This window comes from Leptodactylus fuscus, chromosome 1 (assembly GCF_031893055.1).
Source record: "Leptodactylus fuscus isolate aLepFus1 chromosome 1, aLepFus1.hap2, whole genome shotgun sequence".
NCBI classification, from domain to species: Eukaryota; Metazoa; Chordata; class Amphibia; order Anura; family Leptodactylidae; genus Leptodactylus; species Leptodactylus fuscus.
The window spans coordinates 184,725,148-184,778,887 of record NC_134265.1 but is presented as its reverse complement, the minus strand read 5'-3'; the positions used below and the strand labels follow the sequence as shown (position 1 = coordinate 184,778,887).

The 53,740-nt window shown below is 42.7% G+C and overlaps 3 protein-coding genes across 3 annotated transcripts; all 3 read left to right on the top strand.

Moving 5' to 3' along the window:
- The first annotated feature begins 5,493 nt into the window (after positions 1 to 5,493).
- LOC142211681 (solute carrier family 46 member 2-like) lies at positions 5,494 to 12,665 on the top strand. The gene is made up of 4 exons (XM_075280401.1): positions 5,494 to 6,535; positions 8,374 to 8,457; positions 9,419 to 9,575; positions 12,617 to 12,665. The coding sequence occupies exons 1-4, from the start codon at positions 5,494 to 5,496 to the stop codon at positions 12,663 to 12,665; spliced, it is 1,332 nt and encodes a 443-aa protein (XP_075136502.1).
- A 5,989-nt stretch (positions 12,666 to 18,654) lies between these two features.
- LOC142211525 (solute carrier family 46 member 2-like) lies at positions 18,655 to 30,687 on the top strand. The gene is made up of 4 exons (XM_075280388.1): positions 18,655 to 19,696; positions 21,757 to 21,840; positions 23,228 to 23,384; positions 30,639 to 30,687. Exons 1-4 carry the CDS (start codon positions 18,655 to 18,657, stop codon positions 30,685 to 30,687), a joined length of 1,332 nt encoding a protein of 443 aa, XP_075136489.1.
- Positions 30,688 to 37,329: 6,642 nt separating this feature from the next.
- LOC142194689 (solute carrier family 46 member 2-like) lies at positions 37,330 to 51,249 on the top strand. Its single transcript, XM_075263979.1, has 5 exons — positions 37,330 to 37,389; positions 38,425 to 39,470; positions 40,194 to 40,277; positions 47,936 to 48,092; positions 51,180 to 51,249. The coding sequence occupies exons 2-5, from the start codon at positions 38,435 to 38,437 to the stop codon at positions 51,247 to 51,249; spliced, it is 1,347 nt and encodes a 448-aa protein (XP_075120080.1). The 5' UTR covers positions 37,330 to 37,389; positions 38,425 to 38,434.
- Positions 51,250 to 53,740: the final 2,491 nt, after the last annotated feature.

Here is a 53,740-nt window from a genome sequence, read left to right as displayed (position 1 = left end):
ACATGAAAAAGTAAAAGAAAAAAAAGTGAAAAATAAATAAATAAAGTTTATAATAAAAATGAATAAAGTTATAAAGCCCCAAAAATGCCCTTTTTTTATAGAAAATGAATTATATTTAAAAAAAACCCTAAAAATTAATAAAAACAATGCATATTTGGTATCACCGCGTCCATAACAATCTGTACAATAAAACTGAAGCAATATTTAATGTACACGGTGCACGTCGGAAAAAAAAAAAGGAAAAAACCCGCCGAAGGTAGTGATTTTCGAATCTTACCTTACAAAATATGGTATAAAAAGTGATCAAAAAGTCATATGCACCCCACAACAGTACCAATAAAAAGCGCAGGTTGTCCCGTAAAAAATAAACCCCCAACCAACACTGTCAACCGAAAAATAAAAATGTTACGCCTCTCAGAAGATGGCGATGCAAAAATAATTGATTTATGTCCCCAAATGTGTTTTTATTCTACAGAATTAGTATCACATAAAAAAATAATACAAATGAGGTATCACCATAACCGTACCGACCCGCAGAATAAAGGTCACATGTTACTTATACTGTACGCTGCATGGCGCAAAATTAAAAAGGTAAAATGCAATGCCAGAATTGATATTTTCTTTTTTAAATCCAGCTAAAAAAGGGTTAATAAAATGTATTCAATACGTTGTAGGCACCCAAAAATGGTGTCATTACAAAATGCATCTCATCCCGCAAACAACAAGCCCTTATATGGCCGCGTCACCAGAAAAATAAAGAAAATATAGCATCTAGCAATGTGAAGACAAAATCCCGCAAAATCGCCAAATTATTAGAACACGACTGGCTGCGTCAGGAAGGGAATATATAAGCTGTGCGAGCGAATATCAGGGGACACCCCATATTTACAGCTTATGAGCGAAAAGACACCAGAAGTGACCCCCAAAGTGACCCCCAGAGTGACTCCACCAATCATAGGAGCTACTGGGACATAGTAGGCAATTTGGTGTCTGCAATGTCCTCCGCACAGCTTACATATTCCCTCTTCTCCATCCGCTGTGCAGTCACGTCTGGGATACTAATACTCACTACACCCCCTGATAAATTCTTTGAGGGGTGCAGTTTTCAAAATGGGGTCACTCCTTTGGGGAATCCACTTTTCTGGTACCTTACAGGCTCTACAAACATGACATGGTGTCCAGATACCAAACATCTGAATCTGTGCTCCAAAAGCCGCATCACGCTCCTTCCCTTCTGCGCCCTGCTGTGCGCCCAAACTGTAGTCTATGCCACATGTATGACACATGTATGACACTGGTGTACCCGGGATAATGGACATAATGTCATATGTGGGTATAAACTGATATTAGGGCACAGCCGGACACAGAAGGGAAGAAGGGTTATTGGGTTTTTGGAGCGCAGACGGTTTGGTTTTTGGATGCCATGACACTTTTGCAGAGCTGAAACACCAGTAAAGTGGAATCCCCTGATATGTGACCTTATTTTGGAAACTACACCCCTGAAGGATTTATCCAGGGTTACAGAGAGCATTTTAACCCCCAAGTGTTGCTATAACTTATTATCCATAAATGAATACGAAGCTGATTGTGAGAGGTGAAAATGACAATTTTTCCAGGAATCCGTCCTTTCAGTGCATAATATATTGTGCCCGACTTGTATCAGAGATGAACGCTCTGAAAGCTGTTGTGCCCGGGATACCCGCTTAACAGTTTTTGGAGTGTGTATCTCTGCTGACATAAGTTGGGCACAACATATTGGGCACTAAAATGGCGAATCTCTGGAAAAATTTCATTTTTATCAGCAACGATTTCATTTCTGGAAACTAAATAAATGCAACACTCAAGGGTTAAAAACGCTCGCTACGCCACTTGATAAATCCCATCAGTGGGGTAGTGCCCAAAATGGGGTGACATGTCTGCGGATTCTACTTTATTGGCACTTCAGGGGCTTTGCAAAAGTGACGTCCAAAAACCAAACTGTGCGCCAAAAACCAAAATAGCGCTCCTTCCCTTCTGTGAGCGGCTGTACCCAAATAGCCATTTCTACCCACATATGGCATTAAGTCCGTTATCCGGGGTACACCAGTGTCATACATGTGGGCATACACTGCCATTTGGGTACCCAGCAGGGCGCAGATGTGAAGGAGCGATATGTGCTTTTGGAGTTCAGATTTAGATTCTTCGTTTTTGGACACCATGTCACATTTGGGAAGACCCTAAAATTGCCCCTACAAAATGGGGTCACTTCTTGGGGAATTCCAGTTTACTGTCACCTCCAGGGCTCTGCAAAAATGTCAAGGCACCCAGAGGGTCCCTCTAACGCTGTACCCCAAAATCTAAAAAGTGCAATGCACCTTCCCTTCTGAGCCCTGCTGTGTGCCCAAGTAGCAGTTTACACCCACATATATAACTTTTTTCTACCCGGGATGGCCCACTTAATAGTTTTAGGAGTGCAGGTCTTTGACAACACAAAGTGGGGGCAACGTATTGGGCACCGAAATGGCATATTTCTTTCAAAATTTCAATTTTCATTTTGTACATTAATTTTTTGGAAGAATTTTTAGGCTCAAAGTGATAATACCCCTTGATACATTCCTTGATGGGTGTAGTTTTTAAAATGGGGTCACCTTTGAGGGGTTTCCATTGTATTGGTACTTTAGGGGCTCAGCAAATGCGACATGGCACCTGAAAACTATTCCAGCAACATCTGCCCTCCAAAAGCCAAATAGCGCTCTTCCCATTCTGAGCCCCACCATGTACCCATACAGCAGATTATGGCCACATATGGGGTATTGCCGTGTTCAGGAGAAATTGTGTAACAAACTGTGGGGGGCTTTTTCTCTTTTAACCCCTTGTGAAAATGAAAACTTTGGGGATAAAGGGACATTTTAGTAATTTTTAACCTACACATCCCAAGGTTAGTAAAATCTGTGAAACGGCTATAGGGTAAAAATACTCAATATACTCCTCAATTAATACCTTAAGGGGTCTAGTTTATAAAATAGGGTCATTTATTGGGGTTTTAAATTATTTTGGTAACGCAAATCTTGTTTGAATGTGCAATGGGCCTGAAACATTTGGAAGCAAAATTTGTGTTCTGAAATCCAGTTGGTGCTCCCTTCTTTTTGGGGCCTACCGTGCATCCGTACATAGGATTAAGGCTACAAAGTGTACATTTTTGAACACGGGAGAAATGGGGCCATCTATTTTGGGGTGTTTTTCTTCATTTTCATGCGTTGTTGTGTAAAAAAAACTGCCTTTAAAATGACTCTTTTGTGTAAAAAATATGAGAATTTTTTGTTTGACACAAATTCTTTTAAAATCTATGGGGTAAAAATACTCACTATATCCCTCAATGAATACCTCAAGGGGTCTAGTTTATAAAATGGGGTCATTTATTGGGGTTTTCAATTGTTTTGGTAACTCAAATCTTGTTTGAATGCGCAATGGGCCTAAAATATCTGCAAACAAAATTTGTGTCTTAAAATCCAGTTGGTGCTCCCTTCTTTTTGGGCCCTACCGTGCATCCGTACATAGAATTAAGGCCACAAAGTGTACATTTTTGAACACAGGAGAAATGAGGTCATCTATTTTGGGGTGTTTTTCTTCATTTTCATGTGATATGTGCAAAAAAACTGCCTATAAAATGACACTTTTGTGTAAAAAAATATGAAATTTTTTTGTTTGATGCAAATTTTCTCAAAACTTATGGGGTCAAAGTACTCACTATACCCCTCAATGAATACCTTAAGGGGGCTAGTTTATAAAATGGGGTCATTTATGGGGGGTTTCAATTGCTTTGGTAACTCAAATCTTGTTGAAATGTGCAATGGGCCTAAAATATCTGCAAGCAAAATTTGTGTTTTGAAATCCATTTGGCCCTCCCTACCTCTTGGGCCCTACTGTATGTGTGTACATAGGACGAAGGCCACAAAGTGTACATTTTTTAACACGGGAGAAGTGGGGTGATATATTTTGGGGTGTGTTTCTTCTTTTTGATGTGTTGTGTGCAAAAAAACTGGCTTTAAAATGACATATATTTGAAGAAAATGAAAATTTTATTTTTTTCATCATTTGTAATAATTCTTGCAAAACAATATTTGTTTGATCAAAATGCTCACTATACCCCTTAAAGATACCTGAAGGGGTCTAGTTTTACAAATTGGGTCATTTAATGGGGGTTTCTGTCATTATGCCACCTATTCCTGTCTGCAAACATCGCTTGGTACAGGAAAAAATCACAAACTCAAAATTTCCAAATTTTGCTTATAAACTTGATAAACTTCTAAATTGTCTAAATTACTCAAATATGTTAAAATTATTTCAAATATGCTTGAAACACAAAAGGAACATTTAGAAATATATAACTACTAACTTTTTTGCCCTGTATTATTGTGCATATGTGAGATATTGCAGCTGAAAATGGAAAACATTGAAAAATTTTAAAAATTTTCAGCATTTGCGAGTTTTTTAATAAATTTACGCAAGTTATATCAGTCTAATTGTACCTTCTCAGTAAAGTAAAACATGTCACGAAAAAACAATATCAGAATCGCTTGGATGCCTAATACTGTTACATAATTATTCACTGATAAAGTCACACAGGGCAAATTTCCAAAATGTGGCTTGGTCATTAAGGTCCAAAACAGGCTGGTCACTAAGGGGTTAATGAGCGATCTGGGTGACAGCACGCGTGCCAGAGTAGAGGGCTCTGTGTGCCCTCTCTGGCATGCGTGCCATAGATTCGCCATCACTGGGTTCAAGGTACACTTCTGGCAAATCTGATTCACTGTTTTATACCTTGTGCAACACCTAAGGTGGCAGAGCATGACATAAGGATTCTTGAGAGTGCCATGCTGAGACCTCCACCTTTATATCCTGCTCAAGGTACAATACAGTGAATTAGTTCATCTGATGTGTTCCTTTAACTTCTTAAAGAAGAATTCCTTTTCTGATAAACATTTGCAAATGTTAGGTTCAATATTCAATGAAATGTAACACTTATTACCATTATAGTATTACAGATTATAATATTTATAATCTGTTTCTTGCAGAAAACCCCCTTTATGGAACATGAGAACAGAATCAGGGTTAATCTGTTATTTTGTTAAACCATTTCCTCAATTTCTCAGTTTGTCATTCATGTATTGCTTAAACTGGTCTGAGTGCAAACAGAGTTTGGTTCCTCCTACACAGTAGTTCAGTTGATATGAGGAAGTGTCTGCTCTTAGCTTGTCGCTGTTATTGTATGACAGTAGTTATACTGGATATGCCCGTTTTCTACAAAAACTCTTCATGGTTGTTTCATATAAGTAACTTAAATTACTAGCTGTTACACTACAGAATATCCCAGGAGAGACACGGATGCAGCATAACATGTTTTCAGGATTTGGATTTGCAAGCTATTTCCTGCATTAATCAACCAAGAAGTTACCCGACTGAAAACCTATTCTATCTGTATTGCCTTAAAGACGGATACAGGTACCTCCAAGCATGGTGCAGGTCAGGACCTGGATTGAGCCAGTAGTTGCGGCAGCTCAGGTGGCCAGCTCTTTCTATGACACGGCACTACTTTTTGCAGTCAAAAATTACTATAACCAATCTATTGCATCTCTAAATACCTCTGATAGCAACATCCTACAAAAATCCATATCAAACTTCTACATTATCTACAACTTAATTCTGGGATTAGCACCTTTGCTTTCTGCTTATATTTTGGCTAAAATTGGTGACCGTCAGAGAAGGAAGGTCACTATAGGTGTGCCACTACTTGGGTATTTGCTATCCCGAAGCCTTTTATTGCCAGTTATGTTCTTGGATTGGCCTATTGAAGTGATGTATGGATCTGCTGCATTGAATGGTTTAACAGGATGGTTTACGACCTACTGGGCTGGTGTGATGGCCTTAGCTTCTGAAGGATCCTCTGAACAGACACGTTCTGTGAAGCTCATTGTCATTGAACTGGTGTATGGCATAGCTGGTTTTATTGGTAGTTTAGCTTCTGGACATATTTTTCTGAGTGTGAAAATCACAAACCATCAAGGTACGACCCTAGTAATTTGCAGTCTTTTCTTTTATATCTTGTGTTTAGTGTATGTTATCTTTGTATTAAAAGTGCCTCTGCAAAGAAACTCAGGACTTGTAGATCATGGACATGCATCTTCTGAGGAACATACTGAAAGATCAAAACTTCTGGGAGAAAGATGTGAAGAATCACCCAGTTCTACATCTGGGATACAATTTCGAGGCTTTATTGCTCTTCTTTTCACCACTGCCATATTATACAATATTGCTGTTGACGGATCTGTCGATGTACTTTCCTTATTTTTGCTGAACAAACCATTAAACTTCAGCCCTGTATACATTGGTTATGCTAATGCAGCTGGCTATATGATATATATAACCAGCTTCTTAGGAGTCTTCATTTTATCCAGGTGGCTTAAGGATGTCACTCTTATCCTTATCGGCATAGTGTCCTTTACTGCGGGAATATTCATCTTGGCATTTACACGATGGGCTTTCTTATATTTTATAGGTAAGTAAAAATGTTATTGTTGTTAACACTGCTTTGAGGGCTTCTTCATTATAATATAAGGGGATTGTGTGAACAGTCGCTTACATAATATTATTAAAGGGGTTGTCCCATCACAAGGATCCTATCTATACTGCTTGTTAATGTGGATTTAAGACTTTTCCTAAATACACTGCTTCAGCAAAACTGCTTTGTTTGTCCACTATCTTACTTTATTCAATTCTTTATGGCCACAGCCCTGACTTAGCTGCTCATGAGTCAAGTGATGTATCTGCTGCTCTCAGGGGGGAGGGAGGAGGGGCTAAGTGCAAGGAGCGAGCCTGTGTTTCTAGCTATTCCTATGTCTACACCATGTGCCCTAGCTCCCTGCACTCAGATAGGGGAGAGGAGCTGCTTTCATTTCTTCTGTTCTCCCAGTTATCAGGCTAGCTAATTCAGTTGTGTTCATTATGGCAGAGACAGGCAGTGTCTGTATGTAACACAGAATGGAGTTGCTGCTGCCTGTACTTCATAGTCCAATATGGGTGGGCGGAGCTACACGGAAATTTGGGGCGGAGCTAAACGGCAGGTTGCATGTGAAACCCCGCCCACCAAATGATGCAAGAAACCAGAAAGAAAGAAGATTTTACAGCAGAAAAGACTGAGGAGTATGTGAGGTGGGAATACCCCTTTAACTGAAGCGTTTCCTCTAAAAGTAAGATTGATTAAATAATAATAATAATGATACTTGTGGCACGACCTATCAAATATCTCACAACTGATAGATAGTTCTCATTTGTCAGGGTATCTGATAGAAATCATGGGTGCAGTTCTTCCATATTTTTTAACTGACATTCAATAAACATGCTCCATAGAGTTTAGGGAAGCCTCTATCCCTAAGATCAAATGACTAGTAACCACAGGCTGGTTCTAGGAGCCATAGTGTTGGTATAGTATGCATTACTTACTTATTAAGGTTCTGACAGTCAGTCCCTAGTAAACAATGTTTGCCCATAGCGGATGAGAACAGTACAGCATAAGGATGACTATAAAATATGAGATAACTATAATGTCATCAAGTAGTTATTGCAAGATCCAATAATTCATGTAGAAAATTAATATTAATAAGACTATTGAGTAATTTGCTGGCTAGAGGAAAATAAAGAGCAAATAAAAAGGCTCAACAAGGGTTCAGCAAGAAGGTGTCTGCCAAGGAATGTGCCCCATCTGCCTTGGTATTTCCATACAGGGCTAAGGAAACACTAAGCCTCTGCCCCAGGTGAGGGAAGCCTAACTCTGATAGACACCTTTATAGTCCTGAACCATTAAAGGGGCTCTATCACTAGGAAAAGTCATTTTTAACTAATCACATCCTTGCATAGCCTTTAGAAAGTCTATTCCACACCTACCTATAGTATATAGATTGCCTCAGAGGTTTCTGAATAAGTCAGTTTTTATTCATATGCTAATTAGTCTGGTGCATGATACATCGTGCACTCCTCTCTTGTTGTTTTCTACGGGAGACTGCTGCTACTGATGATGATGACTCAGCTTCCTGTTTGCCTCACACACACAGGAGATAATAGAAGAGACGAGTGCTGCTGGGAACTTCCTGTGCTGGCTGAAAGCTCATTAGCATATGAATAAAAATGGACTTATTCAGAAACCACTGAGGCAATCTACATACTAAAGGTAGGTGTGAAGTAGCATTTCTAAAGCCTATGCAAGCATGTGATTAGTTAAACAATGACTTTTCCCAGTGATAGAGCCCCTTTAAAGAGTCCTAATCTTCTGGTTGTGCTTTGTTTTTATCTGTAGGAAAGTTGATGATGTTGGTAATTTTCATTTTTAATGTTTTGTAGCTCGTGGAGTAATGATGTTTGCTATAATACCCGTTCCAACTATAAGGTCAGCCTTATCCAAACAAATCCCAGAATCATCTTATGGTATGTGAAAAACTAGTAAGACGTCTATAGAAACCTGAATTTTAGTCTAACCACAATTGTTGTGCCCCACAGGAACATGACTTAAAATGTTAGTAATGACTCAGACTAATATTGCTAAGGATGTTTCTTATGGTTTTATAATGTTTGCATTATTCTTTTTATGTATTTTTTTTAAAGCCAGGATTTTTTTCACAGGGGGCACTCTTGTATCTTTCTTAGTGTAGCAGGGCTTTGCTACACAATTGCTGGTACTATTAATAATAGCAAAATGAAATCTGTCCTGCGCTAAAAGCTGCTGTCACACAGGGTATGCTGTTTATGGGGTTGTACTGTACCTATTATTTCTTGGATTTGATCTTGGGATCGAAATAGTGAATGTAATGAGTGTAATGGGTTGAGTATAATAAATGAGTCCTTTGAACTTCTACCCTGCTGTCAGCAGTATGAGACTTAGGCTCGGTGCACATCTGCGTTCGGTATTCCGTTCAGGAAATCTGCTTGGGGACCCCCTGAACAGAATACCAAATGCATTGACAAGCAGTGAGCAATGAAAGCACACGGACCCCATAGACTATAATGGGGTCCATGTGTTTTCCATGTGGTGTCCGCACAAGTCATGCGAAGAGAAGTTCATGAAGTAGTTCCTGAAGTACTTTTCTCTCCGCATGTTCTGTGCGGACACCGCATGGAAAACACATGGACCCCATTATAGTCTATGGGGTCCGTGTGCTTGCATTGCTCGCCGCTTGCTAATGCATTTGGTATTCCGTTCGGGGGATCCGCAAACAGACTCCCCAAATGGAATACTGAACGCAGATGTGAACCGGGCCTTAGCAAGTGATTTTCTACATTTCTGACATACAAGTTTAGAATGTACTGTATCAAACATTGATATATTTAGCTGTTTTCAATTTTTTTTATATTAGTTATAGCTGCAGTTCATTCATATGTTTTGTTTCAGGTAAAGTATTTGCTGTTCTCCACCTATCATTGTCCATAACAGCGATTGTGACATCAGTTGTGTTCAATAAGATTTACCAAGCCACTCTGGACACATTCAATGGCACCTGTTTTATTATATCCGGGATCATAGCAATTGTCAGCCTCATTCCTATTAGGTATGTATTGTATGGGTGACAACAGTTTCCCACAAAAATACTCTTATCTATAATTAATTCTGAGAAATCCATGATATTGTATTTTATACCATCGTCATATTATATTTGATATGTAAAGCGGAAATTGTATACTATATAATGGGTCCTGTGATGAATCGGACCCCAATCATGATTCTCAGCTATATTTATAACTACCTACGTATTGTATTGTATTGACTGACCCTCAACTGTATATCTTGGAGAATGACTTATCTGGTCTGTATTTGCCATTTTTTAAGTCACCATCCTGCTAAGGAATCTTGTTATCTCAGTAGGATGTGAAGGCTAGTGACCCAAATGGGTGAATCTGATTATCTGTGGCCAGTTGCCAAGATCAAAAGCCATTGTCTCACCCTAGGCATGGCATTAACATATCTGTGCTAACTTCCTTGATTCTTAGCAGGGGGCCATCCTGGCTCTGAAAGTTCTAACACATGTGACCAGACTCTGCGGAGTCGGGTTGAGGTGGTAGAGAACTTCATACAGTTATGGTTTTATGATGATATTGCGCCAGGGAAAGATGCTACCATTATGACAATTAGATCTTCCGGTGCGTAGTAGTGAGACGCACGTTTTTAACCCAAAAACTTTAAGCCTACGGGCCTGGGAAGAGCCCAGGCCCAGTTCTCGTTACTCAAAGGGTATTGAGTTATCACGTTTGGTGTCAATATGCTGGGAAACTTGCGGTGAGCAAAGACATGCCACTTGTTTGACCGTATATTCATGTAATGAGGAATTATGACCATTTATAGTTATTTGATTGCCAAGCTAGAGGGTGGTCCGAAAGCCCTGATGATGTCATTTCAGGGTGGAGCCCAGGGTCAATATAAGAGTCACCTGGGGCGGAGCTTCTTGTTCTTGTTCTTCTCATCTGGACACATGTGAGCAAGTTGGCTCTGTGTGTGGCCCCCTCCCCCCTTGCTGGGGGGGAAGGGTGGGGCAAAGAGGCCATGTGCTGAGGGACAAAGAATGCCATGCGGCCAAGGGACTTTGAAAGAGAGCTATGTACTACTTTAACGCTAATGGACTTATGGAATTATGAGGACTATGATGTAACGCCTATCTGATCATGGATTTATGGACTATGGACTTTTTACATCGGTATGGAAAAACTCTCTTTATTGCTATATGCTATGTGGGGGGGGTGCTGTGGTGCCCCCACCAGAGTCTTTAATGGACTGTATCTCCTGCCTTGTGGGTACCATGCGTTGGCTGCGGAATCGCCGGGTGCCTAAGGACTGTTTCTGTTTCTAATCTTTTAATCTCTTTAATCTGTTTTATTTCACTGCACTGTAACATACCTTCTCTGTAACCGTATAAGCTTGTGACCGCCAGGGTATATCTTTATATGTATTTCTGGCTGACCTAGTATCGACCATCTTGGGTTAATAAAATGTTAAAACTTTAGAAGGCTCTTCTCGTATTATCCTATAAGGCCCGGTTCTCTCTCTGGGTTTGTGGGAGCGGACGGTATAGTTAAAAAGACGATCGCGGGTTCCGCCTGCGGCGAAGGCCGGGTGGGCCAGAGGTTGCGGCCTGGTGGCTGAGGTGCGGGCTGTGTCCTCGCGCCTTGTGGGGCAGGAGGCTGGGGCGGAAAGGGGCGATACGTCACAGGTCCCAAAGAAAAGATGCTGGTGTTGTTGGTGTATAAACAGTAGGTATATAGGAGCAAGCGTAATAGATTCCTACATAGTGCAGAAAGAACGTATCTCCCAAAAATCCATCATACTAAATTCTTGTGTCATGACATTACTTTGTGCATTAACTATGTACTGTACATCACTGTTTGCATAATTCCTGATTATTATTATAGTTATTTTGACATAACTATGTAAATTAACTTCACAATCTCTTGCTACTGTGCTGTGACTTCCTTGTGTTTTTAATCCCATTACTGTGAAATCAGCATGTATGTTATCTTGATGTCATCACTTTAGCTACTGTGAAAAGCAATAGTAAGTAATAGTAAAATGGTTATGTTTTGAACTGCTAAGGTGGACATGGTAGAATGAGACCTACTGTAAGGGAACCCTAGGGGGTCTAATAAATGCATTAAATAATAAAAGTAAAAAATAAATAAATAAATGAATTAAAAAAAACAAAAAAAAAGTTCAAATCACACCTCTTTTTCTAGAAAACATATAAAAGTACTTAAATACTGTGAAACACCTACACATTAGGTATCCCTGTGTCCGAAAATGCTCAGTCTACAAATCTATAAAAATATTTTCCCATATAGTAAACACTGTAGCGGATTTTTGTTAAAAGGGGTTAAAATGTAAATAAAACCATATAAATTCCGTATCCCCAGAATCGTACCGAACCATAGAATACAGATGACATGTCATTTTAGCTGCACAGTGAACGCCGTAAAAACAAAGCCCGTAAGAAAGTTGTACAAAAGCACTTTTTCGTCATATCCACCCATTCTGAATTTTTTTCCTGCTTCCTAGTACATAATAATAAATGGTAGCATCATGAAGAACAATTTGTCCCACAAACATTAACACCTCATATGGCTCTGAGAGAGGAGAAATAAAACAGTTATGGAGTTTAGAAGGGGAGGGGGGGGGGAATAAAAACCAAAATCAAAAAATGCCTGCGGTGGGAAGGGGTTAATGGGGCAAATGTGCATTTTCTTAGGCCCTGGGGAACCACACATTTTGCCCTAAATATACTCTGCCCGTGAGTGTCGGATATGAGTTTTTTATTAGCTCTATCAACTGTTTTGTCATTTAAACTCCCGGGTGACCCATACATGCTGATATCTATGACCTTACTATAAGTTGTAGCTCCAGTTTTTGCTTCACTATTTTTTCAGTGAGACCAACTGAATATAAAGTAGACTTTTGTATGTAAATGTTTTCTCTTTTCAGAGGTTTATAGAATTTGTACAGACAATGTTTTCTCTTTATACTGTTGTAATATAGTTGTAATATGAAATTATAAAATGTCCATATTGTTCCAATATGTAAATAATTCTATCTATCCTTTTATTTTAGTGTTTCTGCGTATAAATATCCAATGCTCTATGCCAACAGGAGACAGTGATCAGAATACATTCAAACATATAAACACTGAAAAGTTTTATCGTTTATATATAAACATTGTGACATGTATTATAATGTGCTGTAGTAAACTTGTATGTATAGAATAAAGTCAAGAAATAGTTGTTCATTTTCATGGTTGCCTGATAATATGAAATAAACATTACAGAAAAAACTAATATGTTGAAACTTGAGGTATCCTTGTCTTGTAGAATTATTTGGGCTTACTGAACTGTGGCGGATCCAGGGTTTGCGGGGCCCTGGGCAATTGACTTTGGCGGGGCCCTACGCGCAGCGCGCCGCAGCAAATTAGGCCCCACCCAGTTTTATGTTGACTCCGCCCATTCTCATTCATTTTTCATGTGATTCCACACAGTATAATCCTCCTACAGTCACCCGTAAATTATATGTCCCCCCTCCATCTCCCCCCATTTTCATATACACCCTTCATCTGCCCCCAGTTTCATGTCCCCCCCCTCTATCTCTGTCCCCAGTTTCATGCCATTCTCCACCTTTATCTGCCCACAGTTTCATGTCCCCCCCGTCTCTGCCCCAGTGTCATGCCGTTCTCCCCCTTCATCTGCCCCAGTGTCATGCCATTCTCTCCCCCCTTCATCTGCCCCAGTGTCATGCCATTCTCCCCCCTTCATCTGCCCCAGTGTCATGCCATCCCCCCCTTCATCTGCCCCAGTATCATGCCATTCTCCCCCCTTCATCTGCCTCAGTGTCATGCTGTTCTCCCCCCTTCATCTGCCCCAGTGTCATGCCATTCTCCCCCCCTTCATCTGCCCCAGTGTCATGCCATTCTCCCCCCTTCATCTGCCCCAGTATCATGCCATTCTCCCCCCTTCATCTGCCTCAGTGTCATGCCGTTCTCCCTCCCTTCATTTGCCCCAGTGTCATGCCGTTCTCTCCCCCTTCATTTGCCCCAGTGTCATGCCGTTCTCCCCCCCTTCATCTGCCCCAATGTCATGCTGTTCTCCCCCTCCATCTCCCCCAGTGTCATGCTGTTCTCTCCCCCTTCATCTGCCCCAGTGTCATGCCGTTCTCCCCCCTTCATCTGCCCCAGTGTCATGCTGTTCTCCCCCTCCATCTGCCCCAGTGTCATGTCATTCTCCCCCCTTCATCTGCCCCAGTGTCATTCTGTTCTCCCCCCTTCATCTGCCCCAGTGTTATGCTGTTCTCCCCCCCTCCATCTGCCCCAGTGTCATGCTGTTCTCCCCCCCTCCATCTGCCCCAGTGTCATGCTGTTCCCCCCTCCCCTTCATTTGCCCCCCAGTTTCTTTGGGCCACCTCCATCTTTGTCCCCAGTTTCATGCTGTTCTCTCCCCACCCCCTTCATCTTCCCCAGTGTCATGCCGTTCCCCCCTCCCCTTCATTTGCCCCCCAGTTTCATGGGCCCCCTTCATTATGTTCCACCTTAATATTTAATACAAAACAAACACTTACACTCACCTTCTATCACTCACCTTCCATCGTTCCCCCGACGCTCCTCTCTCCAGTCACATACGCGATGCAGGAGCTGTGAGATCAGCTCCTGCTTAGCTGCGGCCCGGCTTGCGTGTGTAAGCGTGACATGATGGCGTCATTGCGCCTACACACGCAAGCCGGGCCGGAACTTTAAAGCAGGAGCTGAGCTCACAGCTCCTGCTTTAATCGCGTATGTATTCCAGCTCATCGGCGGACAGACGCCGATGAGCTGAAATCGTGACAGGCAAGTGCCGGGGCGCCCCCAGAGGCTCTGTGGGCCCCGGCACTTGCCCGACTATGCCGAGGCTGACCGGGACCATTTTGTTAGGGCCGGGCCGCGGGGCCCCGCTAAGCGCGGGGCCCCGGGCGGTTGCCTGGCTCGCCCGGCCCTGGATCCGCCCCTGCTTACTGATGTCCCAGCCTAAAAGAATGTCAATGACAAACATTTGTAATGTGCTTTTCACACCTGATGGATTCAAAGCACAAGGAGAGTTGTGGAGTCAGTGGCTGTGGCTGCCATACAAGCGCTAATCCTCAACAACTACTGTACATTGAAAACCAATTGACTTAACAGTAGATTTTTTGCATGTAGGAGGAAACCCACACATACGTAATTTACAAACTCCATACAGATCTTGCCCTTGGTGAGACTCAAACACAGGACCTTGGTGCTATAAGTTATTTGGCCGCTCAGTTATTTTTTTTTTTAAAGAAATTGCTCCAAAATGTCCATACAATAATACCAGTCATCGTTCATGTACATAAACATCAATCATTAACATCTCTAAAAGTATCAGCCATAGTTTGTATACAAAAATGACAACAGTAATGAATATAAAATCAAATAGGGGCAGAACATTCATAAAAGTGTCAGGTATTGTTCATATAATCCAAGATGGACACTTAACTATGTCATCAAATAATAGGAGTAGTCTCTAGACAGAAGTGATATAATGTAGATTATACAGTGGCTTATACAGATGATCCTCTGACGATCATGGTCACAGGGGCTGCGACAGCGACCAGGCCTGGCTGGGGAAGGGGCCTGCAGCCAACTGGTGATGGCCGGGGCCTGGTACCACTGTGACAGCGGTCAGGGAAAGCCTGGTTCCCTGACCACTATACATATTGTAAATGAAAAGTGGCCCTGACATGACACCGAGCCTCTTTTCAATAGATACTAGCCCAGGGGAGGTGGCTTAAAATAATAAATACTTATACTCACCTCTCTTGGGCTCAATGTACTCTCTGGCGCTTTGCTATCATGTGACTAAGGCCTGAGAAAACTCTCAAGATTAGAACCTTTAACCTCAATAATAAAGACCTCAGGAACATTAACTATTGTATTACTACCTTGTTTCTCCAAAAATAACCCTACCCAGAAAATAAGCCTTAGCTTGAGTCTCATGGCTCATGTGATAGGCCTGTAATACAGCTCACCAGTACTCTATTTTGCATTGACCTGGAAAAATAACTAAATGAAATAAAAATTCTGGATGAAAATGAATGTCTCGTTTGGCATACATCCTTAGTTATGTTACAAAGACTGTTAAAAGGTTGGACTTTGACTAGCTACCCTCCAATAGGTGGTGCTAGAGGAAAACATACTTTTTTGGAAAGAAAACACAAATCAGTCTCTACCTCTTTTTTTTTTGCATTGTGTGCAACAAGTTATAGTTGGTATTCAAAGTAATGCTTTTTTTTTCTAGAGAAAATGTCAAAAACAACTAGAGATGAGCGAACAGTAAAATATTTGATGTTCGGTATCCGTTTCGAATAGCCGCTCAATATTCGACTATTCGAACGAATATCGAACCCCATTATAGTCTAGGGGGAAAAATGCTTTGTTTCAGGGGATCCCACCATTCGACTCAGGAGGGTCACCAAGTCCACTTTTAAACCTCAGCAAATGATGCCAACACCTCTAAAATGCAACTGGGACAGCAGGGGAAGCAAGTCTGGGGGCATCTAAGACACCAAAGTCCCTCTATTACCCCACTATCACAGCCTAACAACTACACACTTTCCGCATTCAAAAAATTCTCTATCAAAATGGGAAAATACTGCCCCCAGTTTCTTGTCCCCCCATCTCTGCCCCCAGTTTCTTGTCCCCCTATCTGTGCCCCCAGTTTCTTGTCCCCACATCTCTGCCCCCAGTTTCTTGTCCCCCCTTCATCTGACCCCAGTTTCTTGTCCCCCCTTTCATCGGCCCCCAGTTTCTTGTCCCCCATTTCTGCCCCCAGTTTCTTGTCTCCCCTTCATCTGCCCTCAGTTTTATGCCCCCCCATCTGTGCCCTCAGTTTTATGGCCCCCCCATCTGTGCCCCCAGTTTGTTGACCCCCCATCTGTGCCCCCAGTTTCTTGTCCCCCCATTTCTGGCCCCATTTTCTTGTCCCCCCCATCTCTGCCCCGAGTGTCTTGTCCCCCCTTCATCTGCCACCAGTTTCTTGTCCCCCCTTCATCTGCCCCCAGTTTCTTGTCCCCCCATCTCTGCCCCCAGTTTCTTGTCCCCCCTTCATCTGACCCCAGTTTCTTGTCCCCCTATCTCTGCCCCCAGTTTCTTGTCCCCCCTTTCATCGGCCCCCAGTTTGTTGTCCCCCCATCTCTGCCTCCCAGTTGCTTGCCCCCCATCTCTGCCCCCAGTCTCTTGTCTCCCCTTCATCTGCCCTCAGTTTTATGGCCCCCCCCATTTCTGCCCCCAGTTTGTTGTCCCCCCATCTCTGCCTCCCAGTTGCTTGCCCCATCTCTGCCCCCAGTCTCTTGTCTCCCCTTCATCTTCCCTCAGTTTTATGGCACCCCCATCTGTGCCCCCAGTTTGTTGACCCCCCATCTGTGCCCCCAGTTTCTTGTCCCCCCATTTCTGGCCCCATTTTCTTGTCCCCCCCATCTCTGCCCCGAGTGTCTTGTCCCCCCTTCATCTGCCACCAGTTTCTTGTCCCCCCTTCATCTGCCACCAGTTTCTTGTCCCCCCCTTCATCTGCCACCAGTTTCTTGTCCCCCCCATCTCTGCCCCCAGTTTCTTGTCCCCCCATCTCTGCTCCCAGCTTCATGTCCCCTCCCACATCAGGCCCAGTGTAGTTGGACTCACCTTGCCACACTCCCCCACCACTCCCTCCACTCGCTCGCTGCACATAGGTGTCGGGCGGCTGGCTGCATGTGGCGTATATGAGGCAGATTGAGCGCCGGTGTCAGGTTGCTATGACAAGCTATGACGGAGCCTCGCGCTGCCTCCCTGGCCTGTCAAGCGTGCGCTTGTATTGCAGCCTAGGCAGGTAGGCTGCAATAGAGGCGCCAGTATTAAACAGTGCATTGCCGAATACCGGCGACTGTATTGCAGTGTACCTGCCATATGCAGCCAGCTGCCCGACACCTATGTGCAGCGAGCAAGTGGAGAGAGGGGCGGGGGAACGTGGTAAGGTGAGTCCAACTACACTGGGGCCGATGAAGGGGGGGGACATGAAGCTGGGGAATGTGGTTGATCAGTGGGGACACCGAGCTAGGGACACGACACACCCCCTCCCGGGACACCCCCTCCCCAACCCCCTGTACCTGCTGCACTGACCTGTGGTGTGTCGGGTGCAGCAGCCTTCTCCGTCCGCGAGCTGTGTAGGTGGCCTGGGATAGCTGCGGCGCCGGGACCATGTGGGCTGACGCCATCTTCCTCACTGTTTCCCTGCTGAATCGGCATGCCCACATTTAGCTACCAACCTATGGTGCCGCAGCCCTGGCTCCAGAGCCCGCCCACAGCCTGCCATGCACCAATAGGAGGTGCGTGCACAGACCAGCGCTGGCAGAATGCCAGCTGCTACAGCTGAGCCAGAGGATTGTTTGGAGGGTCACGGTGGCGATTTGGGGTGAGTGACCCACATTTAAAGTAGCCTACTACCTTTTCCTGGCAAATGTGTGTGTGTGTGTGTGTGTGTGTGTGTGTGTGTGTGTGTGTGTGTGTGTGTGAGAAATTTCCCCCAAATGCATTCAGTCATTTGGCTGTGATTGAGGAACAAACATCCAAACATCCAAACACACAAACCCACAAACATCCAAACTTTCACCTTTATAATATTAATAGGATCTGTTTCTTGCAGAATACCCCTTTATGGAACATGAGAACAGAATCAGGGTTAATCTGTTATTTTGTTAAACCATTTCCTCAATTTCTCAGTTTGTCATTCATGTATTGCTTAAACTGGTCTGAGTGCAAACAGAGTTTGGTTCCACCTGCAGAATAGTTCAGTTGATATGAGGAAGTGTCTGCTCTTAGCTTGTCGCTGTTATTGTATGACAGTAGTTATACTGGATATGCCAGTTTTCTACAGAAACTCTTCATGGTTGTTTCATATAAGTAACTTAAATTACTAGCTGTTACACTACAGAATATCCCACGAGAGACACGGATGCAGCATAACATGTTTTCAGGATTTGGATTTGCAAGCTATTTCCTGCATTAATCAACCAAGAAGTTACCCGACTGAAAACCTATTCTATCTGTATTGCCTTAAAGACGGATACAGGCATCTCCAAGCATGGTGCAGGTCAGGACCTGGATTGAGCCAGTAGTTGCGGCAGCTACGGTGGCCAGCTCTTTCTATGACACGGCACTACTTTTTGCGGTCAAAAATTACTATAACCAATCTATTGCATCTCTAAATACCTCTGATAGCAACATCCTACAAAAATCCATATCAAACTTCTACATTATCTACAACTTAATTCTGGGATTAGCACCTTTGCTTTCTGCTTATATTTTGGCTAAAATTGGTGACCGTCAGAGAAGGAAGGTCACTATAGGTGTGCCACTACTTGGGTATTTGCTATCCCAAAGCCTTTTATTGCCAGTTATGTTCTTGGATTGGCCTATTGAAGTGATGTATGGATCTGCTGCATTGAATGGTTTAACAGGGTGTTATACGACCTACTGGGCTGGTGTGATGGCCTTAGCTTCTGAAGGATCCTCTGAACAGACACGTTCTGTGAAGCTCATTGTCATTGAACTGGTGTGTGGCATAGCCGGTTTTATTGGTAGTTTGGCTTCTGGACAGATTTTTGTGAGTGTGAAAATCACAAACCATCAAGGTACGACCCTAGTAATTTGCAGTCTTTTCTTTTATATCTTGTGTTTAGTGTATGTTATCTTTGTATTAAAAGTGCCTCTGCAAAGAAACTCAGGACTTGTAAATCATGGACATGCATCTTCTGAGGAACATACTGAAAGATCAAAACTTCTGGGAGAAAGATGTGAAGAATCACCCAGTTCTACATCTGGGATACAATTTCGAGGCTTTATTGCTCTTCTTTTCGCCACTGCCATATTATACAATATTGCTAGTGACGGATCTGTCTATGTACTTTCCTTATTTTTGCTGAACAAACCATTAAACTTCAGCCCTGTATACATTGGTTATGCTAATGCAGCTGGCTATATGATATATATAACCAGCTTCTTAGGAGTCTTCATTTTATCCAGGTGGCTTAAGGATGTCACTCTTATCCTTATCGGCATAGTGTCCTTTACTGCGGGAATATTCATCTTGGCATTTACACGATGGGCTTTCTTATATTTTATAGGTAAGTAAAAATGTTATTGTTGTTAACACTGCTTTGAGGGCTTCTTCATTATAATATAAGGGGATTGTGTGAACAGTCGCTTACATAATATTGTTAACTGAAGCGTTTCCTCGAAAGTAAGATTGATTAAATAATAATAATAATGATACTTGTGGCACGACATATCAAATATCTCACAACTGATAGATAGTTCTCATTTGTCAGGGTATCTGATAGAAATCATGGGTGCAGTTCTTCCATTTTTTTCAACTGACATTCAATAAACATGCTCCATATTGTTTAGGGAAGCCTCTATCCCTAAGATCAAATGACTAGTAACCACAGGCTGGTTCTAGGAGCCATAGTGTTGGTATAGTATGCATTACTTACTTATTAAGGTTCTGACAGTCAGTCCCTGGTAAACAATGTTTGCCCATAGCGGATGAGAACAGTACAGCATAAGGATGACTATAAAATATGAGATAACTATAATGTCATCAAGTAGTTATTGCAAGATCCAATAATTCATGTAGAAAATTAATATTAAAAAGGGCAAATAAAAAGGCTCAACAAGGGTTCATCAAGAAGGTGTCTGCCAAGGAATGTGCCCCAAGGGCTAGTGTGCCAATCTGCCTTGGTATTTCCATACAGGGCTAAGGAAACACTAAGCCTCTGCCCCAGGTGAGGGAAGCCTAACTCTGATGGACACCTTTATAGTCCTGAACCATTAACCCCTTCCCGACATGCGCCGTAATAGTACGGCGCATGTCGGGTCTGTAACTATGGCGACCGCCCGGTAGCCAGGCGGCCGCCATAGCCGCCGGGTGTCTACTGCTTTAAGCAGTAGACAACCGGCTCTAATGCCTCCGATCGGTCCCCGGACCGATCGGAGGCATTAACCCCTCCGGCGCCGCGGTCAAAGGCGCTGGAGGCGCCATTTTCCCAGCGGCGCATGGCGCCGCCATTTTGCCCGCTCCAGGGCCGACATCCCGTTGCCATGACAGCCGGGAGCCTGTACAAGGCTCCCAGGCTTGTCTGCAAATCCTCTCTTTTGCAGGCTGGTCTATGCAGCCTGCAAAAGAAAGGATGATATTTTGCAATGCATTACAATGCATTAGCATTGTAATGCATTGCATTAGTGATCAGACCCCCTGGGGTTCCAAACCCCTAGGGGTCTAATAAATGCAAAAAAAAATTTAAAAAAAAAGGAAAAAAATATAAAAAAATATAAAAAGTATTAAAAGTTCAAATCACCCCCCCCCTTTCCCTAGAACACATATAAAAGTAGTTAAAAACTGTGAAACATATACGTTAGGTATCCCCGCGTCCGAAATCGCCCGCTCTACAAATTTATAAAAACATTTTTCCTGTTCGGTAAACGCCGTAGCAGGAAAAATAGTCGAAAGTGCCAAACCGCCGTTTTTTCACTGTTTTGATTCTGATAAATATTTGAATAAAAAGTGATCAAAGCAATAACATTTCCCGAAAATGGTAGAACTAAAAAGTACACCCGGCCCCACAAAAAAAGACGCCCTATGCATCCCCGTACACTTACGTATAAAAAAAATTACGGCCGTCGGAATATGGCGACTTTTAGACAAAAAAATTTTTTAACACAGTTTTGGAATTTTTTTAAGGGATCAAAATGTAAATAAAACCATATAAATTTGGTATCCCTGGAACCGTACCAAAACACAGAATATAGGGGACATGTCATTTTGGCTGCACAGTGAACGCTGTAAAACCAAAGCCCGTAAGAAAGTCGCAGAAATGCATTTTTTCTTCAAATCCACCCCATTCTGAATTTTTTTCCTGCTTCCCAGTACATTATATAGAATAATTAATAGTAGCATCATGAAGAAAAATTTGTCCCGCAAAAATGAAGACCTCATATGGCTCTGGGAGCGGAGAAATAAAAAAGTTATCGGGTTTAGAAGGATGGGAGTCAAAAACGAAAAACGAAAATCAAAAAATGCCATCGGCGGGAAGGGGTTAAAGAGTCCTAATCTTCTGGTTGTGCTTTGTTTTTATCTATAGGAAAGTTCATGATGTTGGTAATTTTCATTTTTAATGTTTTGTAGCTCGTGGAGTAATGATGTTTGCTATAATACCCTTTTCAACTATAAGGTCAGCCTTATCCAAACAAATCCCAGAATCATCTTATGGTATGTGAAACACAGGAACATGACTTAAAATGTTAGTAATGACTCAGACTAATATTGCTAAGGATGTTTCTTATGGTTTTATAATGTTTGCATTATTCTTTTTATGTATTTTTTTTAAAGCCAGGATTTTTTTCACAGGGGGCACTCTTGTGTCTTCCTTAGTGTAGCAGGGCTTTGCTACACAATTGCTGGTACTATTAATAATAGCAAAATTAAATCTCCTGCGCTAAAAGCTGCTGTCACACAGTTGCAGATTTGTTCTGTGGGATGGACGCCAGGTCACCAATGGGTACTTTCCCTTACTACAGCAGGATGTACTCACTGGTTAGTGCAGACTCCTATTGCAGTAACCAATAAGCGTCCTCCTCTGTAATAAGGGAATGTGGTCATTGGTAACTCAGCAGCCTCAGTCACATGGTTGTCATCCTTAGTAAAGGCTTTGCCTGGCAGTTGTCAGACACAGCTGTCTCTGTTCACCAGGGCAAGGACTGTGGGGCTCTTACCCATCTAGATACTTATCATCACTGACTGGACACTGAACCTAATTCATTTTAAATTAAATTGAATGGAGATCTATGAAAAAGTACATAGTTCCCAAAGCATAAACACATAGGATTCAATATGCTGAACCTTGGGGTCAAAATAAAAAAGCATCAGGGGCCTGCTTGGCCCCCTAACCTCCCACCGATACTTACGCCACTGCCTAAGACTGCGTTCATACTACAGACCACCTTACACAAGGGTATGCTGTTTATGGGGTTGTACTGTACCTATTATTTCTTGGATTTGATCTTGGGATCGAAATAGTGAATGTAATGAGCGTAATGGGTTGAGTATAATAAATGAGTCCTTTGAACTTCTACCCTGCTGTCAGCAGTATGAGACTTAGGCTCGGTGCACATCTGCGTTCGTTATTCCGTTCAGGAAATCTGCTTGGGGACCCCCCAAACAGAATACCAAATGCACTGACAAGCAGTGAGCAATGAAAGCACACGGACCCCATAGACTATAATGGGGTCCAAGTGTTTTCCATGTGGTGTCTGCACAAGTCATGCGGAGAGAAAAGTGGTTCCTGAAGTACTTTTCTCTCCGCAAGTTTCATACGGACACCGCACGGAAAACACATGGACCTCATTATAGTCTCTAGGGTCCATGTGTTTCCATTGCTCGCCGCTTGCTAATGCATTTGGTATTCCGTTCGGGGGATCCCCAAACAGACTCCCCAAACGGAATACTGAACACAGATGTGAACCGGGCCTTAGCAAGTGATTTTCTACATTTCTGACATACAAGTTTAGAATGTACTGTATCAAACATTGATATATTTAGCTGTTTCCAATTTTTTATGTTAGTTATAGCTGCAGTTCATTCATATGTTTTGTTTCAGGTAAAGTATTTGCTGTTCTCAACCTATCAATGTCCATTACATCGATTGTGACATCACTTGTGTTCAATAAGATTTACCAAGCCACTCTGGACACATTCAATGGCACCTGTTTTATTATATCCGGGATCATAGCAATTGTCAGCCTCATTCCTATTAGGTATGTATTGTATGGGTGACAACAGTTTCCCACAAAAATACTCTTATCTATAATTAATTCTGAGAAATCCATGATATTGTATTTTATACCATCGTCGTATTATATCTCACTGATGGAGTGACTAAAAATTAACTTTTATTTAATACATTAAAATATTGTAGGAAAAAATGTAAAGTCCTAAAAAAATGTGTTTCGGTAGTTGGACCTTAAATAATAGGCATGCGGTGTATGATATCACAGCGCCTAAATAAACCCATAGGTCTCAACAAGACCTCACACCTAGAAGCTTCAATATCAATTTCTATGCTTCAGAATATGTGCATTATACATGTAACTAATCAGGTACCCTAGGATAGACGGGCTTTCTGACTGCAAGAAAACTACCCAGACTCCACATAGTTAATGAAAACCTGGTTCTATCTCAATTCCTATCATATTAGCTGTCTAGATAGCATAGCTAATCTTATCACCCAACTTAGGAATAGCTTCTCTCTCTCAACGCGTTTCACTAGCCCTATTACAGGCCGTTCATCAGGAGGAGTTTTTTTATTTTTTTTTTTAGGGAAGAAAGCAAATGCCGATAGATGAATGCGGTGAAAACCACATTTCCCCTGTCCTTAGTGGTGGGACAGGGTACTTCAATGTATATGCCACCGGACGCGGCGTATTCCTGGACTTTATATCCCAGACTCCTCCCTAGGAGGTCAGCCCATGACAGACGTAGCGCCTTTTGATTGGTCGTGACCACTTGATGATGTCAGGGGTAGGCCGTCCCAGGGATCTATGTTTACAAAGCTGCATAGACCCCGTACGATCGCAGATGTTCCAAATAACAGCTGCGATCTCAAATGAATGAAGAGAAAAAATAGGTGAGTATAAACGATAAGTATAAAAGAGCAAATACCTTTCAGCTCCTGGATAAACCCATTCGGATCACCTATGTTCATCTAAACATCAAGAAAGACACTTTTTTTTGTTGTTTTCATAGTTCAAGTATGATTCTATCTACACAAAGTTTTTATTTATATAGGTAGCAAAAGACGCATATAAGATAAGATAAGATAATCCTTTAATAGTCCCACATTGGGGAAATTTCAGCATGTTACAGCAGCATAGTAATACAGGTACAGGATAATACACAATAATATATTACAGACGTAGGCACATATATGCTGAGAAGAGAAGATATACTAGGAGTCCATAGCAGCTAAGGAAAAACGGAAGAGAAAGAGGAAGATTTCATGGTCATCGTCATAATCATTAGTTCTCTGTGCAAAGTGATCTACGCTTGGTTTGATGTAGATTATACAGCCTGGTTGCATTTGGAAGGAAGGACCTGCGATAGCGCTCCTTCTCACACTTGGGGTGAAGCAGACGGTCACTTACGGTGCTGCCAAGTCCCATCAGGGTCCCATACATGGGGTGGGATTTGTTCTCCCGCATGGAGATCACCATAGACAGTATCCTTCTGTCACCCACCACCTGTACTGGGTCCAAGGGGCTCCCCAGGACAGAGCTGGCCCTCCTGATCAGCCTGTCAAGTCTATTTCTGTCCCTGGTTGATATACTGCTCCCCCAGCAGGTCACACCGAAAAAGATGGCTGAAGCAACCACAGAGTTGAAGAAGGCCCTAAGAAGTGTCCACTGGACTCCGAAGGCCCTCAGCCTCCTGAGCAGGTAGAGTCTGCTGTGGCCCTTTCTGTGCAGCGCCTCCAGGTGATCAGCCCAGTCTAGTTTATTATTCAGGATCACGCCCAGATACTTATAGGTCCTGACTATCTCAATACATGTTCCTTGGATCTCCACCAGGGTCGGAGCACCTCTCCGTTTACTAAAGTCCACCACCATCTCCTTGGTCTTCCCAACATTAATCCTGAGCTGGTTCTGCTGGCACCATTCAACAAAATCCCGGTTTAAGTCTCTGTATTCCCTATCGTCGCCATCGGTGATAAGGCCTACTATAGCAGAGTCATCAGAGTACTTCTGTAAGTAACAACTGGATGAGTTGTGCCTAAAGTCAGCAGTGTACAGTGTGAAGAGAAATGGGGCAAGAACTGTACCTTGTTTCATCGGAGTACTTCTGTAAGTAACAACTGGATGAGTTGTGCCTAAAGTCAGCAGTGTACAGTGTGAAGAGAAATGGGGCAAGAACTGTACCTTGTGTTGCCCCCGTACTACAGATCACAGTGTCAGACACACAGTCCTGGGCTCTCCTATACTGAGGGCGGTTTGTCAGGTAGTCTAGGATCCAGTTGGACAGGTGATGGTCCACACCACCAAGGTTCAGCTTTTCCCTCAGTAGCCCTGGCTGAATGGTGTTGAACGCACTGGAGAAGTCAAAGAACATTATTCTCACAGTGTTCCTGGGTTTCTCTAGGTGAGAAAGAGCTCTATGAAGAAGGTGGATGATGGTGTCATCTACCCCAATGCTCGGCCGATAGGCAAACTGGTGGGGGTCCAGAGCGGAGCTCACTAGGGGGCGTAGGTGTTTCAGGACCAGTCTCTCTAGGACCTTCATCAGGTGGGATGTCAGTGCTACAGGTCGGTAGTCATTGTAGCCCATCGGGTTGGGTTTCTTTGGGACTGGTACCACGCAAGATGTTTTCCACAGTCGAGGTACCACTCCCAGCTTTAGACTCATATTGTACATGTGCGTAATAATGCCACCTAGCTGGTCACTGCACAATTTAAGAACTCTTGCGCTTATACTATCAGTTCCTCTGGCCTTGTCTGGTTTAATCCTCTTGATTTCCCTACACACCTGAGACTTCTGCAGTATCAGATAGTCAGATTGCAGTTGACTGCAGGTCGGTGGGGGTTGGGTCTTGGTGTGTGAGGAGAGGGGGGTTGTCTGACATGCTGGTGGAGGGAGCATTGGCTTGGAGTCGAATCTATTGAAGAATAGATTAAGCTCGTTAAGCCACTTCCTGTCCCCTACTGTTCGATGACCTGTCTTTTGTTTGTGTCCAGATATAGCCTTAAGGCTATCCCACACCTCCGAGATTCTACCCTCCCCCATTCTTAGTTCCATCTTCCGCCTGTAGTTGGCTTTCCCTTCTCTGATCAATTGTCTTAGCTGTTTCTGCACCGCCCCCAGGCTATTTGTGTCCCCAGGCCTAAAAATTCTCTTTTTTTTACTTGAGAAGAGTTTTAATTTCAGAGTTGATCCATGGTTTGTTATTGGAGAGACACCTCACCTTTCTAGTTGGTACAGTTCTGTCCACGCAGAAATGAATGTAGTCTGTTATGCAGTGTGTGAGTCCCTCAATGTCCTCTGGAAAACTCTGGAAAAGTCTTGAAACACTTAATTAAAACAGTCCCTTAGAGACTCGACACTTCCCTCTTACCAAATTTTCACGGTACGGGTAACCACCGGTTCTCTGCACTCCAGTGGAATGTATGTGGGTCGCAGATGTACCAGGTTGTGATCTGATCTGCCTAGGGGCGGTAGGGCAGATGAGTTATATGCATCCCTTACATTGGTAAAGAGAAAATCCAGTGTTTTGTTGTCTCTTGTATGGCAGGTTACGTACTGAGTAAGGCCTGGTAGAGTGGATGCTGGAGAAACATGGTTGAAATCTCCTGACACTAGGAGCAGGACATGGGGGTGAGATGATTGCAGGTCCCTCACAACAGCATGTAGCACCTCACAGGCAACGTCAGCTTTAGCAGAGGGGGGACATATGCAGCTAGTACGATAACATGTGATAGTTCCCTTGGCAGGTAGTAAGGTCTCATGCTCACGGCTAGCAGTTCAATGTCTATTCCACATAATTGTTTCTTAACTACAATATGTCCTGGATTACACCATCTCTCATTCACAAATATTGCAAGCCCTCCTCCTTTGCGCTTACCGCTCTCCAGCATCCTGTCCGCACGAAGAAGTTTGAAGCCCTCAAACTTGCTGTACACTGGCCAATCAACGCTGGTCAATGCATTCCTATGGCGAGATGAAGCAGAGCTAGCCATGCGCTCAGCTTGGCTACTCCAGACACCGGAGATGAAGCAGAGCTCAGATCTGCTGCACCCAACAATCCCTCCAGCTACTCCTCCTGTCATACACATCTCTGGTGTAACAGAGCTCAGCGCACACTCAGCTCTGCTACTTCTATACACTCTGTTGGCGGAGTCTAAAATCGGACCAGAATGGAAACTGCTGTGGACCGATTTTAGACTCCGCCTCCTCAGGCAGAACCAACGTTGATTGGCCAAATGCTATACACTGGCCAATCAATGCTGGTCAATGCATTCCTATGGGAAAAAGTCAGCTCGCGCATAACACAAGCTGACAGGGATCCCGACCAGATGGAGCCCCAAAGAGCTGGGTGAGTAACATTCCCCCCTAAATAAAGGTAATCCCTAGCTAACCATGCCTGTAGATCTGTCCCTGTCTCACAGTCACATAGTTCACAGTCCCAAATTAATCGAATGTTAAATCCACCATTCTTCTAAATTGGAGGTCACCTGATTTCGGCAGCCAATGCGTTTTTTAAATTTTTTTAACTGCCTCTGTTGTCGTAGTTCCTGTCCCACCTCCCCTGCACAGTTATTGGTGCAAAAAACGCTCCAGGGAAAGTGGGAGAGGATACAATTTTTTACTGCGTTTGCCTCGTGGTATTCGATTGTAATCGAATACCTCAAAGGGCCTGATATTCGATCGAATATGTATTCGATCGAACGGTGTTAGGTATGGTACCTATGGGTATCTATAAATAGTTTAAAGGTACGGACGGTACCTAAAAATAGCCAGTAGTTCATAGGTACAGTACCTATAAATAGCCACATCCTTCAAATAAAGTAAGTGTATCCAATGATTTCATTTAACCCTTTTGGACTAAGAGATTGAATTCTATAAATCCAAGCTGCCTCTTTTTGAAGTATCCTCTGGTGTAAATCTCCTCCCCTGGGACTTCGTCTTACTATTTTGATCCCTTGAAATTGGATCGCATTCATGTCACCTTCATGATATTCCCAAACATTTGCTCTTTTATACTTATCGTTTATACTTACCTATTTTTTCTCTTCATTAATTTGAGATCGCAGCTGTTATTTGGAACATCTGCGATCGTACGGGGTCTATGCAGCTTTGTAAACATAGATCCCTGGGACGGCCTACCCCTGACATCATCAAGTGGGCGCGACCAATCAAAAGGCGCTACGTCTGTCATGGGCCGACCTCCTAGGGAGGAGTCTGGGATATAAAGTCCAGGAATACGCCGCGCCTGGCGGCATATACATCCCTATACCACTAAGGACAGGGGAAGTGTGGTTTTCACCACATTCATCTATCGGCATTTGCTTTCCTCCCTAAAAAAAACTCCTCCTGATGAACGGCCTGTAATAGGGCTAGCAAAACGCGTTGAGGAAAGAGAAGCTATTCCTAAATTGGGTAATAAGATTAGCTATGCTATCTAGGCAGCTAATATGATAGGAATTGAGATAGAACCAGGTTTTCATTAACTATGTGGAGCCTGGGTAGTTTTCTTGCCGGTTAGTCAGAAAGCCCGTCTATCCTAGGGTACCTGATTAGTGACATGTATAATGCACATATTCTGAAGCATAGAAATTGATATTGAAGCTTCTAGGTGTGAGGTCTTGTTGAGACCTATGGGTTTATTTAGGCGCTGTGATATTATACACTGCATGCCTATTATTTAAGGTCCAACTACCGAAACACATTTTTTTAGGACTTTACATTTTTTCCTACTATATTTTAATGTATTAAATAAAAGTTAATTTTCAGTCACTTCATCAGTGAGATATATTTATAGAGTGGTAACCCGTCAGTGAAATTTTCATCGCCGTACTATGTTTGATATGTAAAGCGGAAATTGTATACTACATAATGGGTCCCACAAAAAGATGCTGGTGTTGTTGATGTATAAATAGTAGGTATATAGGAGCAAGCGTAATAGATTCCTACATAGTGCAGAAAGAACGTATCTCCCAAAAATCCATCATACTAAATTCTTGTGTCATGACATTAATTTGTGCATTAACTATGTACTGTGACATCACTGTTTGCATAATTCCTGATTATTATTATAGTTATTTTGACATAACTATGTGAATTAACTTCACAATCTCTTGCTACTGTGCTGTGACTTCCTTGTGTTTTTAATCCCATTACTGTGACATCAGCATGTATGTTATCTTGATGTCATCACTTTAGCTACTGTGAAAAGCAATAGTAAGTAATAGTAAAATGATTACGTTTTGAACTGCTAAGGTGGACATGGTAGAATGAGACCTACTGTAAGGGAACCCTAGGGGGTCTAATAAATGCATTAAAAAATAAAAGTAAAAAATAAATAAATAAATGAATTTAAAAAAAAAAAAAAAAAGTTCAAATCACACCTCTTTTTCTAGAAAACATATAAAAGTACTTAAATACTGTGAAACACCTACACATTAGGTATCCCTGTGTCCGAAAACGCTCAGTCTACAAATCTATAAAAATATTTTTCCCGTATAGTAAACACTGTAGCGAATTTTTGTTAAAAGGGGTTAAAATGTAAATAAAACCATATAAATTCCGTATCCCCAGAATCGTACCGAACCATAGAATACAGATGACATGTCATTTTAGCTGCACAGTGAAAACAAAGCCCGTAAGAAAGTTGCACAAAAGCACTTTTTCGTCAAATCCACCCATTCTGAATTTTTTTCCAGCTTCCTAGTACATAATAATAAATGGTAGCATCATGAAGAACAATTTGTCCCACAAACATTAAGACCTCATATGGCTCTGAGAGTGGAGGAATAAAAAAGTTATGGAGTTTAGAAGGGGAGGGGGGGGGGAATAAAAACCAAAATAAAAAAATGCCTGTGGTGGGAAGGGGTTAATGGGGCAAATGTGCATTTTCTTACTGCTGGGCCTCCTTGCAGCCTCAGGCCCTGGGGAACCACGCATTTTGCCCTAAATATACTCTGCCCGTGAGTGTCGGATATGAGTTTTTTATTAGCTCTATCAACTGTTTTTGTCATTTAAACTCCTGGGTGACCCATTCATGCTGATATCTATGACCTTACTATAAGTTGTAGCTCCAGTTTTTGCTTCACTATTTTTTCAGTGAGACCAACTGAATATAAAGTAGACTTTTGTATGTAAATGTTTTCTCTTTTCAGAGGTTTATAGAATTTGTACAGAAAATGTTTTCTCTTTATACTGTTGTAATATAGCTGTAATATGAAATTATAAAATGTCCATATTCTTCCAACATGTAAATAATTCTATCTATCCTTTTATTTTAGTGTTTCTGCGTATAAATATCCAATGCTCTATGCCAGCAGGAGACAGTGATCAGAATACATTCAAACATATAAACACTGAAAAGTTTTATTGTTTATATATAAACATTGTGACATGTATTATAATGTGCTGTAGTAAACTTGTATGTATAGAATAAAGTCAAGAAATAGTTGTTCATTTTCATGGTTGCCTGATAATATGAAATAAAGATTACAGAAAAAACTAATATGTTAGAAACTTGAGGTATCCTTGTCTTGTAGAACTATCTGGGCTTCCTGATGTCCCAGCCTAAAAGAATGTCAATGACAAACATTTGTAATGTGCTTTTCACACCTGATGGATTCAAAGCACAAGGAGAGTTGTGGAGTCAGTGGCTGTGGCTGCCATACAAGCGCTAATCCTCAACAACTACTGTACATTGAAAACCAATTGACTTAACAGTAGATTTTTTGCATGTAGGAGGAAACCCACACATACGTGATTTACAAACTCCATACAGATGTTGCTCTTGGTGAGACTCAAACCCAGTACCTTGGTGCTATAAGTTATCTGGTCGCTCAGTTATTTTTTTTAAAGAAATTGCTCCAAAATGTCCATACAATAATACCAGTCATCGTTCATGTACATAAACATCAATCATTAACATCTCTAAAAGTATCAGCCATAGTTTGTATACAAAAATGACAACAGTAATGAATATAAAATCACATAGGGGCAGTACATTCATAAAAGTGTCAGGTATTGTTCATATAATCCAAGATGGACACTTAACTATGTCATCAAATAATAGGAATAGTCTCTAGACAGAAGTGATATAATGTAGCTTATACAGTGGCTTATACAGATGATCCTCTGACGATCATGGTCACAGGGGCTGCGACAGCGACCAGGCCCGGCTGGGTAAGGGGCCTGCAGCCAGCTGGAGATGGCCGGGGCCTGGTACCACTGTGACAGCGGTCAGGGAAAGCCTGGTTCCCTGACCACTATGCATATTGTAAATGAAAGGCGGCCCTGACATGTCACCGGGCCTCTTTTCAATAGATACTAGCCCAGGGGAGGTGACTTAAAATAATAAATACTTATACTCACCTCTCTTGGGCTCAATGTACTCTTTGGCGCATTTCTATCATGTGACTAAGGCCTGTTATTAGGCCCTAGCGGTAACATGGGGCACAGCGGCGTAATGACGTCAGTGTGCCCCCACGTGCACACAGGATTCAACAGGGGTGTCTGAAGATGCTGAAGACAGCGGGAGGGAGGCTGCCCAGTCAAGGTGAGTATTAGTGTTTGTTATTTTTATTCACCTTCCCTGGGCCTTCAATTATTATACTCTGGGGTCTGAGGAGGAAGTGGGTGGCCTCGGAGAAAAGTTTGGACCCGGGCCCAGAAGACTTTTGTTACGCTACTGAGCTTACACAATACTTAGGATCACCAAGCAGTGGGGTTAGGTGTAGAGAAGATCCTCTAAAAATCTCATATAATGTTTGAACAATCTCTGGTTGTTGTTATTTGTGTTTCATTGACCTCTTGTGCCAGTAAATGTCTTCATCTTTTGGTGAAGTGTCAGCGGGAACCTCAACCTGAGAAAACTCTCAAGATTAGAACCTTTAACCTCAATAATAAAGACCTCAGGAACATTAACTATTGTATTACTACCTTGTTTCTCCAAAAATAACCCCACCCAGAAAATAAGCCTTAGCTTGAGTCTCATGGCTCATGTAATAGGCCTGTAATACAGCTCACCAGTACTCTATTTTGCATTGACCTGGAAAAATAACTAAATGAAATAAAAATTCTGGATGAATATGAATGTCTCATTTGGCATACATCCTTAGTCATGTTACAAGGACTGTTAAAAGGTTGGACTTTGACTAGCTACCCTCCAATAGGTGGTGCTAGAGGAAAACATACTTTTTTGGAAAGAAAACACAAATCAGTCTCTATCTTTGCATTGTGTGCAACAAGTTATAGTTGGTATTCAAAGTAATGCTGTGTTTTCTAGAAAAAAATGTCAAAAACAACCTCTTAAGGCTAAACGATGCAGTTTGGCTGTGATGGAAACGTTGCAGCAAAAGCAGCAGCGTTTTACAGCCCCTGCAAAGTGGATGGAATTCTAACGAATCCCATCCACACACTGCAGAAAAATACATGCATCCCAATTATGCCTACAAAAATGTTGGAGTTTTCCATATGGGTATAATGGAAGCAGAAAGTCCATATAGGAAAACTCTAAGGACTTTCTATGAAAAGTGCTGCAGGAAAAAACGCAATACGTTTCTGCCGCGGTTTTCCCAAAGCACTTTTGGGCTGCAGCCAACTACTGTATGTGGGGCATTGACCTAATCATGATCTTACAGCTTGAAATGGTGTTTTAATCATATTAACAGACATGTTATAAATGGAGCAAATGGCAAAAAAAATGTGTTCCTCCGCACCACAGATATTTCCATACGGCATCTATTTCCATACGGTGTCTGTGGTTTCTATTATTAGGGACAGAGTGAAAATCCTGTTTCGTTGGGAGTTGAGTCAAAAATCCAACCAGCCTGGTGGTATTTGTGAGGGAGGTCGCTTAGATGTTGTAACTAATAATTCCCTCCTCATGCACCGAGGTGGTATAGGGGGTCATAGAAGGCATAGCCCTCACATTTGTTTCATCTGCCCATGTGCCAGAAGGAGTTGCTGGAGGGACCTGAGGAACATAACAGCTGAGGAGTGGAGAGATGCTGGTAAGTGAGGGAGGGGTGCCGTACCAACCTGAGAAGGCAGGGAGACACTGGAACATGGATCCATCCTCTGGTCTGCAGAGTGCACGTGGGGCTATGTTAAAAGATGGCACTGGCTGCTGTCTGAGGGGCCAGCACAGTCAGCAGGCTCCAGTTTGGCTCACTCCCCACATTCTGAGGATGGTGGTGGAGTGGACCAGGACTAGTCTGGTGCATGTTGGAGCAAGAAGGAGCAAGAAGGCTGGACCTGGGTCCAGTCAAGATGGCCATCGCTGCAGGAGTGGAGCCAGGGAGGACATCGGCGGATCCAAAAACTCTGCTATGGAACCTAAGGGGGTCCCTGTAGGGGTTCTCTTAGGCAGTTGTTTGACCATGTTAAGATTTAGCTGTGGCAGGCAGGTCAGTTAAACTTGTGCAGGGCAGGAGCTCCAGGACCGCGTATCTTACTCCAATCGGCTTTAGAACGTGCCCCCAAAAATTGCAATTTTCACTTTTCATTGTCAGCTGCACATTCTTTTCTGTAAATTAAATTAATGCAACACTCAATCGTTAAAATGCTCGCTACCAACTTCATAAATCCCTTCCCTGTGTAGTTTCCAAAATAGGGTCACATGTCTGTGGATTCCACTTTACTGGAAATTCAGGTGCCAAACTGTGCTCCAAAAAACAAAAATAGCGCTCCTTCCTTTCTGTGCCCGGCTGTGCCCAATCAGCAATTTATACCCACATATTACATTAAGCACGTTATCCTGGGTACAACATTGTCATACATGTGGGCATAAACTGCAGTTTGGGAACAGAGCAGGCGCAGATATGAAAGAGCAGAGTGCTATCTATTTTTGGAACATAGATTGTTTGTTTTTGGACACCATGTCACGTTTGCAGAAACCCTATAATTGTCCCTACAAAGTGGGGTCACTTCTTGGGGAATTCCAAGTTATTGGAACCTCCAGGGCTCTGTAGAAACAAAATGGTGCCCAAAAAGTCCCTCTAAGTCTTTACTCCAAAAGCTAAAAAGAGCAGTGCTCCTTCCCTTCTGAGTCCTGCTCTGTGCCTAAGCAGCAGTTTATGTCCACATATACAACTATTCTGTACCTGGGATAGCCCACTTAATAGTTTTACGAGTGTGTCTCTCTGATACAAAGTAGGCCTAATACAGTCCTATGAAAAAGTTTGGGCACCCCTATTAATCTTAATCATTTTTTGTTCTAAATATTTTGGTGTTTGCAACAGCCATTTCAGTTTGATATATCTAATAACTGATGGACACAGTAATATTTCAGGATTGAAATGAGGTTTATTGTACTAACAGAAAATGTGCAATATGCATTAAACCAAAATTTGACTGGTGCAAAAGTATGGGCACCTCAACAGAAAAGTGACATTAATATTTAGTAGATCCTCCTTTTGCAAAGATAACAGCCTCTAGTCGCTTCCTGTAGCTTTTAATCAGTTCCTGGATCCTGGATGAAGGTATTTTGGACCATTCCTCTTTACAAAACAATTCAAGTTCAGTTAAGTTTGATGGTGGCCGACCATGGACAGCCCGCTTCAGATCATCCCACAGATGTTCAATGATATTCAGGTCTGGGGACTGGGATGGCCATTCCAGAACATTGTAATTGTTCCTCTGCATGAATTCCTGAGTCGATTTGGAGCGGTGTTTTGGATCATTGTCTTGCTGAAATATCCATCCCCGAGGTAACTTCAACTTCGTCACTGATTCTTGAACATTATTCTGAAGAATCTGCTGATACTGAGTGGAATCCATGCGACCCTCAACTTTAACAAGATTCCCGGTGCCGGCATTGGCCACACAGCCCCAAAGCATGATGGAACCTCCACCAAATTTTACAGTGGGTAGCATGTGTTTTTCTTGTAATGCTGTTTTTTTTGGACGCCATGCATAATGCCTTTTTGTATGACCAAACAACTCAATCTTTGTTTCATCAGTCCACAGGAACTTCTTCCAAAATGAAGCTGGCTTGTCCAAATGTGCTTCTGCATACCTCAGGCGACTCTGTTTGTGGTGTGCTTGCAGAAACGGCTTCTTTCTCATCACTCTCCCATACAGCTTCTCCTTGTGCAAAGTGCGCTGTATTTTTGACCGATGCACAGTGACACCATCTGCAGCAAGATGATGCTGCAGCTCTTTGGAGGTGGTCTGTGGATTGTCCTTGACTGTTCTCACCATTCTTCTTCTCTGCCTTTCTGATATTTTTCTTGGCCTGCCACTTCTGGACTTAACAAGAACTGTCCCTGTGGTCTTCCATTTCCTTACTATGTTCCTCACAGTGGAAACTGACAAGTTAAATCTCTGAGACAACTTTTTGTATCCTTCCCCTGAACAACTATGTTGGACAATCTTTGTTTTCAGATCATTTGAGAGTTGTTTTGAGTAGCCCATGATGCCACTCTTCAGAGGAGATTCAAATAGGAGAACAACTTGCAATTGGCCACCTTAAATACCTTTTCTTATGATTGGATACACCTGGCTATGAAATTCAAAGCTCAGTGAGGTTACAAAACCAATTTTGTGCTTCAGTAAGTCAGTAAAAAGTAGTTAGGAGTATTCAAATCAATAAAATGATAAGGGTGCCCATACTTTTGCACCAGTCAAATTTTGGTTTAATGCATATTGCACATTTTCTGTTAGTACAATAAACCTCATTTCAATCCTGAAATATTACTGTGTCCATCAGTTATTAGATATATCAAACTGAAATGGCTGCTGCAAACACCAAAATATTTAGAACTAAAAATTATTAAGATTAATAGGGGTGCCCAAACTTTTTCATAGGACTGTATATTGGGCACTGAAATGGCATATACGATTCAAAAATTGCAATTCTCCTTCTGTACCATATGCTGTGCAGTACCATTTGTAAAAGCCTGTTTGGTCAAAATGCTTACTGTACCACCAGATGAACACATAAAGGGCTAACTTTTTAAAATGGAGTCACTACTTTGGGTTTTCAACTGTACTGGTACCTCAGAGACCTTAAATAAATGCCTTAGTGGAATACTTTTATACTGCCAAATCCATGGTCCTTTTCCATTCTGGGCCCTGCTGCGTGGTCAGACATCACACAGAAGCCACATGTAGGGTATTACCATATCCAGGAGAACCCACATTACATTTTATGGGGTCTATGTCTGCTTGGAGACCAGAAAAATGGAAACCCGCTTAAAAAGCACTTACCCACAAAAACCTGCAGACATTATAGACTATAGTGAGGTCCGCTGGGTTTCTGTTCAGGTTCCACCAGAAAAATGTGAGTCCTGCTTACATTTTTCAAGTGGATTTCATGAGTGCTCATGTGGAGAGGCCCCATGTCAAAAGTTTGCTGGTGGGCTCAGCCTTTGCTAGTTATGCTCCTGGGCATATTCATTTATGCTGAGCACTGTATATCACTCAATATATACTAGGGTGAGTATTGTGTAGTGTTTTTGGAATTCGTTTAGTCTTCAGCTCTTCTCTGATGTTTGCTGGCTCTCAGTGAACACAGATTTACAGGCTTTCCCCTCATCTTGCACTGTCCAGCTGTTAAATCCAGCTCACATGTAAATGCATTACACGGGGCGCTCATGGCAGGAGAGCAGGAGGTTGAGTCAGCATAAGGTATAATTGCTGTAGATTTTCACTGTACAATGTACAGTCCAGTGAAATGAAGTTTACCGTTCATGCTCAGAATTTCAAAACTAGTTATGAATCATATCTTTGTTGCTTGGTGCGCACTGGACAGAAGGCAAACAGATGAGCTAAAGTTGTCTTTTCACTTTGCAAGTAGTTGCATTACATGTGATCAAAATCGTTTTACCATTTCCCTTCTCTGCATATGGTTCTATGTGAATGCTTGGAAAAATCTGTGCACATGCCTCAAGGGGAGGGACAAACTTCAGCTCTCTTTTTTATGAGACCAGAAGTAGGAAAGAGTGTAGTTTCCGTCTGTAACAAACCATAGGAGATCATCTGACTGTGTACAACAGTTGTTATTTCTACCTGCAATGCCCTAAGCAGATGGAAGTAAGTACTATACGTTAGTCAAATCCATTGATTAGATAGATAGATAGATAGAGTAGAGAGAGAGAGAGAGAGAGAGAGAGATAGGAGATAGATAGATAGATAGATAGATAGATAGATAGATAGAGATAGAATCGGAAACTGTATTTTGTTAGAATGTACTCCATTATTGTGTGATTTATACTTGACACATTTACTCTTTCCTCATCTTTGAAATCTGTGTAAGAGAGCCTTCATGAGCTATAATATTCTTGTATAAGTTATGGGCTTTCTAGACATAGGCGCAGCTCTCAGAGATGAGACCGGCATCCCTAAGACAATCCCTTTAAAGTGGTATTACAGTAAAAATAAAGCAAGTTAGTCAATTCTCTAATATAATTTCTTTATCAGTTCATTATGTTTTCAAGATCTCTGCTTGCAGTCACTCAGTTGGCACCTTTGTTGTTCACCTCCAGGAGATATGTTCACATATCTGCATCTATTGGAATACCAGAACAATGGAAAAACAGTTAATCGAATGACAAAAGACAGCGGATCCCTAGGATCCCCATTTACTAGAATGGGATTAATCAGGTATCTGTTATTTACAGATATTTCTGTATAAAAAAAAGTTGGGCTTGTAGAACTTGTTTTATCTGGGATTTCTGCTGGTCTTTTCACTGGCCGCTCTAAACAGAGACTCTGGGGCAGACCTGATGTAGGCTAGCAGTACGGTTATCAGAATAGATTTGTATCAGCAGCATGGTGGCTCAGTGGTTAGCAGTGCTGGAGTCCTGGGCTCGAATCCAACCAAGAACAACATCTGCAAGGAGTTTGTATATTTTCCGTGTGTTTGCATGGATTTCCTCCCACACTCCAAAGACCTACTGACAGGCAAAAAAAAATATAGATAGATAGATAGATAGATAGATAGATAGATAGATAGATAGATAGATTTGTATCCAATGATAAATATACTTGAATGCCTGCTAGTAGAGAGGTTGGAAACTCAAATTCAGACTCAAATTCTTCTTAGTGACAATATGTATTTTCTTTAAGGATTTAAAAGATGTCCAGGATGTGGATAGAACCCGTAGTTGCGAGCACTCAGATTGCCAGCTCATTCTATGACACAGCATTACTTATGGTGGTAAGGAATTATTATAACACATCCATCAACAGCCAAGAGTTTCCTTCCAACTCTACTAAGGATGACATGTTACAGAAAGCCATCTCAAACTTCTACATCATTTATAATGTCATCATGGGATTGACGCCTCTTCTTTCTGCATACATCCTAGCAAAAATTGGAGACATGAAAAGTAGGAAGGTCACAATATGTGTGCCATTGCTCGGATACCTCATATCAAGAATGTTTTTGCTGTTTGTCATCATCTGGGAATGGCCTGTGGAAGTGATGTTTGGCTCTGCGGCCCTGAATGGCTTAACTGGCTGGTTTACAACATATTGGACTGGTGTTATGGCTTGGGCTTCTTTATGCTCTTCTGAAAGAAGCCGATCTCTTCAACTTATTATCATTGAAATGGTGTATGGGGTAGCAGGATTCATAGGTAGTTTGGTATCGGGACATTTATTTTTGCTTTTACATATAACAAGTCATCAAGGAATTATTCTTATGTGTTGCAGCATTAGTTTCTATGCATTTGGTATCATATACTGCATTTTTGTTCTGAGGACCCCAGAAGAACATGACAATTCAGACAATTCAGAGACCACCAGACTTTTAAAAGACTCTAGAAATACAACTATACAAGGGAATGAAACAGAAAATGTAGTTCTTGAAGCACCTTCCAAAATTATCCTTGTTACAATGTTTGTCAGTGCTATCCTGTTTAATGTTGCTTTTACAGCAACTGATGATGTAGTCAATGTGTTTGTACTAAAGAAGCCCCTGAACTGGGGTCCAGTAGATGTTGGCTATGGCAATGCTGCAGCCTACATGACCTATATCACCAGCTTTCTTGGAGTTTTTATTTTCTCTCGATTTACAGATGATCTGGGATTGATTGTCATTGGGATCATTTCATTTGGTTCTGGACTTTTCATAATGGCCTTTGTACAAGCAACATATATGTATTATATCGGTAAGTATGTATCAATAAATAAGTAGCGTAAAAATTCATATACACAACAGTTCACTGCTAAACCATATTAAGAATAGAAATATTAAAACATTTCTGTTTTCATTTTGCATTTTTAGACAGCAAGACTTTATTTACATACCGTAGAAAACTCTTGACTTTTATCATGGTGTCTTGTCTGTGATTGAAGGAATGTCACTGGAATTCCAGACCAAGATTTCTACTTTCTGTATGCAGAACACTTAGAATCTACAATACACTTCAGTGCATAATTTAATATATAATTTCCTATAGATATATTTGAGGGCAATCGCGTAACTACTGCGACCTTAGGAGGCTGTGGTTTTTTTAATAGGCTGTTACCTACTGGAGTAATGAGCATTATACCGTGTGGGGGCCTGGAAAGGGGGTGCTATGTTGTGTGGGAGGCCCAAGTCCAAAGTTTTGTTATGGGGTTTAGCATCTGCTAGTTATGCTCCTGTTTGAGTGTTCTTACAAAATGTGATCACTGATCATGCAATTTCCTTATGACCAAAAGGTCAGACTATGCCGATCAAAGAGCTGGACCATGCAGAATGTAAGAAAGTCCCGAGCACAACTGCTGTCTGCCTACCATTACCCTTCGTATGTCATCCCATTGATAGAAAAGTGTTAGCTCTTCTGCAACTGCGGAGTAGTTTATGGTCACACAGTCATTATAACAATAATTTCAAACATATTTTTCAGCTCGAATAGTGATGATATTTTCATTAATCCCTACACCAACCATCAGATCAATGATATCTAAGCAAATTCAAGGATCCTCATATGGTAAGATGTCACAATGTTAAACGTAGAAAAATTATGTTTATGACTGCAATTTTTTTTTTAAATTTGCTTAACCACTGATTGGCTGGATCCCCAGCTGAATGGAAAGGGACGATTAAAAATTACTTGGAGCACCCCTTTAACTAGCATGTTATTATGCAGAGCTGTTCATATGGTATACCTATGGTTTACTCTGGAACAGTGAAGATAAGTTGTTTCACAAATAAATATTAAGGGGGTTGTTCATTTTCAGTAAATAAATGTTGTTTGAATACTCATTGACATAAAAAGCACCATCAAGAAGTTGTTGGAATTGAAGGAATTTTATATATGTGAATGTAATGATGATATATTACAAAATTAGAACGAAAGGATAAGTTTAGGAAAGCTCTAAAATTGAAAGGATGCTCTAGTTCCCTGCTGGGCCACCTCTAGCCTGGAAGTGTTTCATGGAACTAACCTTCTTACCAGCAGTGGTGCCCATGAGACATGAAAGGAGAAAGACTCAACAGACTGAAGGAGTGCAAAGGATGGATATAGGATGAGTTTTAAAGAGGCAGCTGGACTGATAGTAAGGTGGGACGTGGAACAAGTCGGGAGTGCATATAGAACCATAGCAACTCAAGAGGTACAGAGAGATCTCATCCAGATGTGAGGCCCACACTTGGAGCTCTAGGGGTGCTCTGGCAAACACTTTGATAGAGGAAGAGAACCTCTATTAACAGTGAGCACCAGCAGAGGTTTCTTCAATCACCTATTAGGGACCTAGTGACAAATAACTAAGGCTCCCAACACACCCTAAGAATGATCCGTCCTGTCTCAAAGTCTGTCAACTGGCTAAAATGTCTTAAAGTGTGCTGTGGAGGCATGTTTAGTAGTCAAAGATTCCTCAGCAAGAGGTACTCTAATAGCTTCTGAGAGCCATTTTGCAGGGTGGTGGGGAGAAACAGTGAGTGTATAATGCAACGTTATACAATTTTCCTATATCCTTCTAGTATCAATTCCTCACAGATTTCTAGATCTCTCCTTGCTTTTATTCTACTTACTTCCAGTGGCTATAAGTCGGTAGGTCATGTAATATACAGTTCATGGTCATGTTATGTTTAAAGGCACAGCTCGGTAATGAGACATCTGCCTAGTAACGAACCATGCACCCGTGTGTCCACCACATGACCATGAACTAATCCACTAGAAGTAAACGATGAACCAAACCAAGCGATTCTTGAAATCCATGATACCAAAAAATACAGACTATTCTGATTATTAATAGTTCCCCATACGTCAAACAGCAGCGCAACAACTGGGGTATTCCTGCCCCTGCGAGCAATTAGGACAGGTGGAACTTTTACTTAATCAAAAGTGGAACCTCCCCTATAAGAGGCCAACTGACCCCCTCCCCCCCGCGTTTTTTTCTGTCCTGCTGGGACAGAAAATTCACGATGTCGTCAATGTAGGGCTCCACGGGCGGAAGAAACCCAGGTTCATGAGGTCATCTCCTGGGTGAAAGGTTTTGTGGAGGAGTCTATGCGTGAAATGAAGGACTCTATCGCCCATCTCACGAAGAGACCTCGCCTGGAGTCCACTTCCCGTCCGTTTCCTCTGAATGAGGAATTTCAGATTGTGGATGAAGTCTCTTCAGATGAAGAGTCGGTGGATACGGGTCCGTCTTTTCCCTTGGAGAAAATGCCAAGGCTGATGAAAATGGTGCGTCCAGAGCGTGACGGGGACCCGGACCAGAAGGGACAGAGGTCCTTCAAGGTGGAGCCGGCAGTGGCAAGAAACATGGAGGCGGAGTGGAAGCGCCCGGAGAGGTCGTTTCAACTCTCCAAGAAGTTTCGGACCCTCTTTCCGGTGGAGGAGGACCAGTTTGATCGCTGGGGTCCGCCCCCGAGGGTCGATATGGCCCCCGAGGGTCGAAGCTGTCGAAACGAACAGTGGTGCCATCGGCAGATGGCTCTAATCTACAGGATGCGATGGATCAGCGTACGGAGGTAAGTGGCCACCTTAAGGTGGGGAGACAAGATCTCAGGAGAACATACCTAATCCCTTCTCTTTTATCAGGGTTCCCTACGTCGAATTTATACTTCAGCAGCTGCGCAGGCCTCCGTGGGAATTTCAGCGACCGAGGTCGTCCAATTTTTGAAAGGTAATGTTTCAGCCCTTCGAAGGAATATTGATGCGGGGGTCCCACGCGATGAATTGCTGGCGTTTCTGTCGTCCACTTCGTTGGCGGTGGACTACCTGGCGGAAGCGGCATCATATCAAGTGAAGATCGTGGCAAGGGCTATGGCATTAGCCACAGCGGCTAGACGGCCCCTTTGGTTGAAGCCCTGGAGGGCTGACAATACATCGAAGTACAACCTTTGCGCTCTCCCCTTCGAGCCTGGTAAGCTCTTCGGTAAGGAGCTGGATGCCATTATGGAGGGGTTAGCCGACAGTAAGGGGAAGAATCTTCCCCAAGGAGCTCTGGGTAGAGCAGGCCCTTCATTTCGGGGTCGAGGATTTAGACCCTTCCCCTCTAGGGGAACATATCAAAGGCGCCCCGGGGCCCGGGGCAGAGGCTTTGGTCGGCGTCTCACCCGTGAGGCAGAGAGGAAGAAGCCAAGTTTCTGACATTCAATCCTCCCCTCCTCTACCGCCCGTTCCCATTTCCCCAATTCCGGTAGGAGGGCGTTTGTCTCTTTTTCTCCCAGCTTGGGTTCGCTGTATTCAGGATCCGTGGGTTCTGCAGCTGGTAGCTGCAGGATTCAGAATAAAGTTTATTTCGAAACCCCCCGACAAATTTGTCAGAACCCGTATTTTATTGGATCTCAAACAAATTCTCCTAGAGAGGGCCGTCCAGGAGTACCTGGACAAGGGCGCCCTAGAACCGGTGCCTCAGGTAGAGCAGTCAACCGGCGTGTATTCTCCAGTTTTTTTGGTACCAAAAAACTCAGGGGGCTGGAGAATGGTGGTGGATCTAAGAGGTCTCAATCGTTACATTGTCAAGACTCATTTCCGAATGGAAACTATCAGGTCAGTATTGCCGTTCCTGCAGCACGGAGACATGTTCGTCACGTTAGATCTGAGAGATGCATATCTACACGTCCCAATATTTCCACCGCACAGGAGGTTTTTGAGAATTGCGGTTGTGTTGAACGGTACGCTGCGCCATTTGCAATTCGCAGCCCTGCCGTTTGGGATTTCTTCGGCCCCCCACACCTTTACAAAGGTTGTGGCTCCGGTCGTTGCGGCTCTTCGGCTCCAGGGTATCTTCATAGTACCCTACCTGGACGACTGGCTGTTGAAAGCCCAGTCAGCAGAGGTCCTCACTGCCCACCTAAACACCACCATCGCCTTCCTAGGCGAACTGGGTTGGCTCATAAATTGGCAAAAATCCGTGGTTATTCCGTCCACTCAGATCCAATTCCTAGGATTCATCCTGGATTCCCTCAAGATGCGAGTTTCCCTACCTCCCGGGCGGGAGGAGAAGATTCGCCGGGCAGTACATCACTTAGCGGTGACACGGAGAGTTCAGGTGAGAACATCCATGAGGGTCCTGGGATTGATGGCGGCAGCTGCAGATGCAGTGCTATGGGCACTATGGCACATGCGGCCATTACAGTGCGAGACTCTCAGGTTATGGAACCGCAGCCAGACGGGGCTGCAAAGACTCATCCAGTTGTCTGTCGAAACCCGTCGGTCACTACGGTGGTGGTCCCATCTGAAGAACGGGAAGTCCACGGTCCAGCCTGTCTGGACCCTGTTGACAACAGATGCCTCCCTCTATGGATGGGGAGCGCATCTGGGGGAGACCCTAACAAGCGGAACATGGGGGCTGGAGGAGAGGTCCCAGTCATCAAATTGGCGCGAATTGTGCGCAATCCTCAAGGCACTACGTTATTTCACCCAAACGCTCCGCGGCAAGGCAGTCAGGGTCAGGACAGACAATGTCACGGCGGTCCTGTATCTGAACAAACAAGGAGGGACGAGGTCCCCATCTCTGCTCAGGTTAGTAGGCCAGATCTTCACCTGGGCGGAAGGCAACGTAAGTCATCTCACGGCGGTGCACATAAGAGGACATCTAAACACGTTGGCGGATCAGCTAAGCAGAGGCCTGACTGTGGCGGGCGAATGGTCGCTGAACCGGGAAGTTTTCCTTCAACTTACCCAGATGTGGGGTCTCCCCGAGGTGGACCTGATGGCCACCCAGTACAATGCCAAGGTGGAGAGGTTTTGTTCCCTCTACCAGGAGGACAACCCCTTGGCAGTGGATGCCCTATCAATACCTTGGAAGTTCAGGCTGGCATACATCTTCCCTCCACTTCCCATGGTTTCGAAGGTATTGGCCAAGATCAGACAAGACCAGGTATCGGTCATTGCGATCATACCATTCTGGCCAAAGAGGGCATGGTTTACCCACCTCATGCAGATGAGTCGAGGGAACTATTGGAGACTTCCGCTTCTTCACAACCTGGTAACCCAGAACAATCGGCTATGCCAGGACCTGGAGACGTTCAACCTGACAGCCTGGAGGTTGACCGCGCCTTATATGGACACGGAGGACTATCCCAAGCCGTTCGAGCGACCTTAGCTTGTTCTAGGGCACTATCAACTAACAGAGCTTATGTAAGGATTGGTAGAATCTACCAACAATGGTGCGAGGAGAACCGGCGATCCGGTTCGGAGATTGAGTCGGTGTTGGAGTTTATGCAGAATGGCCTGGACAAGGGGCTTGCTCCGGTGACGCTAAGAGTACACATGGCAGCATTGTCTGCGGTCCTGGGGATCAGGTTGTCCCAGAATCCCTTGGTGAGTCAATTCTTGAAAGGAGCCTCTAGGCTCCGCCCCTCAGTTCACAGCCCGGTCCCTCAATGGGATCTGGGTACGGTACTACAGGGACTTTGTGAGCCCCCCTTTGAGCCGCTGCAGGAGACAGATTTGAAATGGGTATCTTATAAGGTGGCATTTTTGTTGGCGGTTACCTCAGCAAAACGAGCTGGGGAGCTGCAGGCTTTGGCTGCTACAGAGCCTTACTTATTATTTTTCCCAGACAGGGTCCAGTTGAGGTACCTGCCGGGGTTCCTACCCAAGGTGCCCTCTGGGCAGAATATAAACCACGTTATCTCACTGCCCACCTTCTTTCCTTCCCCAGTGAGCCAGGAGGAGGAAAGGTGGCATACCCTGGACCTAAGGAGATGTCTAAGTATCTACCTGGAATGGACTAGCGCGTTCAGGAGGACCGAGAACCTGTTTGTGAATGCGTCAGGTAGGAATAGAGGGGAGAAAGTATCCAAGGGTACCCTTTCACGTTGGATCAAGGGGGCCATTTTTCAGGCCTTCCAGAATCAGGGACTGCCACCTCCAGACTTTGTCCGGGCACATTCCACCCGTGCGGTGGCCACCTCCTGTGCGGAGAGACAGTCCGTCTCTTTGGATCAAATCTGCTCAGCGGCAACATGGAGTTCGCACTTGACATTCGTAAGACATTACAGATTGGAGCGGTTCGCGGCAGAGGCAGTGGCTTTTGGCCACTCAGTCCTTTCATCAGTCTGCCAGGAAGTCCCACCCTAGGGGGGATTTACTTGCTACCTCCCCAGTTGTTGCGCTGCTGTTTGACGTATGGGGAATGGAAGATTATGTAGATAATCTGTTTTCCCATAGTCCAAACAGCAGCGCAAGCTTCCCTCCCTTCCTGTTCTGAAGATATTTTCGGAATATTATACTTTATAATTACGCGGGGGGGAGGGGGTCAGTTGGCCTCTTATAGGGGAGGTTCCACTTTTGATTAAGTAAAAGTTCCACCTGTCCTAATTGCTCGCAGGGGCAGGAATACCCCAGTTGTTGCGCTGCTGTTTGGACTATGGGAAAACAGATTATCTACATAATCTTCCATTATCCCCCTTTCCTGTAACAATCTGATTGGTGTGGGTCTGACCGCTGTAGGTGGGAGCCCTGTGTGCCCCACATGAATTCGGTGGTAGATTGCATATGTGCCTTGCCACTTCATTCCATTCTATGAGAAGCTGTACTCAAACGCCACCAATACCAACTAAAGCAACAAAACTTTAGTAATCTGCAGCTCCATTTATTCAGGGCACACATGACCCCTATCTTGTTATCCTCAGGGGTCTTCTACTGATCAGATAGTATGTAGTAATGATAGTAATGCTTTTTTGCATTATTGCATTGTACTAATTTTTGGCCTAAAAACACTTTCCCAATATCATTTATCACTGAAATCCAAGGAAGCTATAAGACCGTAGCTCTTATCTCTGTTCTCCTGAAGGCTAATATACACTAAGTTGAATTTATATACAGTATATTTATGAGTTCTTGGGAGAACAGAGATAAGAGATACAGAATGAACCATCATTCATTTTCTCTGATGGATTTTTCTCTGAAAGGGACATAGCAGCCTGACATGTATGTAAAAATATGCAGACTACTGTGAATAAATGCAGCAAACGTTTTAATAAAGACCTTTGGGAAAAATGCTTTAGAGCAAAGTAACTACAATACATGGATTAAAAAAAACAAAACGCGTTCAACGGTATCCATAGGTTTTAACTGTAAATATTGTCACGGACATTAGGTTCATGCAGGATTTAAGAACCACATTTAAGAACTGGTAGCAAAAAAAAATGATATACTTTTTAATTCAACTGTCACCACCATTACAGAGATATACATTGTAAGTCACTTGTGTAGATTTGAGTGCTGTTCTTGTCACTCAGATCCCTACCATCTCATATCATATCATTTGATACTCCCACTGCTTTGACATCACCATTCGTTCTTGTGCAGAAAGAGCAGTGCTCCCAGGGCAGAAGGCCTGCTTCCAGTTCTCCAATTGGCTAAGTTGCTTAAGACTTCAGAGTTGTTTTTCTTACAGTGACATATATAGCAAAATTACATTGTTTATCGCTGTGATGTGCTCATTAATACAGTGGCAATTGAATAGAGGGTAGGTGGTAGACTCCCTTTACTTATGATTCTAAGCACATCCTTCCATTTGGTGTTTTTAATTATTAAGAGATTGCATAAGAGCAGGTTCACATGGAGGAATTTGGAGAAGAGTCTGAGGTGGTCTTCCACTCCAAATACCAACCTGTGGAATCTGCATCAGAAAGCCAAAGAGCCATTTTGGCTTTCCACTGTGGGTTTCCAAGCTGATTAGCCCTATTGTATCTCAGACTAAACAGAGTGAGCCTCGCATCATAGCATCTGTCGCTGATCAGCTCTGGAACCCAAGATAGAGAAACATGCTTTTCTCTGTGTTAACCTGGGTTAAAAGCTCTGTGGTGCTGAGCCTGTGGGGTGGTGTGGCCCAGAGCCTGGGGCCGTAGCCTGGAAGCACAAGTGCTGCTGGGTCATTCGCCCTATGGGTATTGTGCTGAGGTGGTGGCGGATGCTGAGCATGACAGATCCAATAGTGTGGGGACTCACTATACAGAAGTCACCATGAAGTGGTTAGTGAAAGTATACATCTTGATCAAAATATATACTAAGTTTTTCCTGTAATCTTGTAAAACTGTTTAATAAAAAGATTTTTTTTAAAATTAGACACAAAGAATTTTCACTTTTTGCTGAGATTTGTGGTCCTTGTCTGTAGTTGGATTCATCTAAGATTGGAATCATGAAATCTTATATGCCTAAAATCTTTTAACTTTTCTTTTTAGGCAAAGTGTTTGTTGCACTACAGTTGGCGATAGAAATTGTAGCAGTAAGCTCTTCTGCAGGATTTAACAAACTCTATCAAGCCACCTTGGATTGGTACAGTGGATTCTGTTTTATTGTGTTTGGTGCCTTGGCATTCATCAGCATTATTCCCATTGGGTATGTACAATCATCTATAGCTCTGTAAACAGCCATTATACCTATACACATATAATTATTTAATACCTCTTCTTTATAAATATGTAAGGGTATACTGTACACTCAAATACAATCCTCAATACTGAAATTGCAACACCCAGAAGGATAAGATGTAAGGCTATGAAAATCAACAGAATAGCAGATGTTGCTGAGATCTGCAAAAGATCACATTTTCAAGCACCTAGCTCCAATCTGTGGTATGTAGAAAGGCATAAAAGCCAGACTGAGAGCAAATTTTTTTTAGCCACATGTAACCTCAAAAATGAGATCACGTGGTGTGGGACAATTGTACGGTGCCTCCTGTTCGTTGATGTGCCAGTTATCGGCACTTGTCGGAAACTTACAGAGACAGAATCCTTGTACTGAGAGACCTTGGTTTATCATGCTGGTGGATCACTATGCACCTAGGCCAAGATGTCCGCATTGTTTAATGTGAGAACAACAAACTGTAATGCCAGCAAAAAGTGTGTGAAAGCGAACCTCTGCATGGATGGATGTCTGATTGGAAGAATGGCACAGTGATCCATTTTGTACTGCAAGTGAAATTGGACGTGTCATCCAAAGAATAAGGTAGTAAACAGTGTCAATATAAGACATCAGAAGGCATTTGCATGACATTGGGCTATGACACAGCCAGTTACAGGTATTCCATTGACCTCAACCATCACTCTCAAAGGCTATAAGGAGCAAAGGAAGACTGCAATGAGGCTGGAATGAGTCCCGCTTATGTCTTGGCCACAGTGATAGCTGGAGACTGGTCTGGAGACCATGTGAACAATGCCAAGAAGGTGCCTTCACAAAGGAATGTCACACCGGTCATACTCCGGGGATAATGGTGTGGGGTGACATAATGCACAGTAGCTGGACTGCCCCCAGTCTTCATTTCAGGTGGAGCTCAGCATTGATTCACTTATGCAAAGGCCAAGAAAAGCAGTAATAAGGCCATTTCTCCAAAGTGTCCCAGGAGCCATTTTCAACAGGAAGGCTGCATGTTGATCGTGCTGCAGTGCAGTGAGCAGCCTAAATGTGCTTCCATGGCTTGCAACATCACCGGACTTGTCTCCCAACAAGCACATCTGAGACTTCATAGACCTGCAGCTTTACAACATATATTTGAATATCATTAGCATATCCAATAGTCCATAGTTTTGTAAATCACAAGGCCATGGCAGATTTTCAAACCTTAGAAGTGAACAATTAGATTTTGTATTGAATGCTTACAAGTTAAAGGGGTTGGCCACTTTCAGACCAATATTGAGAGACAAATGTTATGGTTTGTATAATAAAAAGATATACAATTTTCCAATATAATTTCTGTACCAATTCCAATTCACGATTTTCTAGATCTCTGCTTGCTGTTGTTCATTCTGTTACTTCTAGAGCAGGGGTAGGGAACGTACGGCTCTCCAGTTGTTGCAAAACTACAACTCCCAGCATGCATACTTGCTCTGCTGTTCTTGGAACTCCCATGGAAGTGAACGGAGCATGTTGGGAGTTGTAGTTTCACAGCAGCTGGAGAGCCGAAGGTTCCCTATCCCTGTTTTAGAGCAGTGATTTTCAAGCAGTGTGCCGCGGGGAAAGTTCCCCAAACGCATGCCAAGATTGGCACGGGAGACCTATTTTGCTGGCACAGCAGCCAGTCCCCGTGTAAATGTAGACGGAGCGTCCCTTCACTGCTCTGCTAGAGCTGGACACGCCCCCTTCTCTCCCTGCCCACCAATCAGAGATGAGCCTCTCACTGCACAGGATAAGGGCTCCCTGGACCTGCTGCTACACGTGAGGAGCTCCTGCCGTCTGCAGCCCTGAGGAGGAGAGGAAGCTGAACAAAGTGAAAGTAAAAAAACAAACACCAGGTTAGTAACTATTCTTATTAATGTCAGGCATTTGGGGTTATTACTTTAGTTTTAGTAACTCCATGTGCCTCACATTAATAGCAATTAACCCCATCATGTCCCTCATATTAACCCCTGTGTGGCTCACATAAGAGTTAATAACATGTGTGACATATGGGGGTACTATATAATGAAGATATTTACTTAATTATTACCTCCATATGTCTCACATATCAGTATCCCTTATGTAAAGCACACAGGGGTTAATGTGAGGGACATGATGGCGTGACTGCTATTAATATGAGGCACATTGAGTTGTAACCTGTAATTTACATGACCAGACTTTTTATACACAACTGTGGATAACAGTACAGACCTATACATTTCTAAGGACCCATATATACAGCCATTCTTTTTGTGGCTATGTATCTGGGCCAAATTGAAGAACTGAAAATTATAGAGCAGGTCCTATATCTGTCCTATACCTACCCTATATCTGTCTGCATTTGTGGCCCTGTCAATTAATTTTTAATGTTTATATCAGTGAAAACCACATGCGTGCCACTTGTATGCAGGAGGCGTAAGGCTGAGGCCCCACGTTGCATAAACGCAGAGTTTTTGTTGCAGATTTTGCTGCAGTTTATTTCAACCAAAGAATCAACCATTTAGAATCTATATTATTAACTATATATATATACTATGTACTGTTTTAGTGTCATTTTGTGCCATTTTGGTTGGTGGTGTGCCCCGGGATTTTTTAAGTGTAAAAAGTGTGCCGCGGCTCAAAAAAGGTTGAAAATCACTGTTCTAGAGGATAAAACTCTGACCATGGTCATGTGATTTACTGTCCATGGTCATGTGATGAGCACACAGGTGCCACTCGTTATAGTCACATTACAGTAATCAGACATCTGCCTGGTAATCAGCTGTGCACCTGTGTGCTGATCACATGACCATGGACCGTAAATCACATGACCATGGTCAGAGTTTTATCCTCTAGAAGTAACAGAATGAACGACAGTAAGCCGAGATCTAGAAAACCGTGAGGAATTGGTACAGAAAGTATATTGGAAAATTGTACAACTTTTTGTTATACAAACCATAACATTTGTCTCTCAATATTGGACTGAAAGTAGCCAACCCTTTTAAGATCTTCACAACCATAAGAATAGTATCCTTTTCATTTTAATAATGTTTTGTCTTTTTTTTTTTCCAGCATTGCTGCATGTTATGATTGGAGAAGAAGAAGTCAACAGAATGTTGTAGTGGTTTCAGACTCACAATGAGGTTCCTGAAGAGTGCAGAAACATCATTCATGATCATCTCTATTAGTGTATTGGTTCTGTAATCCACAGTTCTAGCTAGGGGGGAGGGGACCCAAAACCCAGGGGCGTAACTACTGGGGTAGCGGCTGTCACAGGGCCTGGGTCATTAGAGGGTTCTGCAGCAGTCGCTACTGCTGATTTTTAATTTTTTTTTTTTTTTTAATAGGCCGTTACCTGCTGGAGTAACTCCAGCAGGTATCGGGCCCCATTTACTTAAAGATCCTGGCTCCTGCTCACGGCCGCCAGCACTTTCCCTTCTGTGGAGGCGGCCGTGAGCAGGAGCCAGGATCGGTAAGTGAGGCTATAGGCCTGCGAACCCCACAAACACTGCTATCATACTGGGGGGTCGTTTCAGAGTGACCACATTTGGAAAACTCACTACACAAAGAATCTAACAAGGGCTGTAGTGATGATTGCTTTTCTCAGATGTGAATGCACAGCAGATGGTGAAAAGTGAATATGTAAGGGAGCGTTCACACTACCGTCTGTGTCCGACAGACGTGTTTTTCTGTCCGCTTGAAAAGTCGGACATCTTTACATGCGGACAGTGAAGGAAGGGCACGGAGTGCAAAAGAACGCACCCGATGTCCATTTAAATAAATGACAGGTGTCACGGACACAGCTAGTGTCCGCTCCTAATGTCTGTGCCAGATTTTGAGCGGACACTACCTGTCGGACACAGATGGTAGTGTGAACGCTCCCTAAGCTGTGAAGAGTACATTGGTAATAGCAAATTCCCAATTATGTTTCCAGTAGCTCCTATGATTTTGGGGTCACTTCTGGTGTCTTTTCTCTTTGTAAGCTATAACTCTGGAGTGTACTCTGATATACGCTCCCTCAACTTATACATTCTCTTCCTGTTGCAGCCAGTTTTGTTTTCATGATGATTTTCGGAGTTTCTCTCATCACATTGTACAAGCTATATGTTTTTTTCTCTTTCTGGTGATGTAGCCATACGAGGGGTTAATTTTGCAGGATGAGATGTATTTTCTAACTACATCTTTTTGGAGTGTTTATAAGTTATTGACAAAATGTTGTAAACTGTCTCTAGAGGGATTGAAAGAAAACATCAATCCTGACATTGTTTTTACCATTTTATGCTTTGTTCCACACTATACAACAAATGTTGCCTGTATTCTAGGGGTCAGTACAATTACATCAATACCCAATTTATACAGTTTTTTTTATGCATTACTGATTTTTAGAATAAAAATCCATTTGGAAAGTAAAATAAATTTTGCCATCTTGGAGAGGTATAACTTTTTATTTTTATTTTTTTTTATTGAAGCTGGTTGAGAAAGTTTTTTTGTGGAACAAGCTGTGCTTTTATATTGGTACCATTATGGGCCATGTATGACTTTTTGATCACTTTATTACATATTTTATGATGAGGTTGCAAAAAATTGCTACTCCTGTAGGTTTTTTTAACATAATTTTTTTTAATGACATCGCTATGTGAGTTAACTCATGGTTTTGTTTTATTGTACAGTTTGTTACAGATGCGGCACTGCCAAATGCGTGATGTTTTCTACTGTGTTTTCAGTTTTTACATTGTTTTATATTACATATGGAATAAGTGGGATTTTATTGGGGGGAATTTTTTTTTTTTTTTACTTTTATCGTAATAGGGTAAAGCAATTACGCTTACAGACCTGACTAATCAATCCAAAGGCAGAATTAAGATGCAGTTAGAAGATTGCAGACTTGGGGGACACAGAACAGGCTTCCTTTCCTGGTGGTAAATAACCATGATCGGAGCTCAGTTCTGGCTGCGGATGTTACAGGAGAGTGTTAGCTGTTTCTTACATTATACCAAAGGTACCATGTTGTGGAAAAGCTGCTTTTTTGTTGCATATTTTACTGTAGTTTTGTGAGCAGAAGGGTGAAGATTCCTTTATATTACCCATTCCTTTGGTAGTCATTTACACCACATGGAGCCCCAATCTTAAACAAGTTTTGGAAATTTTCCTTGAAAATGTGAAAAATTTCTGCTAACATAAGCTTTCTAATGTCCTAAAAACAAATAAAAGTGTGCAAAAACAAAGTAGACATGACGTTAAATGTTACTCATTACCAATTCTGTGTGGCATGACCATTTGTCTTACAAGCAAAAAATGTAAACTTTGAAAATTGCCTATATTTTACTAGCAACAAAGTGCAATGTATCTTAGAATTGCAAAAGTTCAAAAACACTCTTAGGCCAGGGACCCTGTATAGCATAAACACTGCAATTTGACTGTGGCATTTTACAGTACCCACAAAGTGAAAGATCCTATCCACGCATTTCAGAAAATATCTGCAATGGGTATGCTGTGATTTGAAGAGGAAAACGCCACAGACTGAAAACCATGATGCATTACCGCTGTGTTTTTTCTTGCAGTGCTTTTTGGCTGTGGCTCGCTACGTGGGGCCTTAGTCTTAGAAAAGCTGCTTTTTTTGTCACAGGTTTACG

What these genes read in the sequence shown, in the direction of transcription:
- LOC142211681 (XM_075280401.1), top strand. Translation starts at nt 5,494, where the DNA reads ATGGTGCAGGTCAGGACCTGGATTGAGCCAGTAGTTGCGGCAGCTCAG. An exon ending in AATCCCAGAATCATCTTATG is followed by an intron (nt 8,458 to 9,418) that starts GTATGTGAAAAA and finishes GTTTTGTTTCAG; the next exon opens with GTAAAGTATTTGCTGTTCTC. An exon ending in GTCAGCCTCATTCCTATTAG is followed by an intron (nt 9,576 to 12,616) that starts GTATGTATTGTA and finishes CTTTTATTTTAG; the next exon opens with TGTTTCTGCGTATAAATATC.
- LOC142211525 (XM_075280388.1), top strand. Translation starts at nt 18,655, where the DNA reads ATGGTGCAGGTCAGGACCTGGATTGAGCCAGTAGTTGCGGCAGCTACG. An exon ending in GGCTTTCTTATATTTTATAG is followed by an intron (nt 19,697 to 21,756) that starts GTAAGTAAAAAT and finishes AATGTTTTGTAG; the next exon opens with CTCGTGGAGTAATGATGTTT. An exon ending in AATCCCAGAATCATCTTATG is followed by an intron (nt 21,841 to 23,227) that starts GTATGTGAAACA and finishes GTTTTGTTTCAG; the next exon opens with GTAAAGTATTTGCTGTTCTC.
- LOC142194689 (XM_075263979.1), top strand. Translation starts at nt 38,435, where the DNA reads ATGTCCAGGATGTGGATAGAACCCGTAGTTGCGAGCACTCAGATTGCC. An exon ending in AACATATATGTATTATATCG is followed by an intron (nt 39,471 to 40,193) that starts GTAAGTATGTAT and finishes CATATTTTTCAG; the next exon opens with CTCGAATAGTGATGATATTT. An exon ending in ATCAGCATTATTCCCATTGG is followed by an intron (nt 48,093 to 51,179) that starts GTATGTACAATC and finishes TTTTTTTTCCAG; the next exon opens with CATTGCTGCATGTTATGATT.